This window comes from Eleutherodactylus coqui, chromosome 2 (genome assembly GCF_035609145.1).
Source record: "Eleutherodactylus coqui strain aEleCoq1 chromosome 2, aEleCoq1.hap1, whole genome shotgun sequence".
In the NCBI taxonomy this organism is placed as follows: Eukaryota; Metazoa; Chordata; class Amphibia; order Anura; family Eleutherodactylidae; genus Eleutherodactylus; species Eleutherodactylus coqui.
The window spans coordinates 141,152,214-141,224,302 of NC_089838.1; the positions used below are offsets into that span (position 1 = coordinate 141,152,214).

General features: G+C 44.5%; 1 protein-coding gene across 2 annotated transcripts; it reads right to left on the minus strand.

Moving 5' to 3' along the window:
• Window positions 1-24,817: 24,817 nt before the first annotated feature.
• Window positions 24,818-48,467, minus strand: PHLDA1 (pleckstrin homology like domain family A member 1). Of its 2 annotated transcripts, XM_066591662.1 has the most exons (3): window positions 48,334-48,467; window positions 45,052-45,640; window positions 24,818-28,702 (listed from the first exon to the last, which is right to left on the minus strand). In XM_066591662.1, exon 2 carries the CDS (start codon window positions 45,539-45,541, stop codon window positions 45,089-45,091), a length of 453 nt encoding a protein of 150 aa, XP_066447759.1. In that variant the 5' UTR covers window positions 45,542-45,640; window positions 48,334-48,467; the 3' UTR covers window positions 24,818-28,702; window positions 45,052-45,088. The 2 variants fall into 2 exon arrangements, with proteins under 2 accessions (XP_066447759.1, XP_066447758.1); XM_066591661.1 differs by lacking the exon at window positions 48,334-48,467 and having other exon boundaries at window positions 45,052-45,734.
• Window positions 48,468-72,089: the final 23,622 nt, after the last annotated feature.

Consider the following 72,089-nt stretch of genomic DNA (forward strand, 5'->3'; position numbering starts at 1 on the left):
CTAAGATCTGTTGTACTACAGGTGCTCTGGAGTTCTCCTGCTCAGGTGCGGGAGATTGTGCTGGCTGGCCTGTGTCTGCCTCCAGTCAGCCAATCACTCTAGGTCAGTAAACATAAAGCTGTCTTCCCAGGTGTGGGTGTGGTCAGCTTTCTCTGTTCTCATTTCCCTCTCTCTATGTTGTGTGAGCAGGTTCTATGTGTGGTGGCTGCCAGAAAGGTTTGTGTATTGTGGTTTTGTTTGGTTATGTCGCTGGACTCCTGATTAGTGTAGGGACGAGCAGTATTGCTGGGAGCAGTAAAGTAGCCCCCTAGTTTCCATATTTTGGCCAAAATGTCAACATATAATTGGCAATTATAGCATTAACATCTGCTACTAGTGTTTGCATATTGGCTGCTGTATAGTGGGATTATGGGTCTGAGTGTCTTCTTATCCTGTCCAGTTGTCCCTGTCGGTGGTGGCAGGTATATGCGTCCTAGCCTGGGTGCATGTGTTCCTAGGGGCAGCAAGGGCCTAGATCCGAAGACCACTGGGCCGTCCCTTTTTTTAGGGCGATTTCCTCGCTCAGGTAGGTCCTTGGTCATCTTTCTTTGTAGAAGGTAGGGAGAGGTGTTAATTGGTGGTTGCTTCACCTGGTGTTCCCTATCCTTGATAATGTTTGTGTGGGCCCAGTGCATGCTTGATCACATGAACGTAACAGGTGTGTTCAGTGACATTTTTCAATACATATACTCCCCTTCTGCTACTCTGTGATTTCAGTCTAATGCCTAAATAGAGCCAACTGGCAAGCTGGCAGCTTTTCTCATCACTGGATGCTGCTAAATCCCTCTCCTTCTTTTTCTTTGTAGCTCCCATAGGAGTCTATGAAAGCCGCTAGCATATATCGGTCAAAAGGTAGGGCAAGACCTATGTTTTCCGGCATCCTATAAATTCAGTCACTGATTTCGGTGGCATATGTCCTATTTTTTCTGGTGCAACATTTTTATGCTGCAAAAAATCGGTCATCTGAACGTATACATTGGAAACCAATGCTTCAGATGGTCATGATTTTCGGTCAATGTATAAACATGGCTAAATAGCTGCGTAAAAACGCTTGTGGGAATAAGGCCTAATCATATGGCTCTCAAGGCTTTTTTACATGAGCCAAGAATCTCATGATTCTCTTCTGCCCAAGCGGATGAGCTGGTGATATCATCACCAGCCCTTCCGCGCTCTTACAGCCTGATTAAACTGGACAATTGTCATTGAGAATCATGCAATTCTTCTGCATTAATAACTCAACTGCAAAAGTTCAGCTTGCCCCGCAACTTTACTTTATGGCTGTGTCTCACTCATCACTTTTAGCAGCATTACTGGCCTTTTAAGTGATGCAACATGAGCTTCAAGACTTATGTTTTGTAACCCTCACAAAAAGCAAAAAAATATACTGTATATACACTTTGAAGACAACATTAAGATAACTTTTATAATATGTTAGGCTCATATACTGCGACTGGTCCTTGTGGTTCTCTCTCTGCTCCTTGTCACACATAATACCCCTTATTAGTCTCTCTTTGCTTCCTGTCACAGATGATGCCCCCTTTATTTCTCCCTCTGCCCCTCTGTGATGCAAAAAGATGCATCTTGCCTGTCTAATGCTCTTCCTAGGTCCTCCATGTGGTGCAGGCACTGAGCTGTTTCTCCTGCATGGTGATTGATAGCCAGAACTTCCTTTCTTTCTCCAGCTAAGCTTTCTCCCCTCTGATGTTGTTTCCTCCACTCAGTACATCTGAGGCAAGGAGACTAATCCAGGGTCAGGGAGGAAGTTCTGACTACCAATCACCATGCAGGAGAAGGTGCTTGCATCTAGTGCGATGCATGGAAGATCTAGGAGTAGCGTTAAACAGTTCAATCAGGCAGCCTTAGCATGGTGAGAGGGCCTGGCTTAGGAGCTTGGTCACAATTGTGACCCCTGCGACCCCTATAGCTATGCCAGTAAATTAAATCAAACACTATTTATTGAATATTTAGAAGCTGATTTCTTGTTAAATTATCAATATCTAACATTTTATTGTCAATTTAAAAAAAGAGCCAAGGCCTAATTGTTAAAGAATCTATGTTTCACTAATGATATTGTCATTGCAACCACCATAGCAAAATGATGATTCTCGTGTCTTTTGTATTAACATTTACTATATATCAATTTTAGTATTTAATCTTACAGAAATCCCAATTGTTGACCTACCATTAACCTTAGAGTTTAACTAAAGGTACATTAGCAAATGTATAGTGTTGCTGAAACCATGCTATCACCACTTGCTAAACAGGTTCACAGATAGCAATGCTCCTTAACTCAAGTGGTACTAAATGCCATTTCTTAAACAAGAGGGCCATTTGGAAAAGAGAATGCTGAATCAATATCATGTCTTCACTTAAAGCAAGAATCTGAAAACAACACCTTTCTTGTAGCTCTTAAAATACAGTGCTAAGAATGCTGACAATTTGCTGTATGAAGGTCTATGTACAGAGCTGTCAGCATTACCGCCCTATCTCTAAATAGCCAGTCATCACAAGGTCTGCAGTCAAATGAAACAGCCCTTTCTATGGATCATATGGTATTAGTGTATCTTGACGCCACCAGAACTGTGGGGTGGTATAAAGATACAGCCTGCTTGACAGGCTGGCCATGCCCCCCACCCCCCCCCATCTCTTTGACTGCAGGCCTGCCTCCCCCTGCTCGGGCTCTCAGGTCCTGGCAGTGACTAAGATCGCCTTCTTTATAGTATCCAGCAGCTGTGACAGTGGCTTCGCAGTGCATTAATAGTGGGCCATGCCACACCGCCGCTCCCTCACAGTCTGCAGCCGCTCTGTGGTGCCACGTGTGCTGGCAGTGCAGGGAGGCCGGCATGGAAGCCGCTGTTGGCGCCAGATAACAAGACGCTGTTCGGCCGTGGAACCCGCGGCAGACACAGAGGCTGTGCCTGCGGGGCGGCAGCGTCCGCGGCGGCTGTACAGTTGCACATCCTGGGTCGCTGTCGCCCGTCCTGCTCCTGATGGTGTGGGGGGGGGGGAAGCCACCAGACGCAGCTGTCGCCCGGCACATGTGAGCACTGCTCAGCGTCAGTGGTGCGCCTGATGCAGCGGGGGAGAAGCCAGCGGCCAGACCCGCCGGTCCATGCAAGCGCTGGTGACAGCTACTGCAGTGAGCTACTATAGACGGCAGCCGCAAAGTACTTCAGGGAGCCCATAGAACAAAGGGGAAACATTGAGTCACTGGTCCAGGGAGGCCGCAGGGGCAGGGGGACAGTCTGTGACAGCCGCCGGTGGCTGCGATATAATTAATCCTAGGACAATCCAGGACATTAATCTTGCACCTATCGGAAACTAGGGGTGTCAGAGGGGCGTTCCTCCATGGAAGTCCTTGTCAAACCCCTAGCTTCCGGTGGCGTCAAGATACACTAATACCAGATCATATTAGAAGCGTGCATAATATTTCCACCACTGCTTCTCTATGCTTTAATAAAAGAAGTCAAAGTAGCAGATACTGTATGCTAGAATTAAGAGAGTAATTAAAGTACAATGTACAGTATTTTGGATTTGATCTTCAATACTATAGAGGCAAAGTTGGACTCCATCGGTACAGAGATAATCACCCTGAGGCCTTAGTCAGACGGGTGTTTTTAGCCACGATTTGCGCATGCGCATGCGTCCGGCGATTTTATAAAACCATTGCTTTGCAATGGTATCGGACACATGAGCGCTTTTTATGCGCTCGCCCGATAAATTATAGAACAGAAATCGCAGATCGCACCTATCTGCGATCTGCGATTCCTGTTCTCTTCTCTATATGCGCTCAATGGGGCCGGCGGCAGCAGTGCCGACCCCATTGAGAACATATAGAAGACAAATCATTCTTCTCTGCCACAGCTGTAACAGCTGTGACAGAGAAGAACGATGTTTGCCCATTGAATTCAATGGAGCCGGCAATACAGCTGCTCCATTGAAAGCAATGGGCTGCCGGCGTGCGCGGGGTGAATTGTCGGGAAGGGCTTAAATATATAAGCCCTTCCCTGCAATTCATCCTAAAATGTGTTAAAATTAAAAAAAATTGTATACTCACCTTTCCGCTGCAGCCGGAGTCCAGCCGCGGCCGCTGTCAGTTCTCCTGAACTGCTTCTCGGCACTATTCAGCCGGCGGGGCTTTAAAATCCCCGCCTGCTGAATGATCTGCCTCTGATTGGTCACAGCCCTGACCAATCAGAGGCAGGTTTCACTCACACACCCATTCATGAATTCATGAATGGGTGAGTGACTGCTGCCTCTCAGCGCTGAGCCAATCAGGGGCAGGTCTGACTCACATCCATTCATGAATTCATGAATGGGTGTGAGTGAGACATGCCTCTGATTGGCTCAGCGCTGAGCCAATCAGGGGGCAGGTCTGACTCACACCCCCTTCACACCCACTGCAGGACGGCTGCGCGGAGCTCCGGCTGCCGGGAGAAGGTGCGTATATATATATTTTTTATTTTTACACATTTTAGGATGAATTGCAGGGAAGGGCTTATATATTTAAGCCCTTCCCGACAATTCATCCCAGGCTCGCCCGCAGCGCATTGCTTTAAATGGAGCCGGCTCTATTGCCGTCTCCATTGAATGCAATGCGCTGGACAGCTCCGGCCCGTTTCTAATGAAACGCGGCTAGGAGCAGATTTTCGGGCGATTTGCGGGCGACTTGCACGCACCGGTCACGCGATTTACGGATGCACATCCGTCATGCGATCCGCAAATCGCGTGAAAAAACGCCCGTGTGACTAAGGCCTTAGGGCTTAAACACGTGGGCGCATGCCATAGACTTCTATGGCAGCTTTCTATGTAACAAGCAGAAAGATAGGGCAATGAGTGTAACATAACATTGGTATCAAGACAGATCCTACAAATGTTGGCTTCCAGTGCAAATGGTTTGGTACACAATTTTGGCTGGGCTACAAAGGGACAAAAACACTTATACAATCTAATGTGATATGTTGGGATTTTATAAGGCACAATGAGGTAGATTTATTGAACCTGGTACAAAGAAAACATGGAGCATTGTCCACTGTAACTAAACAGTTTCTAGTGCTAATTTTTCAGAGACCGTTCTTAATATAGTGTTGTAACTTGGTGACTATGAACAACTGCTCCGGTTTCTTTTTGCACTAGTTTGGAAAAATATTCCCTCAATGTGCTCTGAATATATACATTGAACAACTTTGTAGATGTCTTCCAAGTATTACACAAGGGCTATTGCAAGTTCTGCAAGATATTAAAAAAGCTTGAAACCTAAATAGCAAAGCCACAAAGCTGTGCTACATGGTACATCCATTATGATCCCCGCACATCACACACACAGCCTACTACATGCATCCCGATTCACAAACATCATACACACACAGATGTGGTACATCCATGTTGATTTCCAGACATCACCAGATCAGCAGACTCCTGGATACAGTGATCAGCTCCATGTCATGTGATCCCTGATTCCACCCACACAGGCAATCACATGATGGTGACATCATCATAGGTACTAGTGGCTGCTGACAGCTTATCCAGTATACAGTACCTGCCAAACTGCACAATGGCTCCTCCCATAGCAGTGACATCACCGCAGGTCCTTCAGCCCACCGGTTCTCTTTTACCAAACTGCACAATGGCTCCTCTCACAGCAGTGACATCACAGCACGTCCTTCAGCCCACCAGATCTCTGCGGCGGCAGTAGGTCGGTGTCCTCTTTTAGGACCGGTTTAGTTGTATTCTCATTTTGTTATTTTTGTCCTACCCTTCCAAGAGTCCTCACTTTGTTGTTCTTCTATCAGTCAGGCTCTGTGTTTTATATATGCTGTAGGACCTGCAATGACGTTAACAGGGGCGAAACGATGACATCACCAAGGGCGGAGCATGAGAAGCACCCACACACAAACATACATACTCACAGTCAAGTGATAATTAGTAATTTGATGTGGCATTTAACGTTAAATATTATTATACCAGTAGAAAGCACATCCCATGACAGCGAATAATAGTCAGAATGCAAAGGTGTCAGCTAGTTCAAATACATGAAATACTCAGCACAAACCAACATAAAGGTCCCTTTGTTGTCTCATTTTCTCTGCTTGCACAGCTCAGGGCTCCTCTTCACTGTTATATATTTGATGACATACCATGATTTCACAAGACTTAAGTTTGGAATTTGTTAAATCAAGATTTTGCCACTTTGTGAAGCCATTGTCATTTCGCACCATATAGATGATGTGAGGCAGCCAATACACAAACACTAGTAGCTATGGTGATGATGAGTGAGTGTGAGGTATGGCGTGTAGTTACATAATGCATACACATTATGGCAGAGTTGTTTTGATTGCATTTGACAAAGTATCTTATATCATCCTTATTGAAAAAATAACCAAATATGGAATTGACAAGGCAACTGATAGGTGGATTCAGAACTGGCAGAGTGATTGTACTCAAAGAGTGGTCATAAACGGCTGCACATCCAAAATGGAAGGAATATCTCAAGTGGGGCACCACAAGGCTCGGTCCTGGTCCCAATGTTGATCAACATTTTTAGAAATTATCTAGAGTAGGGGATGGAGGGGAAACAGATCAAGTTTGCCAATGACACAAAGCTGGAAAAGAGAGAGAGGATTCAAAAAGATCTAGACAAACTTGAACAGTGGGCGGCGACTAACAGAATAGTATTTAACAAGGAGAAATGCAAAGTGCTACATCTGAGCAAGAATAATGTAAAAAGCACATATAGAACGGGAGGAATTGAGCTAAGCAGTAGCACATGTGAAAAAGACTTGGGTATACTAATAGATCACAGACTGAATATGAGTCAACAGTGTGATGCAGTAGTAGAAAAGGCAAACGCAATTCTGGGATGTATTAAGAGAAGCATAAAGTTTAGATCACATGAGGTCATTATCGCCCTCTACCCATCCTTAGTTAGACCTCATCTGGAATATTGTGTCCAGCACAATTTAAAAAAAACATCAACAAACTGGAGCAAGTTCAGAGAAGAGTTACCAAGACAGTGAGAGGTCTGCAAATCATGTCCTATAAGGGACGCTTAAAGGATCTAGGAGTGTTTAGCTTGCAAAAAAGAAGGCTGAGAGGAGACTTCATTGCTGTCGACAAATATCTGAAGGACTGTCACAGTGCAGAGGGATCAGCCTTAGCCTCATTTGCACAAGGAAAGACCAGAAGCAATGGAATGAAACTGAAAGGGAGGAGACACAAATTAGATATTAGAAAAAACTTTCTGACAGTTAGGGGGATCAATGAGTAGAACAGGTTGCCATGGGAGGTGGTGAGTTCTCCTTCAATGGAAGTCTTCAAATAAAAGCTGAACAGACATCTGTCTTGGATGATTTAATGAATCCTGCATTGAGCAGGGGGTTGGACCCAATGACCCTGGAGTTCCTTCCAACTCTATCATTCTATGATAACAAACTGTACTACATCAGGCTAGTGATGTATATTCTCGCTCCATGAGAGATACGTGAAGGTCCTCTCAATTCTTTATGGTCATGTCCCAACAGGAACATACATATCTATGTAAAATATAGTTATTCTATTTATTTTAAGGCAACCTGTCATGACCTTTGAGCTCCATCAACTAAATTATGGGACTCAAAGGACAAGACATGGGGAGTTTTTGATTCTCACTGGGCACCCCATTCCTGCGCTGTGTCCCCGCAAAGTTGCTACTTGTTGAAATAGTGTCTTTTTTCATCCCACTCTGTGTGTACGCTCTCCCATAAAGATGAATGAGCATAGACTCACATGCGAACTGAAAGCACATGGGACACAGCGCAGGAACGGGGCACCCGGTGAGTAGCAAAAAGCACTCCCCAGGTTCCCTTTATCTTGACCGTGTAGATCCATAACTTAGTCATGGCAGGTTCCCTTTAATATCATTTGGCTTTAGTAATAGAGTCATTTATATAGCTGTTACTGCAGTATGAGCTTAAACTAGTATAGCATACTTATATAGGGAGTAGTGTGAAGTTATATTAAACATCAAGCTTGAGTTATTGCAAAGCTTAAAATAAAGTAACAAGAAATGTACAGTAATGCAAAAAGGCTTCTTAGCTGCAGATCACGCCATAAGTACAGTAGTTTTGTAATCACTGCTCATTCCAACATTACTAGACACAGAGTTTGTTTTACTGTAATAGTCATTTAGTTCGTGTTTACTTGAGCAAGTAGAATACTGAAATCTGTTTAGTCTGAGTAAACAGAAGAACTGAATGTCTTTATGAATTATATGTTCATTGACAAGGTATCCAGTGCTTGACACAAAAGGTATTATCTTCAAAGTGAAGCTCAGACAGGAAAACTTCCCATTAATTGTCGGCTAGATGAGAGTTGTGAGTGGGAAACAATCCACTCCATTGTTCGCACTAGGTGTAGCGTGTTTGTTTTGTGTTTTGATTGCATAAGCACATAATCATTCTTTTCAATTGTTCTGGTCCATATGCTGTAGGTTAACCTGACTCACATACAGCAGCAATTGCTTTAATAAACATTAGTAAAATGATAAGCATTTCCAACAATCTTAAGGGAAATGTGTCATCAGAAAAAAATATACACACAATGAAGGCTTAAACGCCGGGTATTTATACGGTTTTGCGGCAATATAACAGGATGAAACGAAAGCATTGATTCCAATGGTGTTGTTTTTATTAGCTGGATTCTTGCCTGTTAATAGGACTTGCCCTATCTTTCCCTCACGTAGTTAATACTATGTGCGGGAAAGTTGGAGCAGGATCTATCCTTCTGTTATTTTTTTCAAACGCGCACTATTGCACGAAGTTTGAATGGCCAGAGAAAAGAAAAACAGCCCTTCATGTGCAACTACGCGCCGTAGTGGTGAATGTAGTTGCACATACAGCCATCTGTTTTTGCTCTGACTCTACAGAATGATAAATCTGTCCTATCTTGAGACTTTCTAGTCAAGCTTTTTAATCTAATAGTTGATATAGTTTAAATTAAAAGTATTAACATTTTGTTGTATTTCTGCCATGCCCCCCTTTCCCACAAAGCCATGCCCCTTTGTTGGATGTGTTTAAAAAAAACACCCGAAATTGTCTACAATCCATCATAAATCTGGTGTAAAGTATACTAGACAGGTTTTTGGCACAATTTGTGCCAGAAAACTGTTGATTTCTTAATCTGCCCCAATGTGTTAACCACGTTTAAATGCATCATTATGAAGATGGGCAAAACGAAGTCCATGATCTTTATTACTCTGGAGCCCAGTCCGCTCTCAATCCACCCCTCTTTTGATTGAATCTCTAGTCCCTCCAAACAATTTTCTGGCCTTCATCTGACTACTGGACTCTTTTGTACACATCGAGGGCTTAAACAGATGGCTGCATGGGCTAATACACTTGCCACTACGGAGCATAAGGCTCCCTGTCCATGGCAGCGTATTCGCCGGCGAATCACGCCGGCCGAAGCTTTCCATAGCATTGCTACGGAAAGCGCCGGCACCTGTCCATGAGGGGAGAATCATTGCGATTCCCCGCTCGCGGCGGGCACTTCGCAGCATGCTGCGAATTGCCCCGATTCTCCGCGGCCAGCCTATCTATTAGATAGGGCTGACCGGCGGAGATTCGGCGGTGGCTCCTGCTCCCGGGCGGCAGCTCCCGCGGCGGAGATCTGTCGCAGGACTTCGCAATGCCGTGGACAGCCAGCCTAATAGCGCATGAACAAGGTTGATTTTGTTTGACCATTCAAACTCCACGCAATTGCACGTGAGTGTGAAAAAAAAGCAGGAAGATAGGTACAAAAGCTACGTGTAAGAAAGATAGGGCAAGTCCTATCTTTTCTCACGTGTTTTCTCGTTTTTCTTATATCAACAAATGGAATAGAATTAGCTGATATGTTAGGAATATTTAGCTGCCTTTTTGGGACATTATACTGTAACATATGTTTGTATAAGACAGCGACCAGATCTTTAGTTGTTTAATCAGAATGTTGTTATTGTTGGAAGGGACAGCTACAGTTACTGGAATCTACGGTCAAACTACTATAATTGCTTCGCATAGTCACTTCCTCTTTGAATACATAAAAATTTGATTTGCTGACATGGTTATGATAGTGCTAGAACGAAAATGGAAAAAAAATATAATTCTTTCATTAAGCTGTATGTCCGTTATTTCTGTTATTTCTGTTTCAGCATAAAGCAAATCTCTAGTCTCCCCGTTTTTAAGGGTTCATTTTTTTTCTGGCTGCCTGATAATTATCTTCTACTCTATGATGGTTCACATGCTAGCAGTTTACATTTATTATATTGACGATTTGCTCAGATAAAGCTGCAGTGTAAAGGTTCATTTAGACACAAAGATGATCGCTCAAAAGATGGCTTTTGAGTGATCATTTTGCATAATCTAATAAATTGGTACTAATGCCTATTAGTACCAATTAATAGCTTGTGAGCTTTGGGGAGCTGAATTTATGCAGAGGACCACCCGCTGTTCTCTGAATAAATTGCTTTTGTTCTGCTGGCGTGGCTGACAGCTGAGAACAGCTGAGACAATGCAATCAGCTGTTATCAGCGGTCCCCGGGCAGCGCACAGCGTGCGGTCCGTCTTATCAGCTGTTCTGCTGAACAACATTTTTCAAGCCAAACTGAAGTCCATCATTCAGCAGAAAACTGAAAGATGGGCACATTTACCCGCAACGATATCACTCAAAAGATGGCTTTTGAGCGAATTTTTAGCGATAATCGTTGTGTCTAAATGGGCCTTAAAGCATAGTAGAGCTCACAAATGAAGACAGCTGGTTTTAAAAGATAAGGACACAAAAAGTAATATACTGAAATAAATTAGAAAGTTACATCTAATAATTTAAAAGTATTTAATAATTCAAAAGCATGTGATACTGGTGTACGCTGCATTTTATACTAGAATCTGCTTTTATTTTCTATTCTGTTCATCCTTTTATCTGTATATGCATCCTTTTATCTGAAATGTCTCCATCTGGATGTGGTGGACAGTTGCCAACTTAAAAGATCAAGTAGTATATAACTATGCCTTCAAGGGTTTTTAATATTACAATCACAGTCACTGAACCAAGAAAAATTTAAGGGAACCTGTCACCAGGTTTATGCTCCTCGCACCACAAACAGCTTGAACCTGGGACTGGTATACACAGTATATTTGCTATTCTCAAACACTGTGGCATTACACAATAAACATATTCTAAAGCCTTATTACAAGCTAAGCTCCAAGTCAAAGAGGTGGAACGGGTATTATTGTATCTTGACAACACCAGGAAGTCGTGGTGGAGCCAAGATTGACAGGGGTGTGATGCCCCTTGATGCTGATTGGCTGCACAGCTGCCTTGCAAATAGGTCCTGGAAGCCCACAAAAAGTGCACGCAGAAAACATTCAGTGGGCCCAAAGTGCATAGAAAAAACATACGGCAAGCCCTGGTGCTAACTCACTGCCACAGCTGCAACCTCGGCACCGAGGCACTCGGCGGAATCGGGCTCACTTTTGTAGCAATGAACCAGAGTGTCATGAAGCATTTTTTGCTGGGCCACCAGCAGCTCACCACAAGAGGCGCCCCCACCCAATTTTACTTTGACATACCAGCCTCTGCAGGGCCGGGGGGACAAAGAGTTTTATGTGCCGGCCAAACAGTGCAGGAGCATATGCCGGCCACCTTTCCCCACCATCTCAGCCGGCTTTCCCAGTGACGGAGCAGAAGCGCAGACAGTGCAAGCTGTGAGCTGAGGACTGGCTGGCAGGGATCTGACTGTGTCGGCGGAGGAGCACAAGCACTCAGGGCGCAAGCTGTCAGCAGGGAAGCACCCTCCATGGAGCTGAGAGTCCCGCCAGGGGAGCAGAGGCGCTGAGAGCAGCAGCTCTGAGCAGGGCACCGGCCAACAGGGAGCTGAGAGTTCCAGCGGCCGAACACAAGCAGTAAGGGCGGCATCTGTGAGCGGGGGACCTTAGGGTGAGGGTTACATTACTTCTTAGCCTTACACTATTACATTTTAATGCTGCCATGTTACAGCGGTAACATGGCAGCATTTATGTACACTCAGCTACTAGGACCTTGGTGCCTTAACCCTATCAGGAGCTGGGGGTGTGAGAGGGACATTCCTCCTGTCAAACCCCTAGCTTCCGGTGGTATCAAGATACAATAATACCAATGGGCCGTGCCTACCTCTCCCTGCCTAAAGCATGCAGATTGACAGCTCCCTCCCTATATACAAGCAGGGAGAGGAGCTGTCAGCCAACATACTGTGGGAGGGGAGTGGTTGGTGTGGCCCACCTTTTTGACTAGTAGGTTCGAAAGCTTGCTATAACATATTGTATTTTTGTTAGCCATTAAAAGGTATCACATCTACAAGATTACTTGGTTTCTCTTGATGGGAACAATCACATTTTGCTCTACTGGCTAACACCGAACCAAACTTTTTTCATCATTTAAATGACAACACACTCCCACTCCCACCCTGTAAGATTTCACATGTGATAGCATATTTTGTTTACATTAAGTCTTTCATTTACCTCCAATGACATGCAGTACAGAAAAGTTGGCTCTTATATTAAAGTAACACATGCTGAGCGGCGTAAGCCACTTGCCAGGATGACTGCACTTTTTATTACAGCAGAAAAAAAGATATGCAGCGCATACCCCGCTGGGCATGCATCAATAGGAGACTATTTTCTCATGTGTTGGGCCTCTGGGTGGCAATGGCTAGGTTTGCCATATACACATACAGCATTTCCTGGCATACACCCAGAAAGTAACCACAAAACGCAGTGTGAACAGGACCTCCCACCTACCAAAAGCCATTTATAATACTAGTCTCTTCTTATGTAGCAGAGAGGCCTCTAATCACATCCACAGGTCCCACGGCCCAACTTCAACTCGTACGTCTGCACCCACTATAGCTGTCTTATGCCTTATTCATATTAACTCCACATTGTTGCATTTACCTATAACCTGTATGTTCTTCATAATCATCTTCAGATCTGGGCTTCTGCCTGTTGAACCCAGGTTTGTGCAGGGTCACATGCAATGAGCTAATGTTTTTCTGTTCTTGAGTAAGATGATGTCAAATATTTGACCATAGTATGAGATATCATTGAGAAGGAGGTTATCATGGTAACAAAACAATTATATGTTCACAAGTCTTTGGAGGTGACCTTCCATAAGTAGAAGGTCTATTAAGGTCCTTTTACATTGGCCAATGAACGTGAATGAGCATTTATTACAACACTGTGAAAATTGGGCAGCGATCAGCTGACAAAAGTTGGTTTGTTAGGAGATCATATCTTTTTTGCAGCCAGAAAAAAAAACATCCTTCTCAGCAGAACATTTTCCTTTATGAACAAGGGATGTAATAATAATAATAATCTTTATTTGTATAGCGCCAACATATTCCGCAGCGCTTACATGGACAGGGGGGAATACAGAAAGACAAAATACAATGTACTGGTTCTGTACTAGGATGTACTGCTAACAGCAATGAAAGTGCATGGGGTATGAACAATCATATGAATGATTATTTGTACCCCATATAGTCCTAATAGGCCTGTGTAAAGGCCAGGTTAACGAGTGTCAATCTTGAAGGTCAGTACCCGATATAAGCTTGAGAAAAACAGCCTTTACTGTGTATGAGAATTGTAAGTACATTAATAACTGAGTCAGTAGCACGTCTATGTGACTATTCTATTGGCAGCATTTCCCGATAGCTTACTGATGTTACAGGAACACTGCAAATCATCTATGAAAGCTAGTGTAGACACTAGACCCAGTGCCCATTGTAACTAATCAGATTAAAGCTTTCAGTTTTCCAGTGTAGGTAAGCTAGAAAAAGCAATTGGATTGGTATGGGCAACTGCTCCAATTTTGTTTACAAAAGACTCATAGTGTGCATCTAAAATTTCATCCAAATACAGTATGTACTCATCATAACAACATTATTTTCCTTATGCTCTACCCATTCGTATAGGACCTGTTCGTAACCTATGGTATTTGAGTAAGAAATAGTACATGTGACCCCATTCAGTACGCCCCAAAATAAATGCAGAGCACATACTAAACCCTCTAAATAAAAATACAGACCCCCAGACCAGACTTCTCCCCATACAGACCTTGGACTAGATACCCTCATGTACAGAGACACCAGACCAGGTTCTTCATGTATACAGACAACAAACCAAATATACATTACTTCTCTATGTCCTCTAGTTCTCTTCAATCCTGGGTGCTAAGAAACCAGACCCTGATGTGGGTTAGCATTGTTTTGCAACAGCGTCCAGGAAGGAACAGAAATACAAGAATGGTGACAAGTAAGTATGATTGAAAGATGCCAGATTTGCCAACTTTTCTTGGAATCCGGAAGATCTCCTTTTTTTTCTGGGAATTCCCTGGACATGCTGTGAGAGTTACAAAGTAAATCTTCATGGAGACACCAGAGCAATAGTGCTGCAGATACTGGGCCTCTAAATCAAATGTGCTGCTGTTTTTGGAAGAAAGCAGCCATGTTGTTCTAATGCTATTACAATCCATTATAGTGCATCACAGTATTCTTTCTAAATTATATAGTAAAATAGTATGTTAGGCTGAAAAAAGACATACCCTCCACCCTAATGTTGATTCAGAGGAAGTAAAAAAATACCCAATGAGGTAGAAGCCAATTTTCCTCATTTAAGTGAAAAAAAAATCCTTTCCAACTCCAAGTCTGGCAATTGGAATAATCACTCAAACAACATCCCTTCTGATGTAATAAATAACTAGAATATGTAATATTGTAACGCTCGAAAAAGGGCGTCCAGGCCTCTCTTAAACTCTTTTATCGAGTTCGCCATCAACACGTCCTCAGGCAGAGAGTTCCATAGGCTCACTGCTCTTACAGTAACGCTTTGGAAAAGTCCAGATACACAAGATCCAATGACTCTGCCAGGCCAGTCTAGAACTTACCTCCTCATAGACGTTGATCAGATTGGTTTGACAGGACTGACCCCTCATCAACCCATGCTGATATGGAGTAGTACAGCTATTTCCCTTGAGGTACTCCAGAACAGCTTCTCTTAGAAACCCTTCAAATATTTTACCCACAATAGAAGTAAGACTTAGCACCCTGTAGCTTCAAGGTTCATTTTTGATGCTTTTTTGAATATTGGCACCACATTGGCAATGTACCAATCCTGTTGCACAAGCCAGTCACTATAAAGACCTTAACTATAAGAAATAATGGTCTGTCTATCACATTACTTTATTCCTTTAGAACCCAGGGGTGTATGCCATCGGAACCTGCCAATTTGTCTATTTTAATCTTTTTAAGGCAGGTTTACATTTCTTTCTGGGTTAAACTGGGGACATTTAGAGGAGAATTTACTTTATCTCTCTGCATCTCATCTGACACTTCATTTTCCTCTGTGAACATCCTGGAGAAAAGCTGTTTAATAGATTTGCTTTTTCATCATCATCCTTTACAATTTTTCCTACATTATTAATTAAAGGGCCAACACTTTCAGTATTATTCTCGTCACTATTTATATACTTGAAGAGCAGTGTAGGGTTTGTTTTACTCTCTTTGGTAATGAGTCTCTCTGTCTGCATCTTTGCTGCTTTTATCTGCTTTTCACAGAATTTATTTTTTTCCTGGTAGATTTTTAGTGCTTTTTGGCTGCCGTCTTGTTTTAGCAGTTTAAACACTTTCTCTTTACTGTTTATTGCCAGCCTTGTGTGTCACAGAATGTTAAGGCAGTAGAAATGCAGTCCTAAGCTCTCGCTCATGACCTGAAGGCTACTTGACCCGCTTGGGTCAGGTAGCCGGCTCAAGGTTGTCTCAGCCTTCCATCCTTCTCAGGTCGGAAAATGGGTGATTTGCTGTTTCATTTATTTGCCTCAGTAATAGATTTTTTAGTGGATTCTGTTATATTTGGTGGCCTATAGAGAAACCCTGTGAGGATTTTATTATTGTTTTCCCCTTCATGTATTTTTACTCATAAAAACTCTACATGTTTGTCTCCATCGCATATATCTTGCCATAGTGTGGGCTTTAAACAGGATTTTACATAAAGACAAAACCCTTCCCCTTTCTGTTTTTTATGATCCCTTCTGAGCAGACGTAACCCTGTAACTTCACCGCCCAATCACAGCTTTCATCCAACCAGGTCTCAGTAATTCCCACTATAATACTGTTCACTAGGATGTCTTAGGCCTCAGTCACACGGGCGCATCGGCACCAGTACACTGGCGCCTATGCGCCCGTGTGACTGACACCAGCAGACGGACGGACCTGCAGACGGCCGTCTCTCTGCAGCGCTGGAGGAAAGAACATGTGACCGGCTTCATTGCCGGTCATGTGTTCTTTCCTCCAGCGCTGCAGAGAGACGGCCGTCTGCAGGTACGTCCGTCTCCTTCCTGCAGTCACACAGGTGCATCGGCGCTGGTGTACGGGTGCCGATGTGCCCGTGTGACTGAGGCCTTAGTAAGCAGCACTCACCACAAAACCAAAGAAATGGTAAAGCAATCTTCAATGCACACCCACCATAGGATCCGACCCCGATCGAACATGACACAATGATATTAGAAGAAGGGCAGCAGCCTATGGTGCAAACAACATCCACCAGGATGTAACTTTATTCCCTCATTGGCATAAAAACAGGCAACATTTCAACTCCTGTCTGGAGTCTTTATCAAGCTTGAAAAAGACTCCACACAGGAGTCAAAATGACGCCTGTTTTTCTGCCAATGAGGGAATAAAGCTACATCCTGGTGGATCTTGTTTGCACAATACGCTTCTGCTCTTCTTCTATCAGTCACAGTTTTCCTCAGACATTATTACTTCCAGTCCGTGTACCTGATTGGTCAGACTTCTAGCATTAATAACCATACAATTTAGAAGGCTTTAGTTATTTTTTAAATTAAGCATATCCCTGTTAACTGTTATGTCATTTCTAACTGTACCAATGTGTACCATGACCAAGTCAGAGGGCATGGTGTGCTGCAGCAGTGCTAATCCTGTAATGGCATTCCCCTCATCTGCCAACTTTGCAAATTTCTTGGGATGTGCCAGTTCAGGTATAGCCTCCCTGGACCTCTTCCCTCTACCCCTCCTTCTAACTGTCACCCAGCTAGCTGGCTGCTCATCCTGCACTCTCATTCTACCATCCACCCACACATCTGCCCCAGCGAGCACCTGCTCAGTGAGCAGCTAACTCCTTACCATGGTGCCAATGAATTTCAGTGTTACAAGCTGTGCGTTTAGATCCAGGATCAGGGCTTCCAAATGCGCAACACGCTCACATTTTATACAACAGTATGCACCCTCAAACGGCTGTTCAAGGACTGCGCTCTGGAATGAAAGGAATTTAAAAAACCTTCTGATAAAGTCAGAAAGTCCAATAACAGGTCTACCTATAAAAATATCGATGTTAAAACTGGGAGTAATGTTACCAAGACTGAAAAAGTTCAATGGTGCTTGACATATCTGTGTAAACCGTGAGAATGTTCCTTGGATTAATATTATCAGACTGTGCTGTACTTATGTATCATAATGGCATACTGAACAATGGTCTAGATTAATAACTACTACTGAACATTTTGATATCAAAATGCCACTTGACCAGTAATTTTCCTGCCATGGTTTTGCTACATTTTCACCACAAAACTGCAACATAATTTTCGCCTCACGTTCAATTGATGCTGCTAATTCAGTCACTTTATCACGTTCCTTAAGTGTTTCTTGATTGCTGCTCACTATGCAAATACTGACAGAATCTATTTACCCCTATTGTTGTACACTACAGCATATGTCTTACATGCTTGTACTTATAGCAGGAATATTCTTGGAAGAGATTTTTGGCAGATTTAGCTTCTTACTTGGAGTAGTTCCCAGTGATGGTATTTAATAAATGAAGACGAATTCCCAGATTAATCTTTCATCTGCATAAAATAATAGATAGCAGACATTGTTACATTTAGGAAAAACAATTTCCAGTATATTATTAAAGCTCCATCTGTGAGGCACATAAGGTGCCAGTGGTGGAACCTATTAGTGAGACTAGCATACAGGTTATCATTATGCATGTGCTAATTATTAAATTATGCATGCTTCATTTTTACTGAAAATTGATTTTTTTGTGAGGAGGCATGAAGGACTGCTGGAAAAGCCTTACGTTGTGCTTCACCTATGACTGAAAATGTGTGTCTGCAATTTGTTTAAATGTCACTAGGTGTTGATCCTAGAAGGAGCAACTGGCGCAATTGTCCTGCTACACTGAGGGGGACCTTCATCATCGATTATCATTTCACACCATTCAAACAACAATCAATACAGTTTAAGTTACAATACAATCAAGGAGAAATATTATACATTTACCAAATGATAAACTGTGGCCAACCGGTAATGCCAAGGGCTTGGCTACTCGGTATTAGTGTACCTTGACGCCACCGGAAGTGTGGGTGGTGACAAGATACTTGGTGTTTGACAGGGGGATGACACTCCCTGTTCCTGATTGGCAGCTGGTATTGTGGCTCTCAGCAGGTTCTGGCTCTCTGCACTGCAGTCTCCTCATCGCACTATACCGCTAGCATGCTGTGAGTGTCGGCGGCGCCCTCCCCCCAGCATCGGTGCACTGACTGTGCATTAACTTAACAGGCCGCTGTCACCCCCATGTGCTGCTGCCCCCGCTATGAGTGTTGGTGGCGGCCTTCCACAAGCAGCGGTGCACTCACTGTGGGCTTCAGTTAAGGGGCCGCTGTCAACTCTCCCGCTGCACTGCGCTGCCGTGGCGGAATACGATAGGCTCCCCTCCCTTCTAACGGCCACGCTGTCACTCTACATGCCACCTCTGTTCACCTACCTCCCGTCCCATCACCTTGGCCGGCAAGGAGGAAGCGAAGAGCCGGCAGTCGGCACATGGAATCGCTTAGGACCGCTCGTGGGACCAACTGTGATGAGCAGAGCTGCAGCAGTCTGAGTCCCCCCACATACAGAAGCACCCTGTACCTGGCCCTAACAGTGTATTGATGCCTGCCTTGGCAGGAGGGTTAGGGTTTGGGATGTTTCGGTGTTAGGCTTAGATTATTAGCTCTGCAACATGCACGCATTTTGAGAAAATAATCTAAACCTAAGGACTACAAAAAACTCTACGCGTCTTGCCAAGGCAAACAGCAATACATACAGTGCTTCTAGGACCTTTGACAAGCAACCTATGGGGAGCTAGGGGTGTGACAGTGGTGTTCCTGCATCCAAGCCCTGTTAAACCCCTAGCTTCCTGGTGATGTCAAGGTACACTAATACCTGGCTACTCTTTATTACCACACCATCGCCTTGGCCCACATTAGCTTACTTCTACATTGTGATTAAGTTTAAGAAGTCAATGAAATCATATTTCTTTGTGTAGGTAAAATAAGATTAAAAAATAAGCCAACATCATGACATGAATAGATTTTATTGGTAAGGGTCCGTGTTGAAGGTTGCATTTGGAGCCTCAGATGCCAATGAGGCAGAAAACGCTGCACTATTTCATCTGTTAAAATTCCACTCAAAACATATGAACTTGTGGCAACACCCTGAATTTAAGGTGGGGAGGAAAAATAGAATGTTTGAGATATGGCAGCACAAGGAAATTATGAGAGTTCAACATCTCTTCCACCCAGAATATCCCAGATATAAGACTTTTAAAGAAATGTGTGAAGAATTCAGTCTACCTTCGTCCCACTTCCTACCATTCGCCCAAGTACGCAACTTCCTGCGCACAAGACTAGCTGATATACCCAAGGAGGCAATACTTAACCCAATTGATATTTTAATAAAAGCCTATTCAGATAAATATTCAATTTCAAAATTGTATACTAAATTTAGAGAAGGATGGGGGATGAGGTTTAATTCTAGCTTATTCAAAAAATGGGCACAGGAGCTCCAAGATCCAGAGTTACCCGAGGGAATAATTGAGAGTTGGACCTCAGTGAGGCAGGCGGTGACGAATAAAAGATGGAGTGAAACCTATTTTAAAATAATTCATGGAGTCATATATGGGTTCGACAAGCCGCAGAACCCAAACGATTCGGCGAGGCTACAAGCTTGTCCTAGATGCTCCCGACCAAAATCCGATTTTTTTTTACACAGCATATGGCATTGCCCTAAGATCCAAAAATACTGGTCAGGGGTTCAAAACCTAATCCAAGATATGTGGGGGCAGCTTATGCAGTTGTCACCACAAGTGTTTATCTTCCACCAACTACCTGATCAGATGATGAAAACCAAAATGATCCACACTATTCTGCTGATCAGCAAGAGATGCCTCTTGAATGACTGGCTATTGGCTAAATCCCCGAGTATTAAGGACCTTTTAATGCAACAATTAAAATATCTCCTAAAAATGGAAAGAATAGAAAAATTCCAGTCAAAATGCTGGAAGGCAGATAGACGCCATTATAGTCAGTGGGGTCGGTACGCCATCATTTGGCTCTGGCACGTGTTGGATCCAATGGTTCTGGTATTTTCATTGTCTAGTCCTGAGGACCTAGGCGAACAACAGAAATTACCCAAAGCCCCAGGACAGATGTGAATGAGTTCTTATAAACATATAATGTGCATTTCCTTTTTCCAAAGAAAAGTTGAGGGCCCTTCTATCAAGGAGTAAACAACGCTACGACCTATGGGGCCTCCAACGATATTTATAAGCTTGAATAGCGAGCATGTAACACAGGTAAGAGCAGTTGCGCATGTGCTCCAACCACTAAAGTAGTAAGTACCACCACTGTACATACATTATAAATTGTCATAGACTAACCACAGCTGTACCAGTTAACAGCATAATTGGCTTGGATATTATATATCCTTGAAGGGCTCAGTATTAGGCCCCATTCTGTTCAATATATTTATCAACGACCTGATAGAGGGACTGCACACAAAATATCAATATTTGCAGATGATACAAAATTATACCATATAATAAATGCAATGGAGGACAATGTGCGGCTACAAACGGACCTAGATAAGCTGGGGGCTTGGGCAGGAAAATGGCCAATGAAGTTCAATGTTGAAAAATGTAAGGTTATGCACATGGGCAGGAGAAACAGATGTCACAAATATACACTAAATGGGGTATTGCTAGGGAAAAGTGAGATGGAAAAGGATCTGGGGGTATTAGTGGATAGTAGACTAAACTGGAGTAACCAATGCCAGTCAGCTGCTGCAAAAGCTAATAAAGTCTTGGGGTGCATTAAAAGAGGTATAGGGGCAAGGGACGAGAACATCCTCCCACTATATAAGGCACTTGTCAGGCCTCACATGGAATATTGCACACAGTTCTGGTCACCGGTGCTCAGGAAAGATGTTACAGTGCTGGAGGGGGTTCAAAGAAGGGCAACTAAACTAATACATGGAATGAAGGGACTGGAATACCCAGAGAGGCTATCAAAATTGGGATTATTTACCCTGGAAAAAAGATGGCTAAGGGGTGATCAAATAACTATGTATAAATACATTAGGGGACAATACAAGGATCTTTTCCATGATCTGTTTACACCCAGAACTGCGACAGTAACAAGAGGGCATCCGCTACGTCTAGAGGAAAGCAGGTTTCATCGCCAACACAGAAAAGGGTTCTTTACTGTAAGAGCAGTGAGGCTGTGGAACTCTCTGCCTGAGGATGTGGTGATGGCAAAATGCATAGAGAAGTTTAAGAGGGGACTTGATGTCTTTCTAGAGCGGAAGGATATTACAGGATATAAATCTTAGGTCAATGGTTAATCCGGGTATACAGGCAGGTAGGAGCTATTAGAGGTTGATCCAGGGATTAGTCTGATTGCCATTAGGGAGTCGGGAAGGAATTTTCCCCCAAATGGGCTAATTGGCTCCTGCCTTTTGGGGTTTTTTGCCTTCCTCTGGATCAACAACATAGGAGGATAAACAGGCTGAACTAGATGGACATTGTCTTCATTTGGCCTTACATACTATGTTACTATGTCTTTGTTTTCAACAAGATGATAATACATAACAATGAATAGGGTACACCAGTGAATTTGAAAAACAAATTTAGAGTCTACATTTTAGCTAGAAGTACACAATTAGGGCCCTGTACACATTAGACAACAGTTGTCCGCACTCACTGATTTCAATGGAACCGGGATGACTCTCACATGTCTATGGAGGCCCCTCCACTTTTTCCCCCTGAAATAAATTGCCAGCAGAACCTTCTGGCTGCAGCCTTCTCCGATGTCTTCATGAAAAATGCATGAACACTTGGCTGAACCGAGCATTCATGTGTATGGGGGAGTCAGGAGAAATAGCTGTCGGCTGAACAGAGCATTCATGTGCATAACAGCCAGGCAGAATTATATATACCACTAGTAATAAACCTGCTGCCGAGAATATGGTGGGAATTTGACACAGCTGGATTGCTATAATAAAATATACATGATTTTCCTCTGAGTTAGCAAGCTTGATTTCTCCGTACATTTTCTGCAGTAACATTTTGAAATAATCAGCCACTAGTAGAAAATAAAAGGTAATTTCCATTGGTAGTTTATTTGAAATGGAATGTCTTTTAAAAAATAAATCACATCTCTCAGATATCATGATTACTATTTACACACACAAAGCGGCAACAGCATTGTTTCCTTTTCACAGTGGTGTCACGATGAAACATTTGGCCGATGACTGCAGCTTTAAGAGTCTCTCATTTGCATATCCTCCTGATTTGCATAATATGAATAAAAAGAAACCGCACAGGATCCCACGCAGACAGAATACCTGATCGTAGGAAAAAACATTCATATGCATTTATCAGATATTAATGTTCAACAGGGGCAGCCAAAATTTCTTTGTGCTTCTACTACGCGCTACATCCAGGGATGGTAAAATAATTGTTTGCACTGCAGAATAAATTATGTTTGATGATTTATTTCATAGTCTACTTTGTAATTAAGGTTCTTACGATTTTCTTACATTGGGTAGATGATGAGACATGATGTACTTACTGCACAGGGCTATCAGTGAGTTTAACATTTACCTTTGCAATTTCCTCGGTCTATTTAATGCATGTGCCTACCATTATATGCTATAGGGTGATCACATTCCCATTCAGACTGAGTTTTTGGCTTACAGCTATCCTCAATACTTCAAACAGTGAACTATGTCATGTAAGACACAGGACAGAGCCCCAGTAGATATAAGAGAGGAAGCTAATATCATGCTTTGATACTGTTCACGTTCTGATCTGGTGACATCAGTACTGAACAAGTGTATGAACACATTCTGCAAAACACTGCAATGAGCCAGCACAGGACACGTCACTGGAAAATATGTGCTGCCCAGAAATTCTGCCCTTTACCGACTGAGACTTTGTAAATGGCTCAGTGTTCCACTGTTACTTGGCACTTTTAATAAATGTCTTGTAACATTTCAATGTTCTGGTAATTTATAGTTATAAACAGTTCTGCAGATGAAACAAAGAAGATCCCATAGTTGTCTGTATATTGTAAGGGTATAATTCCCAGCCACCTCTACTGGCTATAGGTTGACAGATTTGTATAGTTCATAGAGCTGAGCAAGCATAGCCAGCCGAGATGTATTTTACATTATGCTTCTCAATGTGTGCCGTCTCAAAAAGAAAAAAAATATATGACCAAAAGTCCCATTCCTACAATGTATAAGCAAACCTAAAGAATGAACCCCTATAAGGGCATTATACAAAACCTAAAGCAGCAAATACAAAGGCAAAAATTGTACAGTTACACTTCATTTTTAACATTTTTAGGTGATTTGAGGAATAGAACAACTTTTTACCTCAAGTTTTCTCTAAATAGACTCTCTCATTGGACAATCCAATAACAGATTCTCTCTTGTTGAGGGAACATACAAGAAAATATAACCCAAAAGTGGGATTGTAAGTACTTCAATAACTGATACTATACACATAAATGCATAAAAGGTATATACATCACTGACACCTAATCAAGATTGGCTATAAATTGGTCATGGATATATAGGCACATCCATACCTGAAAACTATACAGACATTCCTAGAATGAAACTTTGCAGGTAAAACAGTAACAATTTAAGTTTAGGCTGCTTTCATACTTGGGCTAAAATAGCATACGGCTTGGCATAACTGATACACGTTGTCAATTAGTTATGCCTTCTATCCTCCATAGAGGACAATGTAAAAAAAACAGAAGAGAGATGAATTGCACAGTAATTAATTATCAAATACATCAGTTACAACAATCTGATGTACTAAAATGGCGTACACTAAATTGCCACAAGTGTGAATAAGGCCTTACAAAATCGAGATATAGTTACATGGAACTGTAGTTATAAAACAACTAGTGGCAGCTACAAAAATGATGGAGGTCAACAATGGTACCCCCCCCCCCCCCCCCCATTGGGAACACACACAATTTGGTTGAGAACATAGATGATTTCCCAAGTTATGGGCCATAACGAATTTGAGCGATAATCGCACAGTGTAAATGCACAAAATTGCTCACTATTTGTTCACAGGTTTTTATTGCTGACTTTGGGCTCAGTCACACAGGCGCATCGGCGCCCGTGTTACTGCAGGTAGCAGACGGCCGTACCTGAAGATGGACGTATCTCTGCAGTGCCAGAGGAAAGAACATGTGACCGGCTTCATTGCCGGTCATGTGTTCTTTCATCAGCGCTGCAAAGAGACGTCCGTCTTCAGGTGCAGCCGTCTTCTTTCTGCAGTAACGGCTCAGTCACACGGGCGCATCGGCGCCGGTGTACGGGTGCCGATGCGCCTGTGTGACTGAGCCCTTCAAGGGTAGTTTCAGATGAACTTAGGCTCAACTACACTTATCGGTACAGAGCATAGTTGCGCCTGAACAAGGTTTTTCGACGGCTGTTCATAGCACAGGAGTTTGAAAAAAATAGCTGGAAGATAGGTGCTGCCCTATCTTTCCTGCATGTAGTTGATACTAGTTAACACTGCATGCGGGAAAGATACTGCAGGTCCTATCTTTTCTCGCATGTATAACTAATGGGCGAGAATCCTGATAGCGGAAATGAAACCACTGAAATACAATGAAAACAGTGGTTTGGTTTTGTCCCGCTATGCAGCCGGAATTATCACGGTCGCATAAAGGTAGAAAACTGTTCACCTGAAACTGCCCTCAGTCAGCATTAAAATTATCGCTGGATCGCGGGCTTGTCGTTCAGTGTAAACGCTCCCCACTCAGCACTTTACATAGAAGGTGAAGCGCTAAGCGAGAAGTCCGTGATCCATCGGGGAAGTCTTTCATCGTAACGCTCTGCACGAGCGCTAACAACCTGAGCGGTGATGTCAGCACTCGCGCAGTCGTTTACCCAACTGTCAGCCCATGTAAAATGGCCATAAGAGCTTGTTCACACCTGCATTACGGCTACGTTAGGGCTTTCCGCCTCTGTTCCCTTTTTGGAGCAGAGAAATGGAATTAAAACTGAAATAAATATCTCTTTTTTTTTCCCAATTGATTTCAATGAGTTTAAAAAAAACGAAAAGCGTTCAGTTGGTTTCCGTTTTTTCAACACAACAAGCAGTGCTGCAGACTGCGCTATTTATTCTGTTTAACAAAAAGGAACCTGATGGAACGGAAGCAAATGGAAAGCTTTTCTTGTTTATTTGAAAATGCATTGAAATCAATAGGGGAAAAACTGGAAATGTTTATTTCAGTTTTTATTCCATTTCAGCGCTCCAAAAATGGAACAGGGAGACAGAAAGCCCTAATGGAGCCCTCACACAGCTGTAAATGAGCCCTATCTCACTGAATAATAAGCAACTTTTTTGTGCATGTTATAAACCTGTAAATTGGAGGCATTATTTCAAAATTATTTTAAAGCAGCGATGTGAAGTTTATTCTTACAGTCATTTTCTGGAGATTAGGTAATGTAGTAGATCTAGGGAATATGATGGTATGACTAACTAAGAGAATACTGGTATTTATAGTGATCACATTAATGTATGAACACTATAACATTTCTATAGTATTAGATTGTAGATTAATTACAGAAGCCAGGCTAATTCAGAGTGCCATGATTTATAAAGTGATGGTAACATTGTTTACCAATATAGGTTCACATAGCCTAGATGGGTGAAGTAGAAATAGTGATCAGTGTATGTATGCAGTCCATATACAGTATGCTGCTACATGGAGCTTTCTCAACTGACCATCTGCTTTTTGAATCATAAAGAATACAGTACATACAGAGGCCAAGAACATGCTCTGATGTCATCCCTACGACTATGACATCAAAGAACCAGTGCAAATAGTGTCCACAGAAGGTTTTCCCTACTAACCCCATACATAAGTTTTCAGTTTTTTCTCTGAAATGATTAGTAGGATGTTTAGGGGTTTCTAATAGTTTTATATAGCATTAGGGTCTGTTCCAATATCGTGTTTCTTCTATATCTAAGCGCTGTTTCCCACGAGCATATATCAGCCGCCGTTTTCACGGCTGGCCGATATATGCTACGATCTGATGCATTGGATTCCAATGCATCAGATCCTATGGCCGTATTCCCGGGCTGAAAAGATAGTCCCGGAACTATCTTTTCGGCCTGAATACATCAGCCGCTGCATGGGCTCTTTTAATTGCTGGGCTGCTCCTGCATCTACAAGTGCTTCCCAGCAATTATTGGGGGAAATGCATACACTAGCAGCAGCTGCTAGTGGTTGTTTAATAGCACCCTTAAGCTTCTTTCACAGGAGCGCATATTGGCTGGCCTTTTTTACAGCCGGCCTTTTTCACGCCAAGCCAATATGCGCTGTGATCTGATGCATTGGATAACAATGCATCAGATCACATGGGCGTATTACTGAGACGTAAAAGCACCCGGCAAGGCCAATATCGTGCCCAAAGCAGGGGCCATAGATGGGAGGGAGCTAAGCAGCGTGGCTGCTAAACTCCCTCCCTTTATTCTCCTTCACCCCTCCCCCCAACGCAAGCTCACCTCTCGTCTCCTCCCCGCTCATTCTGTACAATGGAAGGGGCGGGCCCTGGGCGAAGCTAAGCGCCATCCTGTCCCGCCTCCTCCCCCCATTGATGGCTATGGACAAAGAGTGAAACGTGGATGGAGCTAAGCTACCATCCTCTCCCCGCCCCTTGTCCATAGCCATTAATGGGAGGAGGCGGGACGGACCGCCAGTTAGCTCTGCCCCCGCCCCTCCTATTGTAAAGAATGAGCAGGGAGGAGATGAGAGGTGAGCCTGCGATGGGGAGAGAGGGGAAATGGGCAATGGCATGATGTGCTCGGTGCATATGCACCGGGCCCCATGCTGTGTGAACGGTCGCACAAACGTTAGATTTGTGCGCCCGTTCACAAGCTTCTACTCCCCAGATGGAAGCGTATATTGGCCGGCCGTGAAAACGCTGGCCAATATGCGCTCATGTGAAAGAAGCCTTAAACTTAGTAACAAATGAGTATGACACACTGTGTAATATTTTCTACAGAAAGCTCTATGTAACTACTTGTATCTATTGACAGACCGTTGCTATGATATAGTGTTCCCTAACCAGTGGATCAGAAGCCACATGTGGTTCTTAGGCCACCTGCATGTAGCTCCTTAGCTGTTGGCAGCTGCGGTGAATATGATGCACTCTGATATCATTGAATTAATAAATTTGTACTATCATCAAAAGTATATTACTAGCAATCATTACTAGGGTAAAGTAATATTAATTAGTCATGTCTTTAATAAGTGTTTTCCCTTTAAATACTGTGTGGCTCAATACCATCTATTGTATTTGAAAGTGGCTAGCACCTTCAAAAATTTGATTACTGCTGCTATAGTACATAAAATGTATCATTTTCTACTGCAGATCTCTTTAAACCTTATTATTAAGAGGCTAATTATTTTCATTCTGCACGGTAATTGGAACAGCATTATATAAGGGTATGTATAATAGGTGTTTAACAAGTCATTCTTCCCTCTACTTTGGAACCAACATTCAGATTTTACCCTTCTGTTTTTCTTTCTGTGCAGATTCGACTCTTCAACATGAAATTCACCCAAACTGGGGAGGAACAGATATATGTGGAGTACTCAGCCGTGAACCTCTCATCTTTCCTACAGCTAATAGAAGCTGCACTGTGACTACAAATATACAGAGGCTAAAAGTTACAAATCCACCACAAAGACAGAAAACATCAGATGGGAATTATCAACCTGTCCAAATAGAAACAGATCCCATTGTTTGGTTTTCATCTTCTTTTGTCCTTCAGGTGGAAAAATAAATGTTTCATATGATTTAACTTCGGGTGTAAATGTCAGCAGAAAATGTTTTGTGTCCTCCATAGTAAAGAAAGCAAAAGTTGTACAACATAACAACCTATCCTGTGCTTAGATGAAGCATTCATACATTTACACTTTCAGAATGAAGAAGCCAAGCGACGTGGAGCGGATTAGACATCATTACACTGAGCTGATCGCCTTATACAGTCATGTTTGGCACATAGCAAGAAAGGAAGAAATAAATAGAATACAGTAAAATGAAAATATGTTTTGTCCCCACATATGTTCCATCCCTAATGTACATCCTATGGTCCATAGATAACTGCAGACATTCCTGCATGTCTTCAGCTGCAGCATATGTTCTTAATCCAGCAAAGTCATATCTAAATGTTTGAATGTATTACGAGAGTTGAGCAAAAGACTTCTTGTAGCCAGTAAAGTGCGTCCTTAATTCAACCTGTAAAACATTAAGGCACAGTTAATTAGTGACATTTGGAAACACTGTAACCTTCATAGGCCTTATAAGCAATTGTTATACAAACATTTAACAATACTACTATATGTTATGTAATGTCTAGTGGCCTAAATAATCAGGAGAGCCAATATTTTGGAATAGCACTGATCTTAATTACAGTTATTACCAATTGAGTCCATAAAGCTTTGATGCTCATTTACTGCAGATTTCCATTCAAAAATAACCATTTGCATTAGAATAAAGCCCAAATCTGCTAATGATGTTTCTTTTGCTCCCAAACATATTGAAATTTCTGTTTCCTGTTGCAGCCATTTTTACTAAAGTAATAAAAATGAATATAGGCACATTGGCTCTTATCTTTAAATCAGCTTTTCAGGGATCTGTCACTTTATTTTTGATACAACATACTAACAAATCACAGTTGGCCATGAGCTTATGAGAATCTGATTCAAGAGGAAAATCAATATAACTGCACTTCTTGTTTTAAAAAGACCACTGCAACAAAGAAGAGAGCATGTGAAGATTTCTCCGTTTCAGTAGAGAGTTGGGTTAGGAAGAGTATCAGACCCCTACCAATCAGATATTGAAGGCCGATCCTGAGGTTAAGACATCAGGTTATAAGGCTGTATAACCCCTTATAGCGATTGGCAGAAGTCAACTTTTGCTATAAAACATCAGTATATGACAGAATCAAAATAGTGAGTACGGAGTTAGATGTTCTGTGGAGCTACAGTTAGGCCTACTGCACACAGGCGGGTCAGACCCTGCAACCGGGATTCGCACAGCGGAGTTCGACCCGGTGCCCGGCCGGTGACCCCTGCGTGCCTGTCCAGTGGCATCTTCTGTGTTGCGGATATGCGTGCCAGCACTCTGTCGCGTAAGCGCTGGAGCTCGGCGATGACACAGATCCCATGATACTTCTGCAGTGCTCATTGCGGAAGTGCCGCAGGTTGGAAGGCTTCCATTGACTTCAATGGAAGCTGTCTGTGTGTAGCCTGCACAAAATCGCAGCATGCTGCGATTTCTCCCCTGCGAGTGGAAAATCGTGATTGATTTCCGCTTGTGGGCAGGAAATCGCATTTTCTCATAGCATGCTATGGGCTGGATTTGCTGCAGAATCTGGAATCCTGCTCCAGATTTTATAAAGCAAATCCGCCTGTGTGAAGAAGGCCTTAATTGTAACCTCTACTACCATCCTCTATCCACACTGTTGATGTAAATATATCGAAAAGCATACATCTTGTTTCAGTTGACTTTTAAAAATAAGCTGACGTCTGTGTATAAGACGAGTAGCATTCTTTATGACCATTAAATAACCCATGTGCATTTTTCCTGAATCACTGGCATAACTATAGGGGATGTGGTAATACCCGTGACCAGGAGCCTTAGGGGGTCCATAAGACCTCTCTTCTCCATATAGAGAGCCTAGTACTGTGACTAAAGCATTATAGTTGTGGGCCCCATTACAGGTTTTACATTGGGGCCCAAGAGCTTCAACGTATGCCTCTGTGTTAAGGGGTTAAGAGAAGTTGGGGGGCCAAGATAAACTCTTGCACCTGAGTCCCTGAGCCTTTAGCTATGCCTCTGCCCAGAGATAATGGGTGGAGAATAGCTACTATGATGGCTACCATACACTGCATATACAAAGAAGAGGACTTCCTACTCTTTATCTCTCTGTAGCACACTTTCAGAAGCAGCAGCATGGAGGACGTTGTACAGCAAAACTGAGCAGTGCAGCTGAGAATCCAGTACTGAGATGAGAAAAAATGTACTGGAACTACCAGCATCTTCTTTATGTCTCCTTGTCAATCTTTCACCCTGCGGCTGCTACCCTCTCCTCCATAGACTTCTGTGGCTAGCACATAATCCAATCTCTCAGTGAGCTGATAATTCTGAAACACTGATAAAATATGTCTCAGATGTAACTCCATGTATGAGTGAAGGAAAGAAGGAAAGAAGGGGTGTTAAAGCTCTGCAACAAAAAAATAAAAGTATGTCTCTGATAAAGGTATATCACGAAATTAATTAGTACCGAATTTTTGACCAGTTTAGATTAAATAAAACTTTCAGGATACAGAAAGATGCTAAAGAACTGAAAAGTTGCAAATAGTGAAATGAAGTGGTCATTACATAGTGGGCATACTGTCTCCTCCATCATTATTTCGTTATGGCTCACTGTCTGTAGATCCTCAACCACAATAGAGACAATAGAGATAACTCACAGAAAAAGCCAAGAATGCACCATCTGATAAACTGCAGGCAGGCTCAATCACTATTAGATCCTGGTAGAATGCAGAGAGCCAGACTGCAATATGAGCAAGCTAATTGTTCAATGGCGACTAGTATACAGCCACCCAGCTCAACCCAGCCCAGATTCGGAAAGGGGTGACTGCTAACAAATATACTCTGCACATGTGAACTGATACCAAAGAAGTCAGCCATAGATAAGTGCGACACATCATACAAGATTATAACCCCTACTGGCCAAGCAGTTGATTGCCCTGTATTACCATAGTGCACCACACTGACATGATATCCCAGTCTTGCTTGGCATCTATAGCAAACTGCATTAAAAAAAAAAACACACACACACACACTGATGAATGCGGGTGTTTGCCTGCATTTTGGCCAAAGACATAAGCGGATGGGCCACGGAAGGTCACCATGCTTCTGTCAGAACCTACGCTATCTCACTACTAACTAACTTTAAATCACAGAGGTGAGCGAAAAAATGTACAAAAACATAACTCACAAAAAAAGAAGCCAAGAATGCACCATCTGATAAACTTCGGGTCAGGTCCAATCACCATAGACCCTGGTAGTATACAGAAAGCCAGACTGCAATAAGAGCAAGCTAAATTTTCAATCCTGACTAGTTCACTGTTAAAGTTGCATTGCACCGCACGAAAAACGCGATTTAGTGTGATGCGATGCAACACAAAGAAAGGCTCCATAGTGAAATATGGACTACAAAACATCATAAATCGCGGCAATATTCAGCATACGGCAATTTTTTTACATGCGATTTGTAGCACTGTTGCATTGCAAGAAAATCGTGCAATTTTGACGCCCGTGTATGTAAGCGGCCTAAAAGAGATAGAAAACAGACCTCTACTTCCATGATACTGGAGAACACGATTTATTGTTATGTTTAGTTCCCTTCTTATACCTCACACAGCATCTCACAGTATTTCATTTAATGTCTGCGAACTTCCAGGGACACTGCTGTCAAGCTTGACCCTGATATTTCCAAGGCTAGAATACACATTGCTGAAATCGGTCAAAAAATAATTCTGCTTGGATAAATTTATTATCAGTCTTCAAAGTCTGAGATAAAATGAACTAAATAGCCTTGCAAAATAGAAGAATATAAAAATAAAGTATTATTAGAATATTTCACATGTCTGTACTAAAAGAAATAGAGTACTGGGTATCAGTGTATCAGATTAATTAGAGTTAGCAAAATAGTTCTTTTTTTTTTACCACAGTTTGAGAATTATGGGGCAAATGTTTAGTAAATCTTAATACATTTCTTGCCTAGTAAAACCTAATTACAGTAACTAAGTTTCTTTAAAGGGGTTTTCTAAAGGCCAATTTACATGTAATGATTGTTTGGAAAAGTATCATCTCACTCTAAGGTGTGTGGAGACACCTAGGAGGTGAGTGAGGAGACTTATAAGGCCACGCATGCTCCTCTGAGAAACAAATCTTCCTTATTTGCACATGTAATGATTATCGCTTAAAATTAGTTTAAACAAACGAATATGAGCAATAATTGTTCAGTGCAAATGCCAAGAAATTGCTCACTATTTGAGCGCAGTTTGTTAAGCTGATTTCTCAGTCAGCTTAAAAAACATTGTTGGGTCGCTGGCTTCCCGTGCTGTGTAAACACTCCCCGCTTCCCATAGGAGGTGAAGCGCTAAGTGGACGAGAAGCCCATGATCCAGCAGTAAGTCTTTCTGTGTAAACACTCTGCACGAGTGCTAACGACCTTAGTGGTGACATCAGCGCTTGTATAGTCGTTTAAACAAGTCGGCCCGTGTAAAAGGGCTAGAAGTCTAGTTTTTTAAATACTGCTGCCCATGGTGAAAATATTAGCGTAATACTCACTTCTCCCGGGTCTCCACATGTCCAGCATCACAGCTCCATCCTTTGTGCCGGGTCTATCTTCACACGCTGGAGTCAGTCTGTTTAGGCACATCACAGAGTCATGCAGCCTAACATAGACCGAAGCAGTCGAACACGTGGGGACCCGGGAGAAGTGAATATTTGCTCTGTTATTATTTTTGGTAATGGGCAGCAGGATTTGAAAAAAAATAACCCAGAAAACTGCTTTAAAATTGCAAAGGGCATCTTAGGTGCCCCACGTAATGGGTGTTGCAATGCAACCCGTGAGAGCCCTATGCTATACCAGTTACATGTTTGTACTTATATATGGAGACACCACTGAGACTGAGCAGCTTATCGTATCAGATTACTGGAAATAACAAACTCTTCTTTTCAGCCTACATTTGGAACCTATTGAGTACGAAGGCAAATAACCTCCCACAGTCAGACAGCTTCATATTTCTTTTATGCATCAAATTAGGTTAGAGAATATTGAAGAAAAGAGCTGCATTGGATGTTTGAGTAAGAAATATATCTAATACAAAGAAAGCCTACAGGCCTTTTCTTGCACCGCACTTTGACCCCTTTGCATGATCTTTGGTGGATGATTTTGGTGTCATTAGATTTGTGACATCCTCACCACTGCCGTAAAATCATGAAATTTGAGTTTGATACATTGAGTGACCTGTCAGGCCAGGTCAAAGTTCCTATGTTAAGTCACAACAGCGCTGCTACGGAGAGTCAGGGCTCCTTCACACTGGTAAGGGCGATATGGGGCTGTGATTCACGGCCCCATATCGCCCTCGCAAACCATGGATGTGAGGCATTTTCATATGGAAACAGCCTCACATCCCTGCAGAGCTGAAGGCATTCCCCGGCATGGCTGTCACAGCCACGACAGAGGATCGCAATGTTCTCCCATTGTTTTCAATGGGGCCGGCGCTGCTTCTGACGGCCCCATTGAAAGCAATGGGTGATATCACAAAACGAAAGGACATGCTGCAATGTTTTCCGTGCGTAGTATCGAAATGCGGTGCCATGCAGGGAAACATCGCAAACATGATTGTACCCATTTTATGGTCGCGTAGTGAACATAGCATCAATCTAGTATTGGAAAATTAGTTCCTTGATCTGCAGTCTAAGGTCAAATTTAAATTACAGGTAATCACGAGACATGTTCCCTAATACCATTGGATAATCTCTCAAAATTGTGCATAATTTATCACAAAAATAAACTATCAAAGCAATTTTTTCTTTACAAGACTCTACACTTCCTAGAACAATACTGTGGGATACTGCATAATCTTTATATGAGACGATGCATACAGTACCAGTCAAAAGTTTGGACACACCTTTACACTTTATGGTTTTTCTTCTTAGTTTTTTTTTTACATTTCTACATTGTAGATTCATATTGAATACATGAAAACTATGAATGAACACATGTGAAATTAAGTAGTAAAGAAAAAATGGTTAAACAAACTAGAATAGGTTTATTATTTTTAATTCTTCACAGTAGCCCCCTTTTTCTTTGATACAAGCTTTGCACACTCTGGGCATTCTCTCAATCAGCTTCATGAGGTAGCTACCTGAAATGGTTTTTAATTAACAGGTATGTCTTGTGAAGAGTTAATTTGTGAAATTTCTTGCCTTCTTAATGTGCTTAAGACCATCAATTGTTTTTTACTCAGACACAGTGTTGGTACACAGCACCATAGAGTCTTTAGCCCTATTCAACTACTGTTCTAATCCACACTATGGCAAGAACCACTCAACTAATGTCCCTTTTACATGGACCGATAGTCGTTTAAACCAGTGGTTCTCAATGTGGGTGTTATTGCCCCATAGTGGGTGTTTTTACTTTTTAAGGGGGGGTAGAACAAAAAGGGGGGACAGGGGGCGTTGGAACATAAAGGAGCGGTAAGGGGGCGTTCTGTTTTGGTTTGTTGATTTTTTTTTGACTAGTAACTAAATTTTTCTAAAAATTAATAGTGATATCTCACTTTTCGTTGATAATCTGTCCGAAAACAAACGGTGATATACAAAACCAACGAAAACCGAGGCAATTGTTTCCATATGAATCACTTACATGTAATGGGGAGTTGTGTGCAACCTCTATCATATAGTGTATGACTTTTATAACTCCATGACTCCACTACAGATCAATCACACTTCATAACTCTGGATAACCTACAGCACAACCTAAGCTGCTACATTCCATAATGCAGCTGATTGGCTGGAACCACTTCAAACTTTCACTTGTGTGGGTTTCTGGGAGTTGTAGTCTTAGTGGACGCCAAGTGTCTTTTCAGAACACTGATATTAAAGGGGTTGTCCCGCGCCGAAACGGGTTTTTTTTTTTTCAACCCCCCCCCCCCGTTCGGCGCGAGACAACCCCGATGCAGGGACTGAAAAAAAGAACAGCACAGCGCTTACCTGAATCCCCGCGCTCCGGTGACTTCTATACTTACCGGTTGAAGATGGCTGCCGGGGTCTTCTTCCTCCGTGGACCGCAGCTCTTCTGTGCGGTCCATTGCCGATTCCAGCCTCCTGATTGGCTGGAATCGGCACGTGATGGGGCGGAGCTACACGGAGCTACACGGAGCCCCATTGAGAAGATAAGAAGACCCGGACTGCGCAAGCGCGTCTAATTTGGCCATTCGACCATTTTAGACGGCGAAAATTAGACGGCAACCATGGAGACGAGGACGCCAGCAGCGGAGCAGGTAAGTGAAAAACTTTTTATAACTTCTGTATGGCTCATAATTAATGCACAATGTACATTACAAAGTGCATTATTATGGCCATACAGAAGTGTATAGACCCACTTGCTGCCGCGGGACAACCCCTTTAAGTACAACTCCCAGAGACCCACACAATTGAAAGTTCCAGCCAATCAGCGGCATTACGGAATACAGTGGCTTAGGTTGTTCTTTAGGTTATCCAGTGTGATTGATCTGTGCAGAGTCATGGAGTTATAAAAGTCATACATCATTATTAGAGATGAGCGAGCGTACTCGGAAAAGCACTACTCGCTCGAGTAATTTGCTTTATCCGAGTATCGCTGTGCTCGTCCCTGAAGATTCGGGTACCGCTGCGGCTGACAGGTGAGTCGCAGCGGAGAGCAGGGGAGAGCGGGCGGGAGAGAGGGAGAGAAAGATCTCCCCTCCGTTCCTCCCCGCTCTCCCCTGCAGCTCCCCGCTCCGTGCCGGCACCCGAATCTTCAGGGACGAGCACAGCGATACTCGGATAAAGCAAATTACTCCAGCAAGTAGTGCTTTTCCGAGTACGCTCGCTCATCTCTAATCATTATATGATAGAGCGACATAAGCAGTGCATTCTCCTTGAAGCATACTTTATAAAAATGGCTGAGAAGAATAAATGCTGTGAATATTCAAATGAATACTTGAAATATGAAATCATCCCTTCTCCTACAAACAGACAGCTTGCCTTGTGCCTCGTTTGTGAAAAGGCTCTGTGATCAGGTTGAAAAATGCACAATCTTTTTAAAAGTATAAATTGTGACCGAAAATGTAAAAAATCCTTAAAGATATGATTTATATAATTGGTCATTTTCTAATTACACAATCCCTTTAAGCTGCTCTTAGTGAGGACTGCAAAAAGATGATGGTAGATTCCCTTTACTTCCATATTTGTTTCTTCATAGTTTTTATGTCTTCAATATGAATCTACCATGAAAAAAAAAGAAGAAAAGCCATAGAATGAAAATTTGCATCCAAACTTTTTTACTGGTACCATAGATACGATGACCTGTGGGTTAATATATTAGTACAGATTTTATTCAAGAATTACACTTTCAGATATATTTTCATACATTATTTCTTAAAAGAAGATCCGTCAGTATAATATACTGCTATAGATAAGGGCAGGGGCATAACTATAGGGGATGCAGGGGATGTGGTTGCACCCGGGCCCAGGAGCCTTAGGGGGCCCATAAGGCCACTTTTCTTCATATAGGGAGCCCAGTACTATGAACAAAGCATTATAGTTGGGGGCCCTGTTACAGATTTTGCATAAGGGCCCAGAAGTTTCAAGTTACACCTCTGGATAAGGGCATCATAGTATGCATACACTTCCAAAGGGTTACTATAACAAGAAATATTGGGACTTCTGTCTAATAAGGCTGTACAATGAATCCATTGGAGTCACAAGTACGAGTCCACTGTATTCATGAGGAAAGTGCTGCTTCTTTCCCTTCTTCACATTGGTCTTATGGCAGCTGGTGTATAAGCCTTATTTATAGCACATACTGTCACTCAACAATAAGGAGGGCAGGAGGAGGCAGGAATAGGTGGGGGCATGAATATGACTGATTAGACCCGCATTCATAAGCATAAAGAAGCTCCGTTACGTAATTTGCCATGTTACAATTTACTACAGCAATCTCAATTGCCACCAAATATATGGTAATGATACTAAACCTCCAAATTACTGACCCAAGCCAATAACATAATATAGACAACCCAATAGCAGGCAAACCATTTTAGATCTGTTTAATAAATTAACCATCTCAACATCCATTGCAGAAAGGTATAGTCTTACAGCTGTCCTAGAAATTGTAAGAAAACCTTCTTTCCTGTATAATGTCATCTTGCTTGGGTTATATAAACGCAAAGATTTTGACTGGACATTTAGTGGTTAAACTGATGTAGCAATTTGGTGCATACCAACCACAGCGAAAGATGTTGCAGATTTATTTTTTTAACAACTGTGATAACATGTGCAGATTTCCCCTCTCTACAAGCCCTCCATTAACAAGGGGAGTCAACCGAAATGTCACGCAAAGAACTGGGACATAGCAAGCATCAAATACTCCTGATCCAACTGGTTAGGGGTGTACGGGTTACAGTCATAAACACCAGTTATGAAAACCCTGATTGAGGCCTTGCTCACATGAGCGTGTGTTCGTGCATTCATACGTATGCACAAAACCGCGCACCCACGTACGTGCAAAAACACGTGTGAAAGCAGCACTGTGCACCATTGCTTTCAATCGGGCTGCCGCTAAAAATCATCCCTAGTTTGTGTAAAAAATACAAAAATATATATATTCACCTCTTCACTGCTCTCGGGCTCAGGCTCTTCTAGCCGCTTGATCTCCCAGCAGTGTGGCGAAGTTTTCATTGAATTCAATGAATGGCTAAGCCCTGCCTGTGATTAGCTGAGTGCTCAGCCAATCAGATACAGCCCTTTCAGCAGGCGGGGATTTTAAATCCTCGCCTGCTGAAAGAACTTCGCTACACTGCTGGGAAATCAAGCGTCTGGACACGCCTGAGCCCCAACAGCAGTGGAGAGGTGAATATATATATTTTTTATTTTTTTACACAAGCCAGGGATGATTTTCAGGGAAGGGCTTATATTTAAAGCCATTTCCTGAAAATCACTGCAGGGGTTGCCGACAGTCCATTGCTCTCAGTGGGGCTGCCGGCAGAAGCGGCGGCCCCATTGAAAGCAATGGGAGAACATCACGATCCTCTGCCACAGCTGTGGCAGGGGATTCTTTACTCCCCGTGACGAGTCTCCTTGTCAATGAACACCGTTCAGTGACAAGGAGACTCCCCACGGGGAATATTGACGCCCAGCACAGACCTATTATATAACATAATCACCCAGAAGCCTAGAAATACAGATATACAGCATATGCCAACAAATGAACAACATCCTTGAAGCATTATTAGGCCACATTCACACCACATTTTTTCTATGTAGTGTATACCAGAAAAGCTGCCTACATACATACATGCTACACATGTTCATAGGGGTCCATATGTCGTAAGGGGACTAAAAGAATAGCCTTCATGCGGTCGGTATAGGTCAGTATACTACAAAGAAAAACGTGGAATATAATAATGTAGTAGACTATGCTATTTCATCCCGCATAAATCCAATAAAAAGTATAGTGTGTGGTATATGTTTTTTAATATTGGAGCTTATAGGTAACATCATGCGCTTTTCATGACGTATCCATTAAAGGGGTTGTCCCGCGCCGAAACGGGTTTTTTTTTTTTCAACCCCCCCCCCCGTTCGGCGCGAGACAACCCCGATGCAGGGACCTAAAGAAAGCTTACCGGAGCGCTTACCTTAATCCCCGCGCTCCGGTGACTTCTATACTTACCGGTGAAGATGGCCGCCGGAATCCTCTTCCTCCGTGGACCGCAGCTCTTCTGTGCGGTCCATTGCCGATTCCAGCCTCCTGATTGGCTGGAATCGGCACGTGACGGGGCGGAGCTACACGGAGCCGGCATTCTGCACGAGCGGCTCCATTGAAGAGAGCAGAAGACCAGGACTGCGCAAGCGCGGCTAATTTGGCCATCGGAGGGCGAAAATTAGTCGGCTCCATGGGAACGAGGACGCAAGCAACGGAGCAGGTAAGTAAAAAACTTTTTATAACTTCTGTATGGCTCATAATTAATGCACAATGTATATTACAAAGTGCATTATTATGGCCATACAGAAGTGTATAGACCCACTTGCTGCCGCGGGACAACCCCTTTAAACATATGCTATTATAGCATATAGGTAATGTATGCCTAACAGTGACATTCATCATTCATAGGCTAACATAAAATACACTTATAAAAAGTTTATGAACTAAGACGAAAGGAAATAATAGAGTATTCTAGTATAATTATCAGTGATGTCATTATTGTATTGCTATGTGCCCCATAGTTTATCTGCAGCTTTCTTGTTGAATAAAGGAAGGGCTAATTTGAAAAGTACGGTGGCTAATATTTCAGAAATACCACAAGCACAGTTAAAAATAGCAGGCAATCTAGCATCTGTTTATGACTTCCGATATCACAGAAGATAAATAGGGAGAGTATCAAGTGAATCATTCAGCCACTCCTCTGTTTTACATTTCAAAGCATTCAAGTGGCGTACTGAGCGCACACCAGAGGACACATTTCTAAAACATGCATGTACACATTAAAAACTTATACTATATATATAAAATATAAAAGATTATTATTCTCATCACATTCCAAGACTACAGAATGTCGACAATCGAGGTTTCTATGAAATTTAGAGCCAATGAGTAAAATCATTTTTGAATAGTTTCTATGAAGCTCTTATGTTTCTTTTAAACAAAGTAGTAGAATAGAACTAATGGCTGCTGACAGCAAGGAAGAGCACAAAACTTGTATACTTTAGAAATTGGAGTTGCACATTATCCTTAGGGACTCTATTGTACCACTGGATTGGCACATTGCCAATGTGGTTCCAATATACAAAAAGGGGTCTAACAGAGAGCCTGGTAACTACAGGCCGGTAAGTCTCACTTCAATAATTGGAAAAATATTCAAGGGATTTCTGAGAGATGACATCCTGGAATACCTCAAGTAAAACTACGGTATAACTCTCATCAGCATGGGTTAATGACGGGTCGATCATGTCAAACCAACATCATGAGCTTCTACAACGAAGTAAGTTCTGGGCTGGACCTGGGAGAGTCTATTTATCTTGTATATCTAGATATCTCTAAAGCATTTGACACTGTGCCGCATAATACCACCTTTCCCCGAAAATAAGACCCTGTCTTATATTAAATTTTGCCCCCAAAGAGGCACAGGGTCCTTTTTTCGGGGGTGTCTTATACTCACCTAGCAGGTGCCGTCTGGGTCCCTCCCACTGGGCTGTGGTACTCTGGCAGGCTTTCGTGTAGTCCTCAATGGTGACAGAGCATCTTTTGCTGGTGATGGGGCTTGAATACCCGGCCTCCAGCAAACGATTGCTCTGATTGGTTGAGGAGCACCGCCTCTGCCAATTAAAGCCAGCACTCAATAAACCAATCATAGGCATTCAATGATGTCATAAATGGCAAATGAAGTTCAACATTGATAAATGTAAGGTTATGCACATAGGTACATGGTCTATAAAAAGGCGCTTAGAGGCTCCTTGTGTGTAATGGACCTCTTTTTCGATTTGTGAAGAGCTTAATGAGCACTAGACATGCCTCTACGACAAATTTGAAGAGATTTCATGCTCCTAACAGAGTTTCAGAGGAGGGGCATGATTGGAATGTGAGATGCTGGATGGTCATGTCAACGAATTGGGCTGTTCTGACCAGACAGGAAGTGCTGGGATCATTGAATGCGCGAGGACATTCACACAAAGTGACCGGGCATGGGAAACTCTCAACAGACCACCAGTAGAAAGGATCGTTCGACAAGCACAAGCAGCTCCAACTGTTTCATTGTCCGCTTTCCAGAGACAGGAAGCACCATCATTACAGGCCCCTGTGTTTGTCTAAACCATTTCCAGGTGATTGGCTTAAGGACATTTGGTCTCACGACACCCATTACATATACTGCCTTTGACACTCACCCAATGTCACCTCCATTTGCAGTGGTGTCATGAGTGTTGAAACTGGACTGCTACAGAAGTGGAACAGGGTTGTCTTCAGTGGCAAATCGAGGTTTAGATTGGGCACTGACAATGGCCATGTTTGTGTCTGGAGACCTATGGATGAGTGCCTCAATACTGCACTTGCTGTGGAGTGGCCCACTGCTCGTTTGATGGTCTGGGGGACCATCGCATATGACAGTCTGTCACACCTAGAAGTGGTACGAGGGGCAATGACAGCTCAGTGATATGTTCAAGACATCCTGCAGCCACAGGGCTTCCAAGAGGTATTTGCCAGCAAGATAATGCTGGGCTGCACACATCAAGGGTATTACAAGAATGCCTCCACAATATTGCCACTCCAACTTTGACAGCCTATGTGTTTGCACAATTTAGAGGATCAGTTACAGCAAATGTGGACTGATATGCCTCCATGCCCACCCGTATCACATCTTGTATTCAAGCTAGAGGAGCTACATCAGGGTACTAGAGCCTCTATGTTTGCCCGTATCTCATCTTGCATCCAAGCTAGAGGTGGTACAACAGGGTGCTAGAGCTTCCATGCCCACCCATATCACATCTTGTATCCAAGCTAGAGGTGGCACAACAGGGTACTAGAGCCTCCATGTCTGCCCATATGACATCTTGTATCCAAGCTAGAGGAGGTACATCAGGGTACTAGAGCATCTATGTCTGCACAAATCTCATCTTGCATACAAACTAGAGGTGGTACAACAGGGTACTAGAGCCTCCATGCCTGCCCATATCACATCTTGTATTCAAGCTAGAGGTGGCACAACAGGGTACTAGAGCCTCCATGCCTGCCCGTATCACATCTTGTATTCAAGCTAGAGGAGGTACATCAGGGTACTAGAGTCTCCATGTCCACCTGTATCATATCTTGTATCCAAGCTACAGGGAGTAGAACAGAGTACTAGAGCCTCCATGCCCACCCGTATCACATCTTGCATCCAAGCTAAAGGCAGCCCAACAATATTTAATTATTACTCAATAAAAAAGTTATTCTCATGTACTCTCTGAAACTCAAAATCCCTTTAAAAGGTTCTGCAGATCATATATATAAAGGGGCAGTGAATTTAAAAGTGACACATTCTGTACCTTTTTCCAGAAGACAACAGCTTTCTATTCCATTCCCTATTAGTGTGTGTAAACGACACAGAAGGGGACCCTTGGCATGACACTGCCTTCTATCTCTCCTTTCAGAATGCAAAGCAGCTTGCAAAGAGGGCAGACTACATGGTGGCCCATCCACTTGACCGGTACCACTGCCATTTAGGACTGCATTTCTGCTACGGCCCCTTTAAATATGAAGTATGAAAAGTAATTTTTGATGCTGAAATATAAAATCGTAAAAGCCTATAATACGGGGCTTCTTGTGTGACATATATATCTATGAATATGTTACCCTATCAGTACATTTTAGTATTTTTGTAAGGGTTTGATGCAGAAGCAACACTTTTTAGCCATGCCCTATTTAGTGTTTTATATAAGTTGTAAGGATTCCTTCCTCTGTCCAATGATGGAGAATTGTAGGTTATATGTTTGAAGCTGTCTAACATGTGAGCAAAATAAGCCCACATACTGTAAGCAACATAGATACTGTATAGAGAAGATCCCCATGTATCCTGCGAGCAGCAGTGAAATGAAGCATGGGCTGCCTTGCTGTGGCAGTGTTATTCTTAGCACTGTGCAGATGTGTGACTCCCCTCCGGCAGGGCCGGATGACTGTAGTGTGTATGGTGACAGGACTAGCAAAGCATCACTTATCCAGCTGCAGCAGCCAGAAGTGGCTAGTAGCCAACCCATAGGAGGAGAATAGTGGAATCTGTTCAATTTAACTACTGGCACAGTTTGTAACAGGGTGCTAACATTAAGTACCTCTTTAGTACTCCTACACTCACATTTAAGGTGGTTTCACATCTGCGTCGGAACCCCCGTCTGGAGGTTCTGCCACAGATCCGGCTGCAAATACTGGAAGAACAGGCAGGCAGCACTTTTTCTTCTATCCCTAAACCAGGCAGCTGGGCGGAAAACAGACGGACCCCATTATAGGCAATAGGGTCCACCCGGCACTGTTCGGTTCCGTCCAGAGACAGAATCGTTCGGACACAGGGATTCCTCTTCCCTGCCCTCCCGAACAGAGTAGAAAAGTTGAATACCCAGCGCAAGTGTGAAAGCAGCTTTAGGCCACTCTCGCACATACTGTCGGCGAACCGCCACGATTTCAATTACTGCGTTTTGCCACGATTTCACTTTCGGCGCAGGTTCCTGCATCTGACAGCGGACTTATGCGCACTCCATTATTGTGATGGGTGATGAGGTGTGCTAAATGCAGTAAAATAGAGCAGACAGTGCTTGCAAATCAAGCTCATGTCTGCAAATCCCCATTAAAATCAATGGGAGCATTATACCGCAATTACCATGACATTTTGAAATTGCGGTAAAAAGCGCATGTGAGCCTCATTCTAATTTGTAAATTTCTAGAACCTCCATTAAATTTAACAGAGCGATAACCATAAATGCGCAGTTAACTATAGTTTCTCGCCTCCAAAAACAGAGCAGAGTCGGAAACCCTGAACTGTGCCCCAATCGCAGGTGTGAATTCACCCTAAGGTCGCTCTCACACATTGTGATGGGTGATTAGGTGCGTTAAAAAGTGCTGAAATGCACAGAAAAAGTGCAGACAGCGCTCGAAAATCTTGAACGCTATTCTGTGAGGCCCGATTGAAATCAATGGGAGCATTTGACAGCGCTTAGCGTGGCATTTGAAACGCCGGGCTAAACGTTGCAAAAAACGTGCTGCATGAGAGCCTGAGGCTATGTTGGCACTAGCATTTTTTGTTTCCATTCTGGGAGCAGCTAAACGGAAAGAAAACGGAAATGTAAAGCAAAAGCAAATCAATAGCTTTCCATTAGCTTCCGTTTTCCATTGACAAAAAATGTTAAAAAAATAAAAATGTTGCAACCTGTTTTAGTTACGTTTTTTGAACTGGAAACAAAAAGTGCAGCAGTCTGTGTTCTTGCTTCAGTTTTACAATGGATTGAAGGTCTTTAGTTTCCCTGCATGTCTGTTTAGCTTCCACAACATAAGAACTAAACAGAAAGAAAAAAAAATGTGAGTGTGAACATAGCCTAACTCTCTCCATCACAAGCAGCGCTTTTTACATATTGGTGGAGGTCCTTGCCAGACCTTCCTGTATGTCTGAGGGACAAGTCAGAACATGTTGCAATGTTCTAAAAACGTATCACTCTTCCTCTGAGGTTATGCATCCTATGACAAGTTTGATAAACATAAAAATACCTCAACTGTAATGCAAAAGACAAAAAATAGCACAACAATAACACCAAAGCATAATACTATGACACTAATTCATGAAGGCACTAAAAGAAATTATGTTGTTTGCGTTTTAAAACTTTTTACACACTGCAGATGTTTGGCTGCTTTCAGGGGTTGCTATAATGGAGCAGGAAAGGGGAATCCCCTGGCCAAACGGATCCGTCTTATGATGCAATCGGACAGCGCCGAACGGACCCCATTGACTATAATGGGGTTCGTTCGGTTTCCGTTTAGCTGTCCGGCATTTTACCGGATGATGAAGTGCAGATGTGAAGCAGCCGAAAAACTATTATTAAAACTTTTATTTTACTATTATTACATTTAATCAACAGAAGCTCCAGACAACGGGATTTCCTTAAAGAAAATATTTATCTATTAGTGAAGAAAAGTTTATGAAACAACAGGTTGACAAGAAAACTGAATGTGAGGTATCTTTTGTGTCAAAAATATGTGGATACATTGTAGCAGAAACCCATGTGAGGTGTCACTGTGCGGCAATTACCTGGAATCAGATGGAAGTGCTGGTTAGGATGCTAGGGTTATGCAGAGTTGGAGGTGCTCCTGATGCGGTGCCCATGTTGCTGGACCAGGTGCTGCTGTTTTTGCCTGGTGGACTTGACAGCCAGGATAGCTTGTCTGTTCTTATACTGCACCATCTGCAATGTGATTTCTGCATTCCATCCCTCATCCTGTGGACACCGAAAATCAATCTCTCGACCCTCTGCCATGACCACTGTGAAATAGACGTATTTGCCTTTCCTTTCCACACAGTCCACCGTCTTCATGTTGGAGAAATGCAGCTCCTTGATCCTGGCAGGTTCTGTTGGAGAGCCAGGCTGCTGCTGCTGCTGCTGGTCCAGCTGTTTGGGTGGAATAAGCAGAAGACCTTCCTCGGTCAATAGACATCTCTTCTTCTTCCAGAGCTGCAGCAAGCCATCACTCCTTTTCTCCAGAAGTCCTTCCTTCACCACCTTACAGCTGCTTTCCAACATGCTTCTCACTGATGGACCCAAGTGCCAATGTTGAAGCCCTGCAGAGCCTAGAAGGGTATAGGATGACTTGATCAGGGCGATCCAAAGCGAGATCAGACTCTGAAAAGGAATCATTAACAGTGAGGCAGTGACAATGCGATGTGCCAGGCAGACAGCAGCTCTGTGGGCAGAGTGTGACGGCAGCAGCTGCAGTCTGTTCTGACTCAATGCCTCTGCTGCTGGTGATTTCCCAGAATATCGCGTTTTTCAGAGGTTACAAATGGGTGCCACCTGCTGGCCATTTTGGGTCATTGAACCCTTCTCTTTAGATCATGGTCAAGTACTACATTTTATCCCTAGACTATTAAAAAGCTGCTAAGATAATTCACATACAACACTGTGCAAAAGTTTTAGGTAGGTGTGGGAAAAATGCTGCAAAGTAAGAATACTTTCAAAAATAATAGAAGTGTTAATAGGTTTTTGAAATGAGTTAAGAAAATGCTAAAGTGAATTGAACAGAAGAGAATTGTAAATTAAATCAATATTTGGTTGCACCACCATTTGCCTTCAAAGCATCATCAATTCTTCTAGGTACACTTGCACACAGTTTTTGAAGGAACTTGACAAGAAGGTTGTTATAAACATCTTGGAGAACTAACATTTTCTGTGGTTGTAGGCTTGCTCAAATCCTTCTGTCTCTACCTGTAATCCCAGATAGACTTGATAATGTTGAGTTCAGGGCTCTGAGGGGGCATATTATCACTTCCAGGACCACCTGTTCTTTATGCTGAAGATAATTCATGTCATTGGCTTTATTTGGGGGGTCCTTGCCCTGCTGTAGAATAAATGTGTAGTCAATCAAACGCCTTCTATTTTTGAGCAAAAATTTTTATTTTTACATTTTTTCTACACCTGCCTAAAACTTTTACACAGTACTGAATGTATGCAAGTGTTTGAGGAGCTTCCCAGAACTACAGATATGTGAGACAAAGTAGTGATCACAGGGACAAGATATTTTCATAGATATTAGTAAATTCACTAGCTCCCCTTTCGTCCCAGCTTAAAGTTAAGGCTGGGCTCAGATGGTTGTAATTCGCAGCGTGCAACCCTGCGGGAGACATTGCGTACTTGCTGCACACCGCCAATCGTCATGCACTACCTAAGGGCTTATTCACATCGGCATATATTGGCCATGTTTTCACGCCCGGCCTATATATGCTGCCCCTCTCATGCATTGGTTTACAATGTATCACTGCACAGGGGTGTATCTCCGCAGCGTAAAAGCGCCCGGTCAGACACCTCTACGTCGGTGGCGGCAGCTTCATTGACCCCTATGGGAACCAATGACAGCTACAGGAGAAGGGAGTTGGGAGGGAGTTTAGCAGCGTGACTGCTAAACTTTGTCCTCCTTCTGTTCTCCTTTCTGCCCCTTGCCGCTGTTTGCAATGCAAAGGGCCGAACTAAGCCCCTCCCCCATCCTACCCCTGCAGACAGTGGAGAGGGGCGGGAGCTCAGCACACTAGCACAGCCCCATCCCACCTCCTCCCCTTGCAGAGAGCCGGCAAGAGGGAGGGAAGGGGAAGACAGCTTAGCAGAGCTTAGCTGTTTCCTCCCACCTGACGGGGTGCATCACTCCCTGTGCATCACACGGTAGCGTTTATCGACTGGCTGTTTTCGTGGCCAGCCGATATACGCTTGTGGGAATAAGCCCTTAGCGTGTATACATGCGTAATACTCACCAAGACAGAACATGCTGCAATTTATCTTATTTCTATTTCGTGCAATATGTGTGAGCGGCAACATGGCCGCCTGAGGGCGATTGGTACAGCATATTTAACGCACAAAATCATGGAATACACTATACCAACACGCTTATATGAGACAGCCCTAATACTGACATAATGTATTTATCTATTTAGTTAACTGTTCATTTAAATATGGAGACATCCCTATATATTCTAACATCAGCATCAAAGAGCCAGCAAATTGTATACAATGCTGTGCAAAAAATATTCTGCTATTTTCAAGCAGCTGACATAGAACATAACATGGTTAATTAATTCATGCAAAAACTGTTGGCTAATTACATACTCACAGCAAATCTGCCACTAACATTTATATTACCCCAATGCATGAATCCATCCATAAATTATGCACATAAAGTTTGATGTACATGACTTCCACATCTATTTTTATTGGCCTACTTTATAGCTTGAAGTTAGTGCCAACACTGCCACATATCCAGACAATTAATAACGCATGCACAGGATAGTAAATGTTTTAATTGCAAATTAGAATCTGGCATGATAGAATCACCTGATTGGCAGAAACGACGAAGAAGCAGAATAATAATATTTCACCTTAGAGAATACTATGAGTCTTTAGGAACTTCCAATGACTACTATAAACTCATTTAAAGTGATACATTGTCTCACTATGTCTCTTTGAGCCTCTGCAAATTTCAAGAATCGATAAATGTAATATTGATCTACAAATACGGTAGAGCTGAATTTGTCAATTCTTCATAATCACAATCTGCTTTTTCATTGGACTACAGATAAAGTATATTAACAATGTAGCTACAAAGAGTTAAATGACAAATTCCACTCTGATACATTTGTATCTAAACACCAGTGTAAGGGACAGGATGCGTTACTAATATTATTAGAGACAGCCTCCAAATAGTACAATTGTAAAACGCTACACTGCACTGGATTGATATTAACATACCACCAACTGAAGTAGTACATGGAGTTTATTGGGAGGATGTTATGCTATTAAGTAACATTCCAGAGAATAGATGTGATACTCACTTGGCAAGCAGCTCAATGTGTGATGTTACACCAGGCGGATATATAGATATATAAAATAAATCCTCCAGTAAATAATAGAGCGGCTTGTAATAGGGAGCGCAACTGTATCCTGTGTGACTGTAACAGCTGCAGCCTTGAGCTTTCTCTGGAAAATCTTCCCCTCTGGCTTTTGAAGCAATTCCCACCCACTGGCAGCAGCAATCCAGAGACATCAGAGCCTCGGATGTTGCTGGAAGTGTTCAGCCATGAGCATGGACGTGCAGAGGAAGGAGTAAAGGGAGAGGAGACAATAGTAGCAGCACTCCATTCATCATTTCTGCACATAGCTTTATTATTAGATCTCCATAGTGGATTCCGCAAATGTGATGGAGCTCAAGTTGGGAAAATTGACATTAGGAATGTGGCAAATGTACAAATACAAAAATATCTTATATCCAATGAATATATTAAAATATTGCCAAGTTTTGCTGTTTTAACGGGGCATGGTTATGTCTTAAAGCCCGGCTAGACAAATAGTAGCACTGGGAGATCTCTGACAAGTGTTGACTAGACTTAAGGGCTTAAACAGATGGACATGTTTTAGTCCCGCTAAGGCCATATAACAGGACTGTTTACACTATCGAGATTCTCACACGTTAGTACTATGTGTGGGAAGGATATTGCAGGACCTATATTCCTGCTTTTTGTTTTTACTCACGTGCACTAGCGCAGAGGTTGAACTGTCAAAAGAAAACCCTGGCTCATGCGCTAATACGCTCCATAGCAGCGAGCATGTTAGCGCATGCACCCATGTGTTTTTGTCGTAAGTCAACAAAAAGGATGCTTCAATCCATAAGTTTTGGATTAAAGCACTGGTCATTGTTATGCCATAAGCAACAGGGGAACCTCTGTTTTCTTCCATTACTTTACTGAATAAACTCTCATACACATGTCATTATTACAGCTCAGTACAAAAGCCAAGCTGTAGTAAGCTTTAATGAGACACGTATAGAAGTCTATGAAGCCTTACTGTGCTGTGCCTTCAATTTTAGACTCAAGCAGGCATTTATGTCGGATTTGTGTCACGTTCATTTGGATGCTGCACCACTTCTAGGTGGAAATATCTTTATTATACAGTACTGTATAGAGACAGCACACAAAGTGTACTAGGAAGCCATATGGGCTGCATGTGTGTAACGAAGCTGATTGGATACTTGACTTTGCCTATAGTAGTAGTCACCTTTCCTGGGTACTATCCATGTCTCTAAGTACTCAGATACTCTCAGAACGTATAATAGAGACAGAGTCACAATTAGACTGCCATAAGATTAACAGATATGAAGCATGTATGAACTTAATACAGAACACAAGTACAAAACTAGAGACTTACTATTAGATAACAGGGGCAGAAAGTGATGGCAATTGGAAGAAGATGATAATGATAAAACTGACAGTGGAGACTGGAGGGGATGGTGTAGAACAGAAATATGCAGAGAAATCCTATTCCTAACGCTATCTCTCCCTATGTCTTTCCTTAATTTCTCCATGATACTGACCCTAACACTAGACACCACTGTCCATAAGTAGCCCTCAGTTATCTCAGGCAACCCTGCCTGAAATACTATCCATGGGAACAAGAGGAACTAGGTCCAGCGCAACCCTCTGTACTGCAATGGAGTAAATACTACTTTGCTCCTGTATTGGGTCCAGTGAGCTGAATGTCCTTACCTAGTCTTGTCATTTTAGTGACAGTGTCCTAACATCGAAGAAGTAAAAACCCTGCTCTCATGCTTTCAAACAAAATTTTACAAAAAAACTGATGCCCAGTATATATAAATAAACACTGGACTCAGATCCACCCTAAGACCTACCCTGAAAATAAGCCCTACCATGATTTTTTTTTGCAAGGCCTGAAATATAAGACCTACACTAAAAATAAGCCCTAGCTGCATTACATAAAAAAAAAAAACTTACTTAACAGGCTCTGTCTGGGTCCTTTTGCTGTCCGGAGCTCCGCCGTCCATCCTGCAGTCCTTGTTCACCCACAGAAAATCCCTTCCTGGTTACAGGATTCATAAACCCCACCTCCAAGAAGCGATGGCTCCGATTAGCTGAGCAGCACTCAAGAACCAATGTGATGGCTGTGACTGGTTCATCAAGTGCTGCATTGATTGGCTGAGCATCAGTCAAACAACCAATCACTGCCACCTTGTTGTGGAGGTGGGATTTATGAATTGGCCAATCAATGCCAGGGCTCAGCACGTCGGAGCTTCAGAGAGCAGCGGGAGGGACCTGGATCGAGCCTGCTAAGTAAGTATGGTACGACATCCCCAAAAATAAGACCTGGCGCTTCTTTTGGGGCAAAAATTAATATAAGACAGTGTTTTATTTTCGGGGAAACACAGTATTATTGCTTAATAGGCGATAAAGCTAGTTTTGGTTTGTATAAGAGTAGGGGTCAGGTATACCAACTTTAGAATAGCTTCACACAGAATTTTTTGGAAATTGACAGCGGCATTTAAAAGGTTAATAGCTGCGATCGGCCACATGGCTGATTGCAGCTATTGTCCGCGGGTGTCAGCTGTAATAAACAGCTGACGCCCGTGCTGTATGAAAAGAGGTCATCTCGTGACCTCTCTTCATACATACCCTGATGCTCCAGGACGTACCCTTATATCCTTGGTTGCTAAGTGGTTAAAAAAGAAAGAACTATAAGGGAAGAACTTCTGCTTATCCTTTCTTCTGGATTAACTTCTGGCTTTGGCTCAAAAGCTGCATCAAAAACTGTAAATGCGTTTTCCAAAAAATGCTCTGTGTGAAGTGACCATAAATAACATTTTCATACTAGCAGAACTTTTTGTAAGAAGCAATTTGTAAATAATATGTAGATTATTTCTACCTCCTACTGGGGTCTTTAGGTTTTTTTGTGTTTACATGTAACAAGAGGAATGTTCCTACATAGCAGCTGGTATATTCTATCCCCCTGCTCCCTGACCTGTCCAGAGTCAGTGTCATTAACCCCTCCATTTCCTTAGAGCACACGTCAAACACAAAGCCAGCAGGCCAAATCCGGGCCGCCAGTCTCATTTTATATGCCACGCCACGCATGCATTAAACCTTAAAGGGGTTTTCCTGGCAGCGCCCGCGGAAATACACCTGGGTCGGAGCAAAAGCACTGTTTGTAATTGCAGGCGTATCTCTCTTTGAAATCAATGGGAGATACGCCTTCAATTATGAGTGCCGGCCACTACCCAGGGGTCAGAGCAGTGCTTCCACTCTGACCCCGGTGTATTCCGGTGGGCACTGCCTGGATCCCCCCTTTAAAGAAATGCTACTCACCCTGCCTGCAGATCCGGTCTGGCGGCACAGTGCAAAGTCAACCACTGCTGACTAGAGATGAGCAAACCTACTCCGCCACGCCCCTTTTCCGCCCGAGCGCCACGATTTTCGAGTACTTCCGTACTCGGGCGAAAAGATTCGGGGGGCGCCGTGGGTGAGTGGGGGGTTGCAGCGGGGAGTGGGGGGGGGAGAGGGAGAGAGAGAGGGCTCCCCCCTGTTCCCCGCTGCTACCCCCGCTCCGCCACGCCTCCCCCCGCCCCCCAGCGCCCCCCGAATCTTTTCACCCGAGTACGGAAGTACTCGAAAATCGCGGTGCTCGATCGAGTAATTACTCGAAACGAGTATATTCGCTCATCTCTACTACTGACCTTTCCTGATTGCTGACATTTGCAATGAAGTTAGAGCTAAGTGGTCACAAATTCAGCGGCGGCTGCCATCGCTGGACTGCATCTGCAGGCAGGGTGAGTGTAATGACTAAAGGGATGCTGCGCAGCCAGAAGCCAATAAGGGGGTTGCTATTGGTTTCTGGCCGGGCAGCATTCCTAGGACTATTATGGGGGCCAATATTACTACTGTGGCCAATATAGGGTACACTGTTACTACTAGAGCCACTATGGGAGCCACTGTTACTATTGGGGCCACTATTAGGGTTACTTACTACTGCGGCCACTATGGTGTTCACTGTTATTACTGGGGCCACTGTGGGGATCATTGTTACTACTGCAGCCATTATAGGAGTCACCACTAGCAGTTCTTCACATGGGTGTAAGCGCATTTCGGTCATTCAAATACGCTGCATATTTGCGCAACCAAAAATGCCTTATGCCCGTGTTTTCAGCTACTCTGGCGTGTTTTTTTGTGTGCAAATACGAAAAAAATGCAGACAGTCTCGTTGAAATGGTGCGCAAATCCGCAGTAAATATGTAGGTTTCCTGTGTATTTACTGGATATTTGCGCCCCCCAATTCACTTCAATTACCTATTGTGGTGCGTAATAAGTATCAATATAGGTCATGATGTGTATTTTTCCACGTGATTGCAAATCACATGAAAAATGAGCTCATGTGAACTAACCCATTGAAATCAATGGGTTCTATTCACTGTGTAATACGCACACAAAACGTGGCACTCTGAGAGGTAGGTTGGTGCTAGTAGGTTGTAGGACCTGTGAACTGGGGGCGGAGCTACAGCACTGGCTAGTAAACAGGCTCTATGCATGCTGGGAGTTGTAGGTAAGTTTGCTGCTGTGTTTACTGTGGAAGTGATGCATGTAAATACAGTGACAGATCAGCGGCTATGCGGGATGAAAAAGCGGGTCCAAAGCAGCAATTAAATGGTACAGGTTGCCGCTGCTTATCTCTGGGCCAGAGAGTTGAGGTGTCTGTCTTCTGGGCTGATCCCCCAGTAGTAGATTTTTAGGTCCTACCGCTATTCTCAGTTCGTGCTCCTCCTTTCCCTCCGCAGCTACATACATCACAACCCGGCTCCCACTGCTGAAATCGCCAGCCTGCTGATGATGTTGGCAGCCCAACCTTCCTACATATCCTATTGGTAAAGTTCGGCATGTTTCCCTTTGAGGTAGTCACAGGGCCAATGAGACGGCAAACTACTAACTGTCCCAGCACAACACTGATTGGTGGAGCCGTAGTCAGCAGGGACTGCTCCACCAATCATCGGCAGCACTGCCGAGGAAGTATGAAGCACTGTAGTTGACAGCCTCCGAGTCACTCCTGGTATTCTTTCATCTCAGGACAGACACAGAATGGACCGGGTACATCTACACTACTGTTTTATTGAGTACCTAACATGTTGTCCTTATGAGGGTGCTGGTGTTTGGGTCTTACATTGGGCTGCCAAATATGTGGGGTGGGGGTAATACAGACAGCACCAGAACCAGGCGCACTCCTACGGATACTGAAAGGCCTTGCTGCTGGTTGTAAATGCTACTGCTAGACTGAGACGGGCAACTACACAACAATCTTGGGTTGCGTGACCCCTGTTGTGGCCAAGGTTGCAGTGTAGCCCAGCCTAAACTGCAGTGCAGCATCCCATAGAGAGACCCCGGACACCTGACATACGTGGGGAGCTGGGAGGGTTAAGTGATGGCTTGTCACGGTGGCACTTACCAGGCTCTTTTCCCTGAGGGATAACACACAGCCAAGGCCAGAGTATGACTGCAGGCCACCAAAGACACCCCTAGGATAGGGAATGCCAATAACAGAAAAAAGGGGGTTGTAGTTGTCACGGGTGACGCCACCATTCCTGCACCCTGGAATGATCCTCGGCAGAAAATAAATGTAGACAGAGACAGTCTTTGAGTACCATGGGCCCCTAGGAATTGTTAGGGCCCGGATTAAACTTTTACTTGGAAAACTTGGAAGCAATTATTACAAAGCAGTACACTTAAAGGCTTTTACAGTGCAGGCAAGACAAAAGATTTAGGGTCAGGGAGGAAACTCAGGATGACACCGGTCCTGCAGTCTGCGTTATCTGCCAGGAACCGCTCCTGGTGGGGAGCACTCCGGAGGAGGAAAAGGGGTAGGGTCAGACACTCTAACAGAAATTAAAAAGGGTGTACCTCTACACGGGGATCCTGGCTCTGGACTGACGCGTAGGAAAGTTAGATGGTCAAAAAACTGATTAGTACCTCTGCACTAGCTTTGTCTGGAGAATCGCTTACTAATGCTCTCTCACTAATGGGGGTTCATTCTACTCAAATCCAGAACACAAGCAATGCGGGATATCTCTCCTCTTCTTCCATCCTCACTACAAGGAAGCTGAAAGTGCTTCGATGTGGCTCTGTGTTAGGTGGAACTCAGGTTGAAGATGAGGACCCCCTTCTTGCTCTCAAGCACTCCTATTTATATCCTCTCTTATACCACATGACATGACAAACTTGATACATTTACATGCAAGCTTGGATTTTATTAAAGTTAACCTCTCAAGTGCTGCAGCTGTGCAACACACATACTGAAAATGACAAGACAGGACAAACACACATCCACATAGGACAAACATTTATGATATTTATGGAGGGGACCAGGATGATGTGCTACAGCAGCAGGATTTAAAGCCCAGTTACCTGTGCCGCCTTTTCCTGGGAGGCAGAGGTAAACAGATTAATTATGGGCCAGTACGGTGTCCTTGCACTCCAGGCTAAAATTTGACAGCCAGCCCCTGTCTGTATCTCCTAAATTTCAGCATTTTCAGAATTTCTGTTTTGTACCCAGAAACCCCCTTTAAGACACAGAATAGGCTTGTCTTGAAGGGGTTAATATAACATGTGCATCAACAAGATAATCCTGTTGCTCACACAATGAAATGAATGATTCCCTTGTCTGCCAGATAATTATAGATCAGTATTATTACACATACATAAAATGTCTAGTCATCATCTCATCATAATATTCCCAGGCTCTGACATATATTTCATGCATCAGGGTAGCAATTTGCTAAGCAGGTGTGGACGATACATGGGAAAAGTCATAGTAACCAAGTAATCAGGGGTGTTATTTGTGTTCCTAAAGAAAGGAGAAGATCAGAGTATCATCTATGGACCTCTTTTTGAATCCCAGTCTCAGACCTCATGTCCGTGAGCGGATCGGATCCTGCATGCAGATTTCCGCAGAAAGAGACCTGCGGAAACCATTTGCGGGAGATCACGGATATAATGGTTTTTCCAGGCAGATATACGCGGATGCACTACGGATCATCCGCGCGGGAAAAAATCCACAACCGCACCTCCCCGCCTTTTCCCCACTTCCCTAATTGATTTTATCCTTCAAATCCGCAGTGCATCCGCATCGTATTTGCGGATGCACTTTGGATCGTTGACTTTTATTGAGCCACATGGAAGCCGCACTGAATTGGAGCATGCTGCCATTTGTGTTCCGCACCAAACGTTCCGCAAATCAAATCCCCATGCTTAAATTCAGTTGCGGATGCCAATGCTTCCCTATGGGCATTTTGAATTGCGGATCTTACGCATGGGTGACCGGTGCGGATTCGCAAATTAAATCCGCCCGTGGACATGAGGCCTAATTCACACGAGCGTTTTAGCACAGTTGAAAATCACGACCATGTAAAGCATTGTATTTCAATGCATTCATTCACATGGGCGATTTTCAGTGCGTGTGAAAAAATTGCACCATTAAAACGTCAAATCAAGACAGTTTTTGATCGCCAATTTTTCACGCTGTGTCAAAAGATAGGTCTTGCCCTATCTTTTGACAAAAAACGCTGGAGAGCACATAGACTTTTAAAAACGGAAAAAAACAGGGGGAGGGAGTTTACCCAGGTCTGATGCTCAGAAAAGAAGACAGCTGGCTCTATTTAAGCATTAGAAGGATTTCTGTGGACCAACGTAATTCCCCGCTGCAGTGGATTTTTCACACGATACACCCATGTAAATCGATGAGAAAACGCTAATTAATCTCAAGACTCGATCACAGCTACCCTTCCTTGATGCGATTTTCGGCAGCCATGCTGCCGGTGTAAGAATGCATAGCCCATATACAGTATTTCCTGAAATAACCTTCTGTGAATCGCCATCCACTTTATTAGTGGGGACTTTCAGCACTGATATTGGATGTAGGTGTTGGCCTGTCCCTTGCATTACATTTTTTTAACGCCTTAGTAACCAAGCCTGTTTGCGCCTTAATGACCAGCCCAAATTTTGGAAATCTGACATGTGCCACAGCCAGAGGCTTTCGGAACAGATATTTTATTTGAAGGTGAATCAGGCCCCACTGCACACTTGTAAAGCCCTTGAGCTGCCAAATGACCCCATTTTGAAAACTAAACCCCTTAAGGAATTCATCTAGGGGTGTACTGCGTGTGTGGATCCCACTGGTTTTGAATGAATCTAAGCAAAACAGAATTTAAAAAATTGCAATTTTCATTTTTTTGGGCAATTGTGTAACTTTAAAAAGTTTTTTTTTGGTACAGCACACAGATGAATGAAGACTTGCACCCCAAATGGATACCCCTGTTTGTCCTTGGTTCAGAAACATACCCATCGTAGCCCCAATGGACACGTGGCTAGGCCTGTAAGGCTGGATTCACACAGGGCGGATTTGCCGCGGTTCTGCCGCAGCAGATCCGCCCGCAGCAAAACCACCCGCGGCCGCTAATCTTGGGATTAGCCAGCCATGTGGACGAGGTTTCTCAGAAACCTCGTCCACACGGGACGGCTAATCCGCTGCGGTAAATCCGGTTGAAACTGCGGCTGCGGCCGCCGCAGCCGCGGTTTCAAAAGAAGCAGCATGTCTGTTTACTTTCGGTTTTTTGTTTATTTATGTTACGGCCACGCTCTCCTCTATGGGAGCGCCGGCCGCAACGGGAAAGCATGCGGCCGGGCCGCTTCAAAGCCGCCGCGGCCTGAACCGCGGCGGTTATCTCGCGGTTTTTGCTGCGGCCAAACCGCGAGATCTCCGACGAAAATACGCCCCGTGTAAACCCAGCCTATGGGCTCCCAAACACTAGCGTTTTTGTAATGCTGCGTTTTTTGTTAACGCGATTGTCAATGGGACTTTCTAATGTTAAAAACGCAACACAATGCACCAAAAACGCATTTTTAACATTAGAAAGTCCCATTGACAATCGCGTTATCAAAAACGCAGCGTTTAAAAAACTCAAGTGTGTGGGAGCCCTAATGGAGGGAACACCCTTTGAGCAATAGGGCTTGGAATTTATTCAGTTGTGCCCTCAAAGCCAATGTTGATCACAGGATGTGCGGAGTTAAAAAGGAGGGCTGATGGATTATCATGGCAACTGGACACTAGTCAATGGACTTCGGATCTACCATGTCTTTTAGGCTGGATTCACACGGGCGTATATCAGCCGCATTTTCACGCCCGGCCGCTATACGCTGCTCCTCTGATGCCTTGGTTTACAATACATTGCTTTACAATGCATCAGTGCACATGGGCGTATTTCCACAGCGTAAAAGCGCCTGGCAGGCCAAGATAGCCCATTCCAGTCTGGCGCTTCTTTGGGAGCCTATGACAGCTGCCATAGAAGGGAGGTGGGAGGAAGTTTAGCAGCTAAACTCCCACCCCCTTCCCTCCTACTCTCCGCCCCTTTCCGCTGTTTGCAATGGGAGGGGCGAGGGCAGAGCTAGTTGATAAGCTCCCGCTCCCTCTCATTGCTGGCTGCCGACAAGGGACGGAGAGGGGGCGGGAGCTCAGCACACTAGCTCTTGCCCCATCCCACCAGAGCTAACCTGTCTCCCCCGTCTGACAGTGTCCCAAGCTCGGCGTACATGCGTCAGCCGGGGCCATCTGAATGGGCGCACAAATGTTAGATTTCTGCGCCCATTTACACATTTTTACGTTGCGGGCCGTCAAACGTAAAAAAGCCAATGCCCATGTGAATCCAGCCTTAGGGCTTATTCCGGCGTGCGTATATCGGCCAGGTTTATACGCCCGGGCAATATACGCTGTCCCTCTCTGCAGGGGGAGGAGGCGGGCTGGGAGCAGTACACTGAGCTCCCGCCCCTTGCCACTGTTTGCAATGGAAGGGGCGGGATAGGGGCAGAGCTAAGTTCCACCCCATTCCACCTCCTCCCATTGCAAATAGTGGTGAGGGACGGAGAGGGGGCAGGAGCTCAATGCACTGCTCCTGGCCTGGCCCGCCTCCTTCCCCTGCAGAGAGAGACAGCGCATATCGTCCAGGCGTACAAACCCGGCCGATATACACACATCGGAATAAGCCCTTAAACTAAATGAACAGAGATAATATACTGCAATAGCTCGTCACACAAAAACAAACCTAACAGCTCCGTATAAAGAAAAATAAAAAGTTAAAAATTATTTTGAAAAAAAAAGGGTTTTGACTGTGCTAAATTAAAAAATCTGAAAAAATAAATCCTACTTTATTTATTTGTCTTGGCATCAGCACTCCACCTATTTGACCCAGGGCTGTTAATTGACAAGAGACAATCTTTGGCTGGATTCATATGCAGCTTTTTGTAGTATTTGCAGTATTAAAAGTGTATTAAGAGTATAGGTGGTAATGCCTTTTTGGATATGCAAATGGATTTTAAAACATGTATGAATAAAAGTTGAATTGCATCTCATCCTTAGAGCAGGAACAAACATTGTTTGTACATTCATTTTTAGCAGGTTTTTTAACCGCATGGCCGACATGGCCTATTTTGGACCTGAGAACACAATTATTTCTTGAGGACTTTCATCTCCACTTTTCAAAAGCCATAACTTTTTTTTATTTTTCTGTCAGTCTTCCTCAACATGGCTTAGCGCGAAATTGGGCCATGAAATTCGGGTCAAGATCATGCTCATGCTATGCACTGTCGGATATGAGGTGTTTTTGTGTCAAAAATGCCTCCCATCACTTCAGTACAGTTGGGATCCTCCGGCACGGCATATCCTATATTTTCGTGTTCCTTGGAATGCATTGCCCATTGTTTTCAATGAGACAGGAAACACATTGACCGGCATGCGCTGTGCATGCAAGGTTTCCCATTGAAAGCAATGGGAAACACTTGCTGTTCCTCCGATGCAGCTAAAAGCCACGCTGGAGGATCGCAACTATACTGAAATGATAGGAGGTGTTTTTGAGTTTCATGGTCCAATGTCGTGCTTGGCCGTATGTAGGGTATCCTTACAATTTTTATATATTTATTTTTACATTTTTCATGACCTTGTAGGGGACATGAACCTATGCTATGATCACTCTGTACTTCTGTACTGCAATTCATTATTGTTTATCATAGAGGTCAAGAGACGTGACAGTCCTAAATGCCATCAACCCATTGGCCCTCTACGATTACATGGCAGGAAGGGGTTAAAGATTAGAGATGAGCGAACGTACTCGTCCGAGCTTGATACTCGTTCGAGTATTAGCGTGTTCGAGATGCTCGTTACTCGAGGCGAGCGCCACGCGATGTTCGAGTTACTTTCACTTTCATCTCTGAGACGTTAGCGCGCTTTTCTGGCCAATAGAAAGACAGGGAAGGCATTACAACTTCCCCCTGCGGCGTTCAAGCCCTATACCACCCCCCTGCAGTGAGTGGCTGGCGAGATCAGGTGTCACCCTAGTATATAAATCGGCCCTTCCCGCGGCTCGCCACAGATGCATTCTGACAGAGATCAGGGAAAGTGCTGCTGATGCTGGAGCTGCTATAGGGAGAGCGTTAGGAGTTATTTTAGGCTTCAAGAACCCCAACGGTCCTTCTTAGGGCCACATCTGACTGTGTGCAGTACTGTTGAGGCTGCTGGGAGCTGTGTTGCACTTTTTTTTTTTTTTGTATATCGGCCGTGCAGAGCATTGCGTCCTCAGTCTGCAGTCATTGTACATAGTATAGGGCCAATACTGGTGAGGCAGGGACAGTGGGAAAGGTGAAAGAGATATACTGTCTATATAGGCAGTGGGCTTTTTCAAACAAATTTGGGAAAAATACTATCTTTGGGCTGCCTGTGACCGTCTTGAGTGTACTGCATCTCTGCTGGGGGTAGTAGTCCTAATTAATACGCAGCTAAGTGTTACAGCAGGCTTGCGCAAAATTCTTTCCTGGCTCTGCGTTGCCCGTTACATCACCGCCGTCATCCCGTCCAGAGGGAAACAGTCTGAGGTAATTTTACATAGTATAGGGCCAGTAGTGGTGAGGCAGGGACAGTGGGAAAGGTGAAAGAGATATACTGTCTATATAGGCAGTGGGCTTTTTCAAACAAATTTGGGAAAAATACTATCTTTGGGCTGCCTGTGACCGTCTTGAGTGTACTGCGTCTCTGCTGGGGGTAGTAGTCCTAATTAATACGCAGCTAAGTGTTACAGCAGGCTTGCGCAAAATTCTTTCCTGGCTCTGCGTTGCCCGTTACATCACCGCCGTCATCCTGTCCAGAGGGAAACAGTCTGCAGTAATTTTACATAGTATAAGGCCAGTAGTGGTGAGGCAGGGACAGTGGGAAAGGTGAAAGAGATATACTGTCTATATAGGCAGTGGGCTTTTTCAAACAAATTTGGGAAAAATACTATCTTTGGGCTGCCTGTGACCGTCTTGAGTGTACTACGTCTCTGCTGGGGGTAGTAGTCCTAATTAATACGCAGCTAAGTGTTACAGCAGGCTTGCGCAAAATTCTTTCCTGGCCCTGCGTTGCCCGTTACATCACCGCCGTCATCCCGTCCAGAGGGAAACAGTATACATATATACGCTGCCTACAGTATCCGTCTGCTGTCTCAGCTCAGCCTTTAAAAAAATAAATAGAAGCAAAACACTTAACGCCTACTAGTGGCCTTTGGAAACTTGACTGCTTCTGCGCTGTGAATTCCACTAGCTCAGTCATACGCACCTACGTCTCACTACAGGCTTGCACAAAATTCTTTCCTGGCTCTGCTGTGCGTTCCGTAAGCGAAGTCAGCCTCCAACCACAGGCCAATAAGCGGCACATTTAATTACAGCATTCTGTTTCTGCACTACTGGTAATACACCATGCTGAGGGGTAGGGGTAGGCCTAGAGGACGTGGACGCGGGAGAGGACGTGGAAGCCCAAGTCAGGGTGTGGGCACAGGCCGAGCTCCTGATCCAGGTGTATTGCAGCCGACTGCTGCGGGATTAGGAGAGAAGCACTTTTCTGGCGTCCCAAAATTAATCTCACAATTAATGGGTCCACGCGGTAGACCTTTATTAGAGAATGAGCAGTGTGAGCAGGTCCTGTCATGGATGGCAGAAAGTGCATCCAGCAATCTATCGACCACCCAGAGTTCTGCGCCGTCCACTGCTGCAACTCTGAATCCTCTGGCTGCTGCTCCTCCTTCCTCCCAGCCTCCTCACTCCATTACAATGACACATTCTGAGGAGCAGGCAGACTCCCAGGAACTGTTCTCGGGCCCCTGCCCAGAATGGGCAGCAATGGTTCCTATCCCACCGGAGGAGTTTGTCGTGACCGATGCCCAACCTTTGGAAAGTTCCCGGGCTCCGGGGGATGAGGCTGGGGACTTCCGGCAACTGTCTTAAGAGCTTTCAGTGGGTGAGGAGGACGACGACGATGAGACACAGTTGTCTATCACTCAGGTAGTAGTAATTGCAGTAAATCCGAGGGAGGAGCGCACAGAGGATTCGGAGGAAGAGCAGCAGGACGATGAGGTGACTGACCCCACCTGGTTTGCTAAGCCTACTGAGGACAGGTCTTCAGAGGGGGAGGCAAGTGCAGCAGCAGGGCAGGTTGGAAGAGGCAGTGCAGTGGCCAGGGGTAGAGGCAGGGCCAGACCGAATAATCCACCAACTGTTTCCCAAAGCGCCCCCTTGCGCCATGCCACCCTGCAGAGGCCGAGGTGCTCAAAGGTCTGGCAGTTTTTCACTGAGAGTGCAGACGACCGACGAACAGTGGTGTGCAACCTTTGTCGCGCCAAGATCAGCCGGGGAGCCACCACCACCAGCCTCACCACTACCAGCATGCGCAGGCATATGATGGCCAAGCACCCCACAAGGTAGAACGAAGGCCGTTCACCGCCTCCGGTTTGCACCACTGCCTCTCCCCCTGTGCCCCAACCTGCCACTGAGATCCAACCCCCCTCTCAGGACACAGACACGACCGTCTCCCGGCCTGCACCCACACCCTCACCTCCGCTGTCCTCGGCCCCATTCACCAATGTCTCTCAGCGCACCGTCCAGCCGTCGCTAGCGCAAGTGTTTGAGCGCAAGTACGCTCCCATGCACCCGCACGCTCAAGCGTTAAACGTGCAGATAGCCAAATTGATCAGCCTGGAGATGCTGCCGTATAGGCTTGTGGAAACGGAGGCTTTCAAAAATATGATGGCGGCGGCCCCGCGCTATTCGGTTCCCAGTCGCCACTACTTTTCCCAATGTGCCGTCCCAGCCCTGCACGACCACGTCTCCCGCAACATTGTACGCACCCTCACCAACGCGGTTACTGCCAAGGTCCACCTAACAACGGACACGTGGACAAGCACAGGCGGGCAGGGCCACTATATCTCCCTGACGGCACATTGGGTGAATTTAGTGGAGGCTGGGACCGAGTCAGAGCCTGGGACCGCTCACGTCCTACCCACCCCCAGAATTGCGGGCCCCAGCTCAGTGGTGGTATCTGCGACGGTGTATGCTTCCTCCACTAAACCACCCTCCTCCTCCTCCTCCTCCTCCTACGCAACCTCTGTCTCGCAATCAAGATGTGTCAGCAGCAGCACGTCGCCAGCAGTCGGTGTCGCGCGGCACGGCAGCACAGCGGTGGCCAAGCGTCAGCAGGCCGTGCTGAAACTACTCAGCTTAGGAGAGAAGAGGCACATGGCCCACGAACTGCTGCAGGGTCTGACAGAGCAGACCGACCGCTGGCTTTCGCCGCTGAGCCTCCAACCGAGCATGGTCGTGTGTGACAACGGCCGTAACCTGGTGGTGGCTCTGCAGCTCGGCAGCCTCACGCACATGCCATGCCTGGCCCACGTCTTTAATTTGGTGGTTCAGCGCTTTCTGAAAAGCTACCCATGCTTGTCAGACCTGCTCGGAAAGGTGCGCCGACTCTGCGCACATTTCCGCAAGTCCAACACGGACGCTGCCACCCTGCGCACCCTGCAACATCGGTTTAATCTGCCAGTGCACCGACTGCTGTGTGAAGTGCCCACACGGTGGAACTCTACGCTCCACATGTTGGCCAGGCTCTATGAGCAGCGTAGAGCTATAGTGGAATACCAACTCCAACATGGGCGGCGTAGTGGGAGTCAGCCTCCTCAATTCTTTACAGAAGAGTGGGCCTGGTTGGCAGACATCTGCCAGGTCCTTGGAAACTTTGAGGAGTCTACCCAGATGGTGAGCGGCGATGCTGCAATCCTTAGCGTCACCATTCCTCTGCTATGCCTCTTCAGAAGTTCCCTGCAAAGCATAAAGGCAGACGCTTTGCGCTCGGAAACAGAGGCGGGGGAAGACAGTATGTCGCTGGATAGTCAGAGCACCCTCCTGTCTATATCTCAGCGCGTTGAGGAGGAGGAGAAGGAGGGGGAGGAGCATGAGGAGGAGGGGGAAGAGACAGCTTGTCCCACTGCTGAGGGTACCCATGCTGCTTGCCTGTCATCCTTTCAGCATGTATGGCCTGAGGAGGAGGAGGCGGAGGATCCTGAAAGTGATCTTCCTAGTGAGGACAGCCATGTGTTGCGTACAGGTACCCTGGCACACATGGCTGACTTCATGTTAGGATGCCTTTCTCGTGACTCTCGCGTTACACGCATTCTGGACACTACGGATTACTGGGTGTACACACTGCTCGACCCACGGTATAAGGAGAACCTTTCCACTCTCATACCCGAAGAGAAAAGGGGTTCGAGAGTGATGCTATACCACAGGACCCTGGCGGACAAACTGATGGTAAAATTCCCATCCGACAGCGCTAGTGGCAGAAGGCGCAATTCCGAGGGCCAGGTAGCAGGGGAGGCGCGGAGATCAGGCAGCATGTACAGCGCACGCAGGGGAACACTCTCCAAGGCCTTTGACAGCTTAATGACTCCCCAGCAAGACTGTGTCACCGCTCCCCAGTCAAGGCTGAGTCGGCGGGAGCACTGTAAAAGGATGGTGAGGGAGTACGTAGCCGATCGCACGACCGTCCTCCGTGATTCCTCTGCCCCCTACAACTACTGGGTGTCGAAGCTGGACACGTGGCCTGAACTCGCGCTGTATGCCCTGGAGGTGCTTGCTTGTCCTGCGGCTAGCGTCTTGTCAGAGAGGGTGTTTAGTTCGGCTGGGGGAATCATCACGGATAAGCGTACCCGCCTGTCAACCGACAGTGCTGACAGGCTTACAATCATAAAGATGAACAAAGCCTGGATTTCCCCAGACTTCTCTTCTCCACCAGCGGACAGCAGCGATACCTAAACAATACGTAGGCTGCACCCGCGGATGGAAGCATTGTTCTCTATCACCATAAAAACCGGGGACCTTTTAGCTTCATCAATCTTTGTATTATATTCATCCTCCTCCTCCTGCTCCTCCTCCTGAAACCTCACGTAATCACGCAGAACGGGCAATTTTTCTGAGGCCCACAAGGCTCAGTCATATAACTTTTGTAAACAATGTTTATACGTTTCAATTCTCAATTCAGTAAAGCGTTGAAACTTGCACCTGAACCAATTTTTATTTTAACTGGGCTGCCTACAGGCCTAGTTACAAATTAAGCCACATTAACCAAAGCGATTAATGGGTTTCACCTGCCCTCTTGGTTGGGCATGGGTAATTTTTCTGAAGTACATTTGTACTGTTGGTACACCAATTTTTTCGGGCCCTCGCCTACATTGTAATCCTAGTAATTTTTAGGCCACCTGCATTAAAGCTGACGTTACCTCAGCTGTGCTAGGCACTGCAGTGGGATATATTTATGTACCGCCGGTGGGTTCCAGGGAGGCACCCATGCTGTCGGTCCGCACGGAGTTGTAACTGCATGTTTCCACTTCTAAAGAACCCCAGTCTGACTGGGGCATGCAGTGTGGGCCGATGGCCACCTGCATTTAATCGGACGTTACCTCAGCTGTGATGGGCAATGCAATGGGATATATTTATGTACCGCCGGTGGCTTCCTGGGACCCACCCATGCTGTCGGTCCACACAGAGTTGTAACTGCATGTGTCCACTTCTAAAGAACCCTAGTCTGACTGGGGCATGCAGTGTGGGCTGAAGCCCACCTGCATTAAACCTGACGTTACCTCAGCTGTGATGGGCACTGCAATGGGATATATTTATGTACCGCCGGTGGCTTCCTGGGACCCACCCATGCTGTCGGTCCACACGAAGTTGTAACTGCATGTGTCCACTTCTAAAGAACCCCAGTATGACTGGGGCATGCAGTGTGGGCCGAAGCCCAACTGCATTTAACCTGACGTTACCTCAGCTGTGATGGGCACTGCAATGGGATTTATTTATGTACCGTCGGTGGGTTCCAGGGAGCCACCCATGCTGTGGGTCCACAGGGACTTCACATTAGGGATTTGTACCTGCCAGTGTCTATGTATTTAAAACCTCGGTCAGACTGGGGTATGCACTGTGGGCCAAAGACCACCTGCATTAAACCTGACGTTACCTCAGCTGTGCTGGGCACTGCAATGGGATATATTTATGTACCGCCGGTGGCTTCCTGGGACCCACCCATGCTGTCGGTCCACACGGAGTTGTAACTGCATGTGTCCACTTCTAAAGAACCCCAGTCTGACTGGGGCATGCAGTGTGTGCCGAAGCCCACCTGCATTAAACCTGACGTTACCTCAGCTGTGATGGGCAATGCAATGGGATTTATTTATGTACAGCCGGTGGGTTCCAGGGAGCCACCCATGCTGTGGGTGCACACGGAATTCCCATTGCGGAGTTGCACCTGCCTGTGACTATTTATAAAAAACCCCGGTCTGACTGGGGCATGCAGACACCTTGACAGAATGAATAGTGTGTGGCACATGGGTTCCCCATTGCTATGCCCACGTGTGCAGCTCCTGATGGAGGTGGCACAGGATTGGATTTCTCATTGCTTCTGTACAGCATTATGGGCTATCGCCCCGCCCCTTTTAAAGAGTGTCGCTGCCTGGCCGTGCCAACCCTCTGCAGTGTGTGCCTGCGGTTCCTCCTCATGGCAGACGCGCTTATAAATAGACATGAGGGTGGTGTGGCATGAGGGCAGCTGAAGGCTGCGCAGGGACACTTTGGTGTGTGCTGTGGACACTGGGTCGTGCGGAGGGGGGGGGGTTGGGCAGCATGTAACCCAGGAGAAGTGGCAGCGGAGTGTCATGCAGGCAGTGATTGTGCTTTGTTGGAGGTAGTGTGGTGCTTAGCTAAGGTATGCATTGCTAATGAGGGCTTTTCAGAAGTACAAATTGTTGGGAGGGGGGGCCCACTCTTGCCGCTATTGTGGCTTATTAGTGGGACCTGGGAACTTGAGATGCAGCCCAACATGTATCCCCTCGCCTGCCCTATCCGTTGCTGTGTCATTCCCATCACTTTCTTGAATTGCCCAGATTTTCACAAATGGAAACCTTAGCGAGCATCGGCGAAATACAAAAATGCTCGAGTCGCCCATTGACTTCAATGGGGTTCGTAACTCGAAACGAACCCTCGAGCATCGCAAAATTTTCGTCCCGAGTAATGAGCACCCGAGCATTTTGGTGCTCACTCATCTCTATTAAAGATGCTTAAAATGAAAACTAAAAAATACTGTGTGAAGGAGCCCTGAGGTTTACTACCTATTTGATTTCTGTCTCTATAAATGCACTTGTGATATGCTTGTATGAAAATGGCCTAATGCTGGAGAATAGAACAAATTATTCTACACTCATTATCAAGAACATAAAAAACCCTAGAAGGAGTTGTCAGAATTCAATGAAACTTTCTATGTGTGATTGTAACACTGATATAAGTAAGTGATTACAAAATCAGAGCAAAAGGCTAATTTATTGTAGAACACTGACCCCTTGAAGGGAGGCTCTAGTACCCAGTTGTACCGCCTCTAGCTTGGATACAAGATGTAATACTGGTGGGCATGGAGGCTCTAGTACCCTGTTGTACTGCCTCTAGCTTGAATACAAGGTGTGATATGGGTGGGCATGGAGGTTCTAGTACCCTGTTGTACCACCTCTAACTTGGATACAAGATGTGATACAGGTGGATATGGAGGCTCTAGTACCCTGTTGTACTGACATTAGCTTGGAAACAAGATGTGATACTGGTGGGCATGCAGGATCTGTATGGTAACCTGTGGCATATTGGTCCACATGTTCCATAACTGAGCCTCTAGATCGCACAAAGTTCGTGTTCAAAATCATCCCATACATGTTCTATTGGCAATATATCTGGTGATGGAGCTTTGCAGCAAAACAACAATTCTTTAAGCTGATTTTTAGTTTTTACAAAGAGTGTATTTATACCCAGGACTGTGACTGTAACAGGGGGGCATCCTCTACGCCTAGGAAAAAGAAGGTTTTTACACCAACATAGAAAGGGGTTCTTTACTGTAAGAGCAGGGAGACTGTCTGTCCGAGAATATGATGATGGTGAACTTGTTAAAGAGACACTTGGATGCCTTTCTTGAGTATAACGATATTACAGGCTGTAGTCACTGATTACATCCAAAGGGTGGTTGATCCAGGGATTTATTCTCATTTTCAGATTTGGAGTTGGAAAGGAATTGTTTTCTCCCTAAAATGAGTAACTTGGCTTCAGCTGTTTGAAGGGGCTGCAGCACTCAAGCGAGCATTGCTGCCTTTTCTTCAGTCTGTGATGTCACATTCATTGGTGACATGGCCTTTCTGAATCTCAATGTTATTTGAGTAAATGGGAATGATCTGCAATACCAAGCACAGTTCCCAATTAATGTACAGTGTTGTGATTGGCATACAATTAAATGGTTGCTGTGGCTTCTTCAAGCAGGTGATCAGTAGGAGTGTCAAGAGTTGGATCCCCATCAATATAGCCTATGGATAAGCGATCAATATTTAACTTCCACAAAATCCTTTAACTAATTGCTGGATGTAGCAAACACATGTCTGAGCAAAGCTACAGCATATAATACTCCAGCATAGTGGTTAAGTCTACAAAGTAAAGGCCCATTTAGACACAACAATGGTGGCTTTTGAGTGATAATCGTTGTGTCTAAATGTGCGGCCATCATGCACTTTTCATACACTATTCGTTCATCGCTGATTTTTAGCAAGCTAAAAGTCGGTGATGACTCTTATCAGTGCCGCACCCTGAGTTCTCAGCAGGATACCGCTGATAGTATTCTTTCAGCTGGTATCTCGCTCTGAGCTCTCAGCGGGATACCGGCTGATAGCTCCAAGAACAAAGCAGCTGTCAGCACTCCTGCTGTTCTCTGAGATATCAGCCGTATCCTGCTCCGCCTTCATTTACAGGGTAATAACCTATTAAGTAGCTAATTAGCTACTTAAGAGGTTAAGCAAAGGGATCGCTCAAAACTGTCACTCAAGCTGCCGTTTGAGCGATTATCGTTCTGTGTAAATGGGCCTTAAGTGTAATAGAGATAACAGCAGACTACCTAATACAAGTATTTGTATCAAAATGACTTACTTTTATATTTTTGCTATATGTGCAATTATATTTTTTGCCTGTACACCAACCCTTCAATTATCATTTTTTAAGCACCATTAGTTCCAGAGTGCTGTACAAATGAAAGAGGGTTTAAAGACATCTAATATAAATAAGCCTACATGCTTTTTCTTGCACCAGTGTTTGACCACTTTGCCTCCCCTTGGAAGGATGATTTTGGTCACATTCGCTTCCTTAATCCTCACCACCACTGTAAAATCCCAAAAATTTGAGTTGGGTACATTGAGTGACCCGTCGGGCCCGGTCAAAGTTCGCTGACACACTGACTGATCCTGACTGACACACACACTGACTGACATTGACACACTCACTGACACACACACTGACTGACATTGACACACTCACTGACACACACACTGACTGACACACACACATAATGACTGACGCACACTGACACACACACTGACTGACAATGACACATACACTGACTGACACTGACGCACACACTGACTGACACTGAAACATTGACTGACACACACACTGACTGACACTGACACACACACATACTGACTGCCACTAACACACACAAACTGACTGACACACATACTGACTGACACTGACACACTGACTGACACTGACACACACTGATACACACACTGACTGACACACTGACTGACTGAAACATTGACTGACATACACACACACTGACTGACACTGAAACATTGACTGACACACACTGACACGTAGAGAGAGAAGCGGCATGGAGATGGGGGAGAGAAAAGACATGGAGAGGGGGGATAGAGAAGCGGCATGGAGGGGGACTGTGAAAGAGAGAAGCTGCATGGAGACAGGGAGAGAGAGAAGTCGCATGGAGAGGCAAGAAGAGAAGTGGCATGGAGAGAGGGGAGAAAGAAGCAGCATGGTGGGGAGGAGGGAGTAGCAGCATGGAGAGGAGGGGGGAGAAAGAAGCGGCTTAGAGAGAAAGAGGGGAGGAGAGAAGTGGCATGGAGTTGGGAAGGAGAGAAGCAGCATGGAAAGGGAGGAAGAGAGAAGGGACCTGGAGAAGGGGGAGAGAGAAGTGGCATGGAGGGAGTGGGTGGAGGAGAGAAGCGGCATGGAGAGGGGGAGAGAGAAAAGTGGTCTGGAGATGGGGGAAGAAGTAACATAGAGGTTGAGGGGGGAGAGAGAGAAGTGGTGTGAAGATGGAGGAAGAAGTGACATGGAGAGAGAGGGAGAGAGAGAAAAGTGGAATAGAGAGAGAGGGAGAGGAAGGGAGTGAGAGGCAGAATTGAAAATTGGGGAAGACAAAAGTGGCATGGAAAGTGGGGTAGAGAGAAATGGCATGGAAAGTGGGTGAGAGAGAAGTGGCACGGAAAGTGGGGGAGAGAGAAGGGGCATGGAAAGTGGGGGAGAGAGAAGCAGCATGGAAAGTTGAGGAGAGAGAAGCGGCATGGAAAGTGGGGGAGAGAGAAGCGGCATGGAAAGTGGGGGAGAGAGAAGCGGCATGGAAAGTGGGGGAGAGAGAAGCGGCATGGAAAGTGGTGGGAGAGAGAAGCAATATGGAGAGGGGGAGAGAGAAGTGGCATGGAGAGGGAGAGAGAGAAGTGGCATGGAGAGGGAGGAGAGAAGAGGCAATGAGGAGGGAGACAGAAGCGGCATGGAGAGTGGGGGAGAGAGAAGCTGCATGGAGAGTGGGGGAGAGAGAAATGGCATGGAGAGAAAGAAGAGAGAAACAGAGAGAGAGGGGAGGAGAAAAGCAGCATTAAGAGAGGGAGAGAGAGAAAAGCAGCATGGAGAGAGGGAGGAGGGGAGAGGGGAAGATTCACAACAACCATTTTGCCAAACACTTTATGTTCACATAGCGAACATCGGATCTAGTAAGACAAAAACAAGTACAATAAATATAAACTAAATGAGTGACAGACTGGTAAATATGGAGAGAAGACTCTTCATGTAAGGGCTTACAATCTACAAGAGAGGGAGACAGTAGTTAAAGGTAGAAGCTGTTTAGCCGTTACTGCATTGTTAATGTAAGTTGCTGGCTGTTCTTAGGAGGTGAGTTTTCAGCTTGCTTTTTTTCAAGGTGGATGAGATTCTGATGGTGGTGAAGCTTCCACAGCATGGGGGGTGCCTGCAAAGGAGGCGATTGTGTGAGGAGTAAACAAGGGGGGATTAAAGAAGGAGGTCTAGTACATGATAAAATTTCCATATTACTGGTTAACAACTGTACAATTCTGTCCGCTGCTGCAGATAATTTATATAGTCAAATATTCATATTCAACATTTGTGTACTTTTGCATTAACCGTTGGTGCCAGTGATAGCCGACGTCTTTCTTTGAATAAAGTTTCAAATAGTGCTGGAGACATGTTCCATATAGCTAACACCTGTTCAGCCAGTTTTCATTGCATATGGTTTGACAGTAATTATAATAGTGGAAGAGCTAAATTCCCAAAAGACTTAAGTTAATCTAAAGCAAATATTTGCCAGCAGATTTCCAATCAGCAAAGTTTTATCCATGGAAAACAAAAGTGGTATACTATATTTAAAAATATAAAAGTCTGATTAAGGGTGGCTTCACACGAATGTGTTCTTGTGCATGCATGCGCACACAAAAACAAGCTTCTATTAGAACCAATGCATTACCTATAGTGTGTTCACATGTCCGTGTTTTACAGGCATGTGCCTGTAAAGATAGGACATGCGTGCACCATAGAGAATGCACGCATTGTCTTCAATGGAGCAGCGGCTGCTGCCGGCGGCTGTATGAAGACAACGGTCTGCCGACACCACTGAATTGTTTTTCAGGGAAGGGCTTTACATATAAGCTCTTCCCTGAAAACAAGAATTTTAGTGTAAAAAAAAACGTACCCGTCCACTGCTGTCCTGTCCCTGCGGGGATCAAGAACACATATGCCAAATGCGGCAGATGTTTCCTTAATCCCTGCGAGGAAAAAGAATTCCCTGCTGCACCTGCCACATCTATGACAGATGCAGCAAAGGAATTCTTCATCCTTGCGGGGAATAAAGAATTCCCTATCACAGCTGAAACAGATGACAGCTGCGGTAGGGGATCCAGCTGCCGGCATCCTGTAATTGTTTTTCAGGAAAGGGCTTTAAATATAAGCGCTTCCCTGAAAAACAAGTAAAAATGGTGATAGAAATAAAAAAAATCTATACTCACCTTTCTTCAGCTACTGCGGCTCAGCCATGTCCAGCCGTCTCTTCTCTTGCACTGCTGTGAGGAGTATTTAAATCCCCGCCTGCTGAATGGGCTGCCTCTGATTGGCTGAGCACTGTGACCAATCAAAGGCAGCTCTCAGCTATTGAATGACAGCTGAGAGCTGCCTCTGATTGGTCCCTGTGCTCAGCCAATCAGAGGCAGCACTCACCCATTCATGAATTCATACCCCCTTGAGGAAGCAGATGCGAAACGTGC

What these genes read in the sequence shown, in the direction of transcription:
- PHLDA1 (XM_066591661.1), bottom strand. Translation starts at nt 45,655, where the DNA reads ATGATTCCTTTTCAGAGTCTGATCTCGCTTTGGATCGCCCTGATCAAG.